This window comes from Lepisosteus oculatus, chromosome 14, assembly GCF_040954835.1.
Source record: "Lepisosteus oculatus isolate fLepOcu1 chromosome 14, fLepOcu1.hap2, whole genome shotgun sequence".
NCBI classification, from domain to species: domain Eukaryota; kingdom Metazoa; phylum Chordata; class Actinopteri; order Semionotiformes; family Lepisosteidae; genus Lepisosteus; species Lepisosteus oculatus.
This window is the reverse complement of record NC_090709.1, coordinates 51,938,313-52,010,125: the sequence shown is the minus strand read 5'-3', so window position 1 is coordinate 52,010,125 and position 71,813 is coordinate 51,938,313. Positions and strand designations below refer to the sequence as shown.

At 45.8% G+C, this 71,813-nt stretch overlaps 1 protein-coding gene and 6 non-coding genes across 7 annotated transcripts; 2 read left to right on the top strand and 5 right to left on the bottom strand.

Moving 5' to 3' along the window:
• Positions 1-5,592: 5,592 nt before the first annotated feature.
• On the bottom strand, positions 5,593-5,664 carry trnap-agg (transfer RNA proline (anticodon AGG)). Its single transcript has one exon. It is a non-coding gene; the product is annotated as a tRNA-Pro (tRNA).
• A 2,117-nt stretch (positions 5,665-7,781) lies between these two features.
• trnap-agg (transfer RNA proline (anticodon AGG)) lies at positions 7,782-7,853 on the bottom strand. The gene has a single exon. It is a non-coding gene; the product is annotated as a tRNA-Pro (tRNA).
• Positions 7,854-23,187: 15,334 nt separating this feature from the next.
• Positions 23,188-23,269, bottom strand: trnal-uag (transfer RNA leucine (anticodon UAG)). Its single transcript has one exon. It is a non-coding gene; the product is annotated as a tRNA-Leu (tRNA).
• Positions 23,270-27,079: 3,810 nt separating this feature from the next.
• trnay-gua (transfer RNA tyrosine (anticodon GUA)) lies at positions 27,080-27,167 on the bottom strand. Its single transcript is given in 2 exon segments — positions 27,080-27,115; positions 27,131-27,167. It is a non-coding gene; the product is annotated as a tRNA-Tyr (tRNA).
• Positions 27,168-27,922: 755 nt separating this feature from the next.
• Positions 27,923-28,234, top strand: LOC138242427 (histone H4-like). The gene has a single exon (XM_069197908.1). It carries the CDS (start codon positions 27,923-27,925, stop codon positions 28,232-28,234), a length of 312 nt encoding a protein of 103 aa, XP_069054009.1.
• Positions 28,235-28,540: 306 nt separating this feature from the next.
• LOC138243846 (U7 small nuclear RNA) lies at positions 28,541-28,598 on the bottom strand. The gene has a single exon (XR_011192464.1). It is a non-coding gene; the product is annotated as a U7 small nuclear RNA (small nuclear RNA).
• Positions 28,599-38,041: 9,443 nt separating this feature from the next.
• Positions 38,042-38,097, top strand: LOC138243759 (U7 small nuclear RNA). The gene has a single exon (XR_011192377.1). It is a non-coding gene; the product is annotated as a U7 small nuclear RNA (small nuclear RNA).
• Positions 38,098-71,813: the final 33,716 nt, after the last annotated feature.

Sequence of the window (71,813 nt, the reverse complement as noted above, 5' to 3'; positions counted from 1 at the left end):
GACCTTTTGGGACGAGGAGTGTGTCCGGAAGGTGCGAGCACAGTGGGACGGGGAGCTGTTTTACAGCAACACCTCCAGCCTGTGCAGGAGGGGGGTGGCTGTGCTGGTGAGGAGGGGAGTGTACGAGAGCGTAAGGCTCCTGCACCGCGACACGTAGGGCCAGCTCCTGCAGGTCGGTCTTGGGTTTCCTGGACAGTCCGTGCTGCTGAGCAACATCTACGCCCCCAATGGGGAAGCTGAGCGGCTCGCCTTCTTCAAGCAGCTGGAGGCGAGCTGCTTTCAGCAGCCAGGGCTGGTCGTCGGAGATTTTAACTGTGCACTGAGTGCGCTCGATGTCGCGGTTGGGATGACCTTTAAGAGCAGTGCTGCTCGCAGCTTCCTGGAGCGCAGTGCGGAAGCTCACTGGTTCGTGGATGCGTGGCGTCAGGCTTAGTGTGCGCGGAGGGACTTTTCTCGGCGGCAGGTCGTCGAAGGTGTCTTGAGACAGAGCCGGATCGACCTGTTGCAGGGGCACATGAGTCTCTTCCCGTGCCTGAGCCAGATGCGCTATGTGTTCATGACCCTGAGCGACCATGCTGTGCTTCACTTTTCTCTAGCAGGGGCACAGGAGGACCGGTGCCCCGGCCTCTGGTGCTTTAATAAGGCGCTCCTGGGGAGGCTTCATTCTGTCAGGGCATAGAAGACCTTATCCGGCAGCAGCTGCAGTGTCCCCTGTATAGGTCAGAAAAGCTGGTCTGGTGGGATAATCTCAAGTAGGCCATCAAAGAGTTCAGTATCTAGTATGGCCTGTCCCGGGGGCGGGAGAAGGCCAGGCGGGAGAGACAGCTTCGGGCTCGGATCACCTCAGAGCTCGGGCTCCTGGCAGATCACGGCGGGGGCTGCGAGCTCTTGCTGGAGCTGAGGGGTGAGCTGCAAGCCCTGGAGGAGGAGAAGTGGAGAGGAGCCAGGGTGCGCAGCAGAGCCCAGTATCTTGCCAAGGGCGAGAAGAGCATGAGGTTCTTTTTCGGCCTGGAGCAGGAGAGGCAGCGCAGCTCCTTCATCGAGGAGCTGGTGGGAGAGGACGGTGTGCGGCTCTCTGCCCCCGAGGCCGTTAGGAATGAGGTGTTTTCTTTTTATAGCGCCTTGTTCTGGCCGAAGTGGTGGATGAGCAGCAGACCCGGGCCATGCTGGCTTGGGTGAGTACCCGCCTGTCACAGAGCGATCGTGAGCTCTGTGACAGTGCGCTGAGCTTGGAGGAAGTGCTTGAAGCACTTCGGGGCTCGTCTCCTAACAAGAGCCCTGGGTGGGACGGGCTCTCCTCCAAGCTCTACAGACACTTTCAGCAGTCCCTGGGGCCCCTCCTTCTGGAGGTGTTCCAGGAGATTGCCAGGACCGGCGCTCTGACCCCATCTATGAGAAGGGGGGTGATCTCTCTTGTCTACAAAAAGCAGGGGGATCCCTCCCTTTTGAAAAACTTTCGCCCGATCAGTCTGTTGAACACAGACTATAAGATACTAACTCGTGTTCTCTCCCTCAGGCTCGGGAAGGTTCTGCCCAGGATCCTGTCGCCTTCGCAGACCTACTGCGTCAAGTGGAGAGACATCGCGGACACGGTGTGCTCCATCAGAGATGTTGTGGACCTTATGCGGGAGCAGCCGAGGGGTGGATACGTCCTGAAACTGGACCAGGAGAAGGCCTTCGACAGGGTGGAGCATTCCTTCCTGTTTGAGGTCTTGAAGAGCTTTGGCTTCGGCGAGGCCTTCATCTCCTGGGTGAGGCTCGTGTACAAGGGGATCGTGAGCTGTGTCAAGGTGAATGGTTCCCTCACGAGCTTCTTTCCAGTGACCTTGCCTGGGGGCACCGCCACCTCGTTGATCTACCAATATGCTGACGACACCAGACTGACGTTGGCAGAGGTGGCGGAGATCTCGGCCATTTTAGAGGTGGTGCAGGCCTACTGCGCTGCCTCGGGCGCCAAGGTAAACTTGGAGAAGTCTGAGGTCATGCCGGTGGGGAGGGCAGACCTTGCCCCGCTCTTCGGTTACCCTTTCAGGGTTGAGACGGGTCACCTGAAGGTCCTTGGCATCTACATTAACGCTGATGAGCAGGCCACTGGGCTTCTCCTGTGGAAGGAGAAGCTCATTAAGATGAGGGCAAATTAAATCGGTGGAGACACAGGTCCCTGACCCTAAAGGGAAGGGTCCTGCTCGTTAACACACTGTGCCTGTCCCTCTTGTGGTACCCACTGTCTGTGATGCCTCTTCCTGAACGGGTAGAGAATGAGATTAGGCAACTGGTGGTGGGATTCGTGTGGGAGGGGAAGCCTCCGCGGGTCACTCATGACACCCTCATTGGGAAAATCTCCAGGGGTGGGCTGAAGCTGTGTGATGTAGGCCTGAAGCTGAAAAGCTTTAGGCTGAAAGTAGTGAAGAAGTTCCTTGACCTGGATAATGTCAGCATTTGGAAGATTGGTATGGGAAGCTACCTCGAGACTTGCGGGGGCTTGGGGCAGGAGACTCTCCTGGTGAGGCTGACTCCGGGGTTGATAAAACATCTGCCCTCCTTTTACAGGGAGGTCCTGCTGGCGAGGGGGTAGTTCATGTCCCAGCATGTCTCCTACACGCTGGAGACCCGGGCCCAGATTCTGGAACAGCCTCTGTTCCTCGACCCCCTGCTGGTGTCTCGATGGAACAGGCAGCTCTACGAGGCTGGCATATCCAAGGTCAAGGATCTTCTTTATGAAGTAAAGGATGGATTTCTGCCCACCCAGGCTATTGTCGACGCTGTGCGAGAGGTCGACGACGAGCTGCCTGTCAGTAAGATCCGTCAGGATTACGAGCAGCTCAAACTCGGTCTCCCGGACAGTTGGCTGGAGAAGCTCCATCTACAAGACGGGGCAGCAGGCCCGGCCTGGCCGGAGCTGAGGGTGAAGTGGGGGGACCGTGGGGTGGACCTCCTGGGGTTCACCACCAGCATGTTCTACAGGCTGATGGTGGCGAAACGCTTCAGAGTGCCGGTCTCAGAGGTGTTCTGGGGTAAGATCTTCCCCCAGCTCGAGCCAGGGCGTACTTGACGGATCTGCTGGATGGCCTGTTTCGCTCTGTTCGAGGAGCTGTTCTTGACGGGGTGCCCTGGAAAGAGCTTTTCCTCTTTGGGTACCGCGGGTCTGAGAGGGGGGTTAACGCCATTTTAGTGAACCTCTTCCTCAGCCTAACGAGGACAGCTGTCTGGGAGAGGAGGAACCTCATGATGTACAATGGCCTGAAGCCAGACCTTGTCAGGCTGTGCATTGCCAGGGTGAAGGACTGCTTCTCTCTCAGCCTGGCCTACTGCAGGGCTGAGAGGCGGATGGCCGACTTTCGCAGGATCTTCTTAAAAAATAACATCTTTGTGGACCTGCGGGAGGAAGGCCTGTACTTCCGGCTCTGAGATGGGGGTGTCTTTGAACAAAAGACACACACGGCTCCACCCTTTTCCACCCCTGAATAGCATTGGCGAGTTGAATAGCATTCAATTCACATCGAATAGCATTGGCCCCTGAATAGCCCCTGAATAGCATTGGCGTAGCTCAGCACTGGGCCACTGGGCACAATTTCCCACCGTTTCCAGAGTGTAGTGGTTATCACGTTAGCCTCACATGTGGAATGTCCCCAGTTCAAAACAGAGCAGCTTTTTTTGTTGCCACGCACACTGTTTGGGGATTCGCCTAGCGCTGTGATCGAACAGACCCACTCACCTCTTAGTGTGGCGGGATCTGCACAGTGCATGTCGCAGCGCTTTCTGCTTTCACTTCAATGTGCTTCCTGATGTCGAGTCGTGTGCTGTGCAGAGGCTCTGAAAGCGAGAGCAATGAAAAAGTGCACAGCGCTGTGAAAGAAAACACAGAGAAGTGAAAGGCAGTCCTTTCTCTAAGACCGGGGTAAAGTTAGCTTGAAGTTCAAAAACGATTTTGGCACACCTGTAGTGCTTTCGCGAAATCTTTAAACGCGTTACAAAAACACTTGCTTTGTGTATAAAATGCATTATGAATGCTTTCTCAGCCTTCACTTTGCCATTTTTATGACTTTTTTTTACCACGCTCAAATATTGTTTTGTCCATATCTTCACAATGGAAGCACAGAACGTCTTCAAACCAAATGCATTTTAAAGACCACAACTTGTGGAAATTTCGACATTCTCTACATCAAACTTTCAGTGAGCTAATTTCGTTTTTCATCGATGCGTAATTACGCACTAACTGGAACCCGGGGGACCGCTGTGTGCACATGTTCACAATGCGAGAAATACTGTTCAATACGGCTTCATGCGAAAAACCCGTATATGACCTTAGGAAGCAGAACAGTGCAGTCTCCAATTACCCAGACTGTAAGATGACAAGATGAGTTGATGGAAAGAGCACAAAAGTTCAGCTCGTACAATAGGCAACGAAGATCCCAGCGTCGTCATCGCACATGAAAGGACTGCCTTGCAGACCAAGGGCAGTGGGCGGTGCCCTGTAAGAGGGGCAGAGGCGGTTCTTTTTCTTTTTCCCGTTTACAACCACTTTTGTGCAATATATGCCAGGGACCTGTGCAATACATTTATATTTATATTTATATCTATGGTTACATCTATATTTATATTCATACGTGTGATACGATTTTCTGTGTACTGTTCTGTTCTAGTTTCCTCTTGTGTGTCCGGACTGTGAGTAACTCTTGTATTGTATTGTATGTATTGTACTATTAGTATATAATTCGTTACACTGTGGCTGTGTTGTGTGTGTTAAGCTGCTGTTGCACTGCAATTTCCCTCACGGGATCAATAAAGTATCTAAGTAAGTAAGCCATGATGCCGAGACGCATGAAGCGAGGGGGATTAGCTCAAATGGTAGAGCGCTCGCTTAGCATGCCCGGTGCTCTCGTTTAGCCTCTGCAACTTCTGACAGGTGCTCCTCCATTGCGGAGAGAATGTCCTTCAGTTGTCAAGCGTTGAAGGGCCACACCTCCTTCCCAACCTCAGTCTGCACTGAGTGCGTCTCCGGCATTTTCTCGTCCAATTTGTCAGCTTAGCAAGTGAAAAGTATATCCGAGTGAAAACAGTGCTGATAATACTCTCACGAATTGTTAGAAGACGTGCTTTTGATCATCGATTGCTTAACAATCACATTCGTTCGACTTGAGCCATCAAGCTCGTAGTTTTCCTTCAAATCTTGAAAGCTCTCAGTGAGAACATCATAGGCTGCAGGACGCCCCGTAACTTGATTACTTCAACAGAAAGAAGAGCAGACAGCTCGACAAATATGTGAGGCGCAGAGAGCGCAAGGCGAGCCGCACACGTTTCGGTGGCTGAGAGAGGGCAGTTTTTGCTTCTGCATTTCCCAAGTAAGGACGCATGACAACAAGCTCATCTACGACACAGTGGTGATGAGTTTTCAGTACGTGTTCTTTTGAACGAGCAATGAGGTTGCCGCCTTGGACAGCTGACTGCACGCTCTCATTGTGCCACGTGATGAGAATTCACCTGGCTCGTTCAGTCATTAGTCACATTCCATCGTTTGCCATAAGCAGACGCTGCGAAGTGATGTGGATATCAGTTCCCAGTCTTGTGGAAGAGGAGGAAAAGAGCACACGAGGGCTCGTCCGGGAGTTGAACCCGGGACCTCTCGCACCCTAAGCGAGAATCATACCACTAGACCAACGAGCCACAGCAGCACTTTCCATTTCAATCTGTCAGCGAGCTTGAGGATGGGGAGAGGCGCCATTCGCTCGTCCAGTCAGACCTTCATCAATAAGTCAAGAAAGCTGCAATTACACGACTGCCTTGCAGACGAAGGGCAGTGAACTGTGCCCGGTAAGAGGGGAACAAGCGGCACTAGGTGACGCCGAGGCATAAGGCCCAGCGAGGGGGGTTGGCTTGTATGGTACAGCGCTTGCTTTGCATGTGGGAGATAGCAGGATCAATTCCCGCATCCTCCAGGTGTGTGCTTAGAGCTTGATGTGCCGAAAGGTGTCCTTTAGCCTGTGGTCCCGCCTTACATGGAGAGCATTGTGCAGCTGTCAAGCGTTTCGCAGCCACGCCCCCTTTTCATCTTCTCTCTGGCTTAAGCGTCACTCCTCCCCTCTCTCTTGACATTTCATGTCAGCATGTCAGAAGTCCGAGTGACATTTTTAATGGCTGAGTGAGGGCACGATGCTGAAGCAGAGAGGCCACTTCAGCCACAGAGACTTGTGCTAGGTGAGATCTGAAAGACGGACTCGCAACAGAAACAGACCAAAAATGTATCGGTGAGATCAAAAGGCAAATGCAACATTCAGCAGAGGGCGTCTAAAGATTAGGGAACGGGCGACTGACATCCATGTGAGGCAAACTTTCTGGTGTGTGTACTGCAGCTGGGCTTGTTGGCGTAATTGGTAGTGCGTCAGTCTCGTCATCTGAAGGGCCTGAGTTTGATCCTCACACGGGGCAGGGCTGCTTCCTCTCTTGCTCTTTTCAAACACTTGCGGCAACTGTTCGCTCATAACCACGTCTGGAATGCGTGACCTTTACACGGGCGAGAAGCAACGCCGCATCCCTTTTCTAAAGAACATTCACATTCAGAAATAAGTCAAGAAATTTGCCATTACTTTCGCTCGCACTGCTGTCAGCCTGCCCATGTTGCCAAAGAAAGATTCACTCGGCGTCAACATGACAGAACAGCGATCACTTGAAAGCAATGTTCCACACTCCGTAAGCAAGAACTTCAGTGTTTGCAGTCACCCGATATGCCGATAGTCAAAGGAGCGCAAAACACGAAGCGTCAAAAGACAAGATGAGTTGATGGAAAGAGCGTTGAATTGATGAGCACAAAAGTTCAGCTCGTACAATAGGCAACGAAGGTCTCAGCGTCGTCATCGCACTTGAAAGGACTGCCTTGCAGACCAAGGGCAGTGGGCGGTGCCCGGTAAGAGGGGCAGAGGCGGTAAGACATGATGCCGAGACGCATGAAGCAAGGGGGATTAGCTCAAATGGTAGAGCGCTCGCTTAGCATGCAAGAGGTAGCGGGATCGATGCCCGCATCCTCCAGGTCTGAGTTTGGATCTCCGGAAGCCCGGTGCTCTTGTTTAGCTTCTGCGACTTCTGACAGGTGCTCCTCCGTTGCGGAGAGAATGTCCTTCAGTTGTCAAGCGTTGAAGGGCCACACCTCCTTCCCAACCTCAGTCTGCACTGAGTGCGTCTCCGGCATTTTCTCGTCCAATTTGTCAGCTTAGCAAGTGAAAAGTATATCCGAGTGAAAACAGTGCTGATAATACTCTCACGAATTGTTAGAAGACGTGCTTTTGATCATCGATTGCTTAACAATCACATTCGTTCGACTTGAGCCATCAAGCTCGTAGTTTTCCTTCAAATCTTGAAAGCTCTCAGTGAGAACATCATAGGCTGCAGGACGCCCCGTAACTTGATTACTTCAACAGAAAGAAGAGCAGACAGCTAGACAAATATGTGAGGCGCAGAGAGCGCAAGGCGAGCCGCACACGTTTCGGTGGCTGAGAGAGGGCAGTTTTTGCTTCTGCATTTCCCAAGTAAGGACGCATGACAACAAGCGATCGCGGTGCTCATCTACGACACAGTGGTGATGAGTTTTCAGTACGTGTTCTTTTGAACGAGCAATGAGGTTGCCGCCTTGGACAGCTGACTGCACGCTCTCATTGTGCCACGTGATGAGAATTCACCAGGCTCGTTCAGTCATTAGTCACATTCCATCGTTTGCCATAAGCAGACGCTGCGAAGTGATGTGGATATCAGTTCCCAGTCTTGTGGAAGAGGAGGAAAAGAGCACACGAGGGCTCGTCCGGGAGTTAAACCCGGGACCTCTCGCACCCTAAGCGAGAATCATACCACTAGACCAACGAGCCACAGCAGCACTTACCATTTCAATCTGTCAGCGAGCTTGAGGATGGGGAGAGGCGCCATTCGCTCGTCCAGTCAGACCTTCATCAATAAGTCAAGAAAGCTGCAATTACACGACTGCCTTGCAGACGAAGGGCAGTGAACTGTGCCCGGTAAGAGGGGAACAAGCGGCACTAGGTGACGCCGAGGCATAAGTCCCAGCAAGGGGGGTTGGCTTGTATGGTACAGCGCTTGCTTTGCATGTGGGAGATAGCAGGATCAATTCCCGCATCCTCCAGGTGTGTGCTTAGAGCTTGATGTGCCGAAAGGTGTCTTTTAGCCTGTGGTCCCGCCTTACATGGAGAGCATCGTGCAGCTGTCAAGCGTATCGCAGCCACGCCCCCTTTTCATCTTCTCTCTGGCTTAAGCGTCACTCCTCCCCTCTCTCTTGACATTTCATGTCAGCATGTCAGAAGTCCGAGTGACATTTTTAATGGCTGAGTGAGGGCACGATGCTGAAGCAGAGAGGCCACTTCAGCCACAGAGACTTGTGCTAGGTGAGATCTGAAAGACGGACTCGCAACAGAAACAGACCAAAAATGTATCGGTGAGATCAAAAGGCAAATGCAACATTCAGCAGAGGGCGTCTAAAGATTAGGGAACGGGCGACTGAAATCCATGTGAGGCAAACTTTCCGGTGTGTGTACTGCAGCTGGGCTTGTTGGCGTAATTGGTAGTGCGTCAGTCTCGTCATCTGAAGGGCCTGAGTTTGATCCTCACACGGGGCAGGGCTGCTTCCTCTCTTGCTCTTTTCAAACACTTGCGGCAACTGTTCGCTCATAACCACGTCTGGAATGCGTGACCTTTACACGGGCGAGAAGCAACGCCGCATCCCTTTTCTAAAGAACATTCACATTCAGAAATAAGTCAAGAAATTTGCCATTACTTTCGCTCGCACTGCTGTCAGCCTGCCCATGTTGCCAAAGAAAGATTCATCGGCGTCAACATGACAGAACAGCGATCACTTGAAAACAATGTTCCACACTCCGTAAGCACCCGATATGCCGATAGTCAAAGGAGCGCAAAACACGAAGCGTCAAAAGACAAGATGAGTTGATGGAAAGAGCATTGAATTGATGAGCACAAAAGTTCAGCTCGTACAATAGGCAACGAAGGTCCCGGCGTTGTCATCGCATTTGAAAGGACTGCCTTGCAGACTAAGGGCAGTTGGAGGTTGCTGTTTTGAGACGGAGGCATTGGGATGGTGGGCCGAGATCTATTCTTCTTAAGGAATTCTTCATCGTGAAAGATCGGTCCACAGGTCATCCAAAGAACTCAGGGAATCATGTGCTACTGAATGGAGTGAAGTGCTGAAACACATGACATGCCCCCTTGATCTCACATGCTGCAACATGCACAGCTACCGTCCACACCAGGCAGTGGGGCTTCAGCAGAATTTGCTACGCCACCTGCAATTACATATCCAGCTGCACACATATACATGGCCCTTCTTTCGTTTTCAGGATCTCAAAAAAAAGCTTAGCTTGGTTTTCCTGCCACCTGATTGACCTCATCTCCCTCAGAATGTGCCCCGCCACATTCATTGCTGAAGCAGGACGGAGGCCAACGGACATGTCAGAACAGTGAGGTTCAACGATCTCTCCAAAATATTGTGGTTGTAGTGGAAGAGATATGTTTTAAATTGTACCTTGGTATTTCAAACTCTCTCTAGAATGTTATCCATTTCTATTTTATTTTGACAGGAACTGTTAAAAGGCTAATGACACTAGATGAAAAGAGAAGAAAGAAAACACAACGTTTCAGCCGTGGAGCCTTCTTCAGGTATGAGGGCTCCACGGCTGAAATGTTGTGTTTTTTTTCTTTTCTTTTAAGCATGGAATAGACCTATTACTTGTTCCTTTGCAGCCTACACATGGTGACGCAGCTCCCCACCTCTAGTATCATTGAACTGCTAATGATACTAGATGCCTGGTAGTTTGTGGTACTTGGTTATTGTCTTATATTTGCTCAAACTGCATATGTGTGATTGCATATTTTTGTGTATTTTCATATGTCAATATTTAATTCACTGACATTCCTGTATGCTTGGAAGGAATGCAGATTGGATTTGACACAGGACGCCTGCTCATATATGTTGATCTTTGTTGGGCTGGAAAAACAATGATAAAAAGTGAATGAAAAAAGATCTCTCCAACATTTCCCTTCTCTTGGCCATGGTTACACTGCCCTTTCTTTCCATCTTTTGTCCTTCTACAAAGATTCCAGGGCTCTTTATCCATCATAATATCAGAAGCCAAAAATAACCATCTAATGTGTAAACAGCATTTGTAATGTTGGTAGCTGGAAGAGGTTAAGTATATTTGCAAGACCTAGTTGATTACACCACAGACTTACTTTGTTGCTGTCCGTTTTTTTTTTCTATTTTAAAGACTGTGCTGGACTGTACCACTATCATAGAAGATTTTTTTCAGGACACATCACAGTTCCATAGTAGAATTTATCAATAGTAGAATTCCATAGGACATTATTTATCAACATCTAACATTACCCAGTGTGAGACTCTGCCAGTAAACCTCAGAGCATTGAGTTCTCCACTGGTGAAGATGGCTTTCTGAAGTCATGAAATCCACTGCTGGGATGCCTGAGAGACAGTGATTGAATCCTGGCTGGAATTAGGCTCTCTGTTAGTGTTGATCTATGGGAATTATGTGGTAAAAAGGGAAAACTCCTTTACTTTAGTCACTTTGAAAGTTCAAATGTACAGATCTTCAGAAACCCCAGTCTGAAGGATGAAGCAGGTTCTGCTCAAGGAGTTGCCTACGTTTTGCTCCATTCACTCCAAGCAGATAGTCCAACATTTGCCTTCTCTTGGCCATGATTACACTGCTCTTTCTTTCCGTCTTTTGTCCTTCTACAAAGATTCCAGGACTCTTAATCCACCATAATATCAGAAGCCAAAATTAACCTTCTAACATGTACAAATCATTTGCAATGAAAGGAGGTGGAAGGGTTTAAGAATGTTTGTAAGACCTGGTTGATTACCACACATAGACATACTTTGTTGTCAGTTTTTTTTCTCTTTGAAAGGCTATAGGAGGGGTGTGATGGACTGTACCACTATCATAGAAGATGTTTTTCTTCTAAGGGCAGTTCTGTAGTGGCAAGGCGTATTTAAAATACAGGAATTAAGTTTGCTGCTCCCTTGCTAGTCCCTCTCTCCCTCATCTCAGTGCAGCTGGATACAGAGAGGCCATTCCATCTGGTTCACATTTAAGGTGTTTTTCTAGCTGATAGAGTTTCCTGATAAGGAACACCTCCCAAGGCTGAGATTCACCAGCCACCCTAATAAGTGGTCATCTCTGGCGCCTTACTGTCTGGGAGATTCCATGGGAGAGTCTCATCCCAAGGTTTACAAGGTCAGAGGTCATTGATACTCATCCTCTACCTCAATCAGCCAATCAGGAACTGGAAGGGCAGGGTAACCCCACGTGTGTCTCGAATGCCCGCGGAACTTTAAGCCACTGTACTGCCGTAGTTCCTCCAGATAAAACAGGCAGCACAATGCCCAGAAGGTGTCCCTCCAGGATGTTCTCAGACTCAGCTCGGACAATCACGTGACGGCCAGTGCGTCCGAGTGCCAGGACTTAACTTTGTTCTAAGAGTCGAGAACTGAGGTTGCCCGTGCATAACAAAAAGATCTGCCCAAGGTTAGCCCAGCTGACAGCCTCGTGAACCACCGGTACTCCACCGCCAAAGCTCGCCTGATCAACGAGTGAACTACGGTTGGAACTGTCGACAGCTGAATCTCAGGATTCAGGACTAGCGCTACATCGGGAACGAACTGGTCTTCTTCCCATCTAAAGAGTGTGACTTGCTTGGACCTGCAGTCACTTTCCATGTGCACAAGCTCTGCTAGTTTCAGCCAACACTAACTAGCCAGTCTTCAAAGAGCATTAGCAGCGCATCGCAGCAGGAATCTCTCCCTCCTCTCCTTCTCGCCAGCCGCACCGGCCACTGCCTGGCACCAAGCCAGAGAGCGCCGATTGCACACAGCAACAGCCTGCCACTGCTTCTTTGTGTCCGCGGGAGATCTGAATCCACACAGATCGGATGAGTATTCAACATTCTGCATTACAGCTTGAGAATTCCATTGTTACCTCAACCACAATTGATATCAATCTAATACCTATGAGTGATGTACTTGCTTTTGAGTATCTAGTGTAGAAGTTGTAATCCCAGCTCATTTACGAAACAGTCTAAATGAATGGTATACTGAATGTATGTCCCTCTTGGTTTGGAACTCTTAGTGATTTAATATATACCTTTTGTATTCTGCTAACCCACACTCTTAAGATCTGTTATGTTTATATGCACATTTTATGTATTAATAAGTGTATTAGTATCTGTGTGTGTGCGTTAATGAGTTAACCCGCAAGGTCGGTTTTCTAATAGCCATCAAAGAATCATTTTGTGACTTACTGCTACAATTAATAATTGTCCCAGTAAATACACAAAACCCCTACACATGCATGGAAACCAATATTTACCTGCTAATCCAGAATGCAGCAGAGAACAGTTGGACAGAAGGTTAGTATCTGTCGATACTGCATCACAGAAGTCAGTCTCTTCCCCCTCATTATGCAGACTGACTTGTTCACGATGAACTGTCCTCCAGTGACAGTCAGCTGCAATCACTGAGTCAGACATGGTGTTGATACACTGATGGCACTTTGGCTGATTTGGTTAATATGCTTTCCTCAGGAGATGCTGAGTTCAAATCCCAACAGTGCTTTTCTTCCTGTCTTGTCTTACAAAATGTATCACTATGGATGATTATGTATAGCTTGATTTTGTTTAATGCAAGTTTTCATTTTCTTTCTAGAACAACTTGCTTTTCATGAAATTCATACAGCTTGCGAAAGATGAAATACAAATCTTGCCTTGTATATTGCAGGCTGGTAAGAAAGAAGCATTATTTTCTTTTTTTTAATCAGAAGCTTGCAAATGGAGAAAAGGGACACACGTGAGTCTCTGTTAATTGAAAGGTTAGTGGTTTGAGCCTACCCAGAAATGCACTTCTCATTATTGCAATGTAAATCTCATCTCTACTTATTCGGATTTCTTAGCAAAACCTTAACCCACTTGATATTTGCAGGAAATGTGAATGTTTTTGTTAAACAATTAAGTACATAAGTCAATATCACTGGGAATTGCCAATAATGACCAACATTCAAGGACATCATATTCAGCCAAGGACTTTGATCTTCGAACGGCTGGCAGAAGAATTCATTTATGCTCTCGATGCATCCTTAGTTAGAATATTTAAAATTACGACACAGATTTGTTGGAGAACTTGACAAGCAAAAAAGACAGTTGGACAGCATGATGATGTTAGGACTGTACGTTTGTATTTTAATACTTTTGTATATTTATCTTAATTTTAATATACATGTAACCACAAATGCTGTTCTATGTAAATACATTTTGTTGTATTTTATCATATTTTAGCTGATGGCACAAGGGGGTCTATTATACCTTCCGAAACTTCCAAGACAACTATAACTGAGGCTCATATTTTAATATAATTTGCTTTAAAAGAAAACCAAAATGTGTAAGATATCATCCCTCAATATTGACGTTCAAATGAAGGATTTAAAGAAGCAACAGCGATAGGAGAGTACATTGATTTTGGACCAATGTTTGCATCTGAACAATCCTTCCTCCTGGAAAGAAAAAAAAACAGGTATGTTTTGAGTCTCATGATGATGCTCTTCTGGATAAAAAAAAACAGTGCAAATTTGTTTCGGATGTATTTTGGATAACATTATAACTGTCATCGAAGAGAAATTTGATCAGTTGAATGCAGTCGAAACTTTTGACATTTTATATGATGACAGGACATACATTTAGGACTCAGTACCGATACACTGCTGCTATTGATGGAGTAGAAATAAGTGTATTGGTAGTTTTATCTGAGGCAAGAAGTACTAGAACACCTCCTATAAAAATGTTAGGATTCAGAGCAAGAAATATTTTTCCACCTCACCCAATGGTATTGCATTAACGAGGCTGAATCTGGCTTCTTATTCGCCAGCTTCTTCTGCCTTAAATGCTGCTGCTGTGATGTTATGCCGCCTTTCACCTGTAGATGGCTCTTTACAGTAATTTTTAAAAGTACTAATCGGGATGGATTACTGTATTTATCCTCAGTAAAGGGGAATATGTAAGTAGTGACTATCCGAATAGAATTTTTGTGTGAAACACATTTCAGAAAATTGTAAACCAATTTTCAAAACTCACAATAACACAAACACAATAAGTAAATAAGACAAAGGTAAAACATAAGTTCACAGGCACTTTCTGCATATTTACCACAACCTTACCTTCTGATCATAAAAAGTCTTAAAATCTTGCATTTTACAAGAACTTTTTAAAATAAATGGGACATTTAGAACATGGCATATGAGAATATATGGTTAACTGAGGATGAGCAACTGGTGATGGCACTTTCTGCTTCTTGCTATAAACCTATCCCCTGGTTATAAAAACATCTAAAAATTCTGACACTGAGGTGTGAGAGACAATGGAACAGACTATCAAAATCCTGAACTTTAGGAAATTTTACTGTGCCATTTTTTTAAATATGACCCTGTGAACATGGCATGTCCCTCCTTCCTCATTACCAAAACATCTCAATGTTCCAACACTATGTACATTGGTAATTACAACACTTCACTGTTGCATTTCTGAGTTGTGACATTGTGAACATGGCATGTTAAAGTATATAGAAAATCTAGATCAGAACAGGCTAAATGCAATTCATAGTGATGTATCATTTTCTTACTTTCTAAATGAAAAAATAAATTCAGTGATTATGACACTTCGGTATGACATAAAATATGCTTCAATGACAGAATAAATACTCATGGAATAAATACCCACAGTGGACATTCATAGTTGTGATTATAGGAATGTTAAATATCAGGTGAGTAGCTGCGTCAGCATGCGTAGGCTGCAAAGGAACAAGTAAAGGGTTATTCCATGCTGAAAAGAGAAGAAAGGAAACACGACGTGTTGGCCGTGGAGCCTTCTTCAGGTGTTAGAAAGACAGGGCAGTATGCAAAGATAATTTTCTTTTTATCTTTGCTTACTGCAGTTTATCTTTGATGACAACATCAAAGACATTAAGGGATTCTTACGGCAGCTCCACATCAACTTCCTTTTATAACTAACCTCATCAGATCTCTCAACTACACTCTTTCAGTTTCTCACTTCAGAGAAGGATAAAAAACTCAATCATCCTCTACAGAGAAAAACCATCAACACCCCTACCACCTCCACCAGTCCTAACCTTGTTGTTACTGTACCCTCTGACCTTTCCCTTTCACCCCTTTGCATCCTCAGCTAACATATTTTGATATTACAACACAATTACAATAGATTGTACAGTATTTACAGTTTAAAATTAAGATAAATGTCAAAATATCAAAATCCAACTGCACAGTGCTAACAAAACAATGCTTGTCAAGTTCTCAAACAAATCCGCATTGTATTTTTAAAATATTTCAGCAGAGGATGTGACGGGAGTATAAATGACGATTCGACGATCATTTTTCTTGGGTAAATATGGTTTTCTGGGGAGTTGCGATGTTGGGCATTATTGGACATTTTTGACACGTGTTGAACAGTCGCATTTCCTACAAATATTAAAATGGCTATGGTTTAGCTGAGAAATCCAATCGACCTACAGTATGTAAAACAATGTTTACATCGCAGAAGAAAGCCGTCCCTGGGGGGACTTGAACCACCAACCTTTCAGTTAATAGCCAAACGCGATAACCGATTGTTCCACAGAGTCTTTCCTCAGCTCAAAAAAAAAAATCTCTTACCGTTTATTTTGCCAGCCGATAATATTTCTTCTGCACTGATAACCAAGAACTGAATTTCATGTTTCGCAAGCTGTGTGAATTTCATTAAAAACAAGTTTTCCAGAAGGGAAATGAACACATGCATTTAACGAAATCAAGCCCTTTGTGAGTGCCCAAAATGGTACGTTCTGTACTACAAGATAAGAAGAAATACACGGCTGGGATTTGAACCGCGGTTCTTTTGTTCAATAAAGAGGCACTTTAACCAACTAGGCTACAGTGACAGGACCACCATCACCTTTTACACCCACTTGGACACACCGCTCTGAGACATCTGTGTTCAGAAAGCGCTGAAGCTGCTCTCAGAGCAAATTGCCTCTTTTACATACAGTAGCAGCCCCGACACTGAGAAACGAAGAGAACTGGCTTTTATCTGGCATTTTTCATGTCCAATGCGTTTGACATCTCCCAAGGGCGACAGAGTTCTTTTGCAACACTATTTCTTCTTCTTTTTTATTTCTGTACGCTTTGATAAAAAACGAGAAATCGTGCAAGGGAAAAATGTATTTGTTTCATAGAGAAAACGTACACCAGGAAATGTTGTGTTGAGAAGAGGTGATTTAACATGATACGTAACCTAGTTTATCGGAGTAAATGCTCACCCAGCAAGGTCTGGAGAAGTTGGAGAGTCTGGTGGATGTGTTAATTATACGGTGTTGTGGAAGAAAACAGTCTTTCTTTGAATTCTCAATCAATCGGAATTCCAGTGCGAAACATAAACCCTTTGTCTGATTTAAAGAAATAATATTTTAAAAATCATAAAAAATCGGAAAACACACGTTTCTCACTTTGAAATTTTAGACGGGGCGGTATATTACTAGTAGCGACGCTGAGCACACTAGGGGGGAATTCCGGTTATGTGAAATACCAACAGTTTAATAAATAACGCATCTGATTTTGAATCATAAGATTGTAGGTTCGACTTCTACCTGGCTCGTGTAAATTTTATTCAAGCTCCTCAGTAATAGATGTCTATTATGTAATGAACCGCACCTAAAAGCAAACATTGGGTCTGTTTCCTTTGTTTTCCAGCATGAAATAGCAAATCGTTACAAAAAGTACCTGCTAATGTCCAATAGCGGGTTTTTTTTTCAAATTACATTTTCAGGCTTCAGACACTTTTTAATAAAACAAAAGTGTCCGGAAACTCCCTAACTTTCAGGTTTGCTTGAACCTGTATTAAAAGAAGTTATTTGAAACTTCCGGGATTCCATTCTCTGATGTAGCTGTCTCTAAAGTCGGATGTGATGTTTCGCAGATGTGAACTGTGCCTTCTCTCTTGTGTTCAAGGGTATTCGCTGTGTGAGATCCTAACTGTATGTCCAGTAGGGCTCTATTTTGTTTAGATTATCTGTGTGGTGTACAGATAGAACTCAACTACATGGTGTGAATTCCGTGTTTAGGACGAGCAGAACCTGAAAAACGAAAAGCAGACCTCAATGTGATTTGAACATGCAGCCTTCTGATCTGGAGTCAGATATGCTACCTTTGCGCCATGGCTATCAGCACCTTTGAATTTCCCAAAGGAGACAAATCGACTTCACACAAAAAAATCTCCTGTGAAGAGCGACGCTCTTCCGAAGAGAGTCTCTTCATCCCAGACCACATTTTATTCTTCCTGCGCAGCTCTTGTGCAGGTGTTGTTCTCAATTACAGATCCAGGAACACTAATTTTTTTCCCCTATTTTTTTAACTTAAGTACCCCATGGTGCAACGGTAGCACGTCTGACTCTAAATCCCCAAGTTCATTTTCAAAGTATATCGGAGTCAACTGATACTGATCAGGTTCTGCTGCTACTGAACCCGCAGTCTTCACCTTAAAGTTCAATTCCCCAAGCCTTTTGACCTTATATGTCCATCCCTTCTCGTCAAAACTCGTATTTTCACAGAGTACCCTTCAGAAATCGCAGTATAGAATGAAAAAACTCCAGTAGATCTCGGCCGCTGTTGGTGATTTTCCTTTAAAAATAAATGAATCTCTGGAAATTTTACGGAGTGTATCACTTTCACTGAGACCGAGAAGTGTTAAGCTGTACATGAGTCTTTGTGGTTCGGTTGTTAACCAAAAAGGTTGTGGTTTGAGCCCTCCCAGGGACACTATGAGCCTTTTAATGTACACACCCGTCTCACTTTATCTCCACGGCCGGTCTTGTACCGCAATCAAATACAGAGCCCGTAGGAGGCAGTAAGCTCGCATATATAGCTCACTGTGTATATAATGAAGAAGTAGAGGTTAGTTTCTCATCTGCGCGTTACAGAGCCTTATGCAACTCGTACTGTACCAATAGCTAGGGTTTGATCCCTGCACGGGCTATTAGTTGAAAAGCCATTGTAAATGACGTGTAAGAGATTTATAGATACTGTAGATCAGTGGTTCTCAAACTGTGGTACGCGTACCGGCAGTGGTACGTGGAGTGCCACCAGGTGGTATGCCAAATGACCCTGGAACTGTGTAGTGTGCACTGAAAAATCGGGACGGGTTTTCATATTTTGTATTTTAATACGTGTCGAATACGCAGCCTACGTACTACGATACAGTGCATGCTAATACTTCAGTGGACACAAGAGATACTCTGTAATTCTATACCACTCTATAGGAATGCGTGCTACGGATGCAAGTGACCAATTGTATTTAAAAAAAGCTATTGTATCTCCAGCAAATAGGGAGAAAGGAGAATGTGCGTGATTTTGGAACAATGCCAACATTGTAAACACAGGAATGCATAGAAATACGTGCTACGAACGCAGGCAATCTTGTGAGCACACGAAAGCGTGATAACAGAAAAATATTTAAGAACTGTTCGAATTTGAGAAAAATACACCAAGCGTCTCTGTGTTTCGCTCCCATGCGCATGAAATAAAAACTTTAAATAAATACGGAAATAAAAACAGAAACGCGGAAAAATGCAAGCTTGCGGATTGCTAAAGCAGGTAAGCTACACTATTTTTGAAGAACCTTATTTACCGTTGGCAAAAGAGCTGACACGTATTATGTGTGGAAAAAAAGCTGCTAAACAGCTCGACCTGCTGCCCCCCTCCCCCTGAAAGACACAGTCATTCATAGAATTATTGAAATGAAGGATTATATCAAAAGTACACTGATAGAGCGCGTTAAGATGAGCAGATGTTTTTCACTGCAATTAGATGAGTCTGTAGTCGATTTGGCCAATTTGCTCGTTTACGTTAGATACGAGTTTGAGGGTATGTCCCATGAAGACTTTCTGTTCTGTAAACCGCTACCAACAGGAACTACAGGAGAGCACATATTTTAGCTTCTGAATGAATTTATCGAAGAGAATGACCTCGACTTGATAAAATGCATCTGAGTTTGTACAGACGGTGCTAGAGCAATGACAAGCCGACATAACGGTGCAGTTGCACGAATTAGAGAGGTTGCTCCAGAAATTAATGTACGCATTACAACATCCACCGCGAGACCTTTGCCGTCAAGAAAATGCCTGATGATTTAATATCTGTTAGACTCTGTTGTGAATTGTATCAAGGCTCGAAAAATTAATTCACATCTCCTTTGCTCAACTAAATAGGCTCACCCCTCTCACTGAAATGGTGCTTTTTTATTAGTTGTTCTTAATGTTTTTTTTTCTGTAAAATACTTTGAGAAGCCACCTTTAAAGGCGCTATATCAAATAAAGTTCATTATTATAATATTTATTATATGTATGTGTGAGTATGTGCACGTACACTCATGTTGGTCATTGAGAATTTCTGGGGTTCCTATGAGATGATGACTTGTAGGTGGTACTTGGATGCTTTGGTTGGATTAGGGGTGGTACTTGGTCCAAAAAGTTTGAGAACCACTGCTGTAGATACTTTATTGATCCCATGAGGGAAATTAATAAAGCTTATCCAGCTGGCTTTTATGTTTCACACTAAATTGCGATCTTGAAACCAAAATAATTAGAAATATGGAACACAACCATTGTTCTCCAAGAAGGAAAGCTGTTTAACACTGACGTCACTCCTTTTTATTTAACCCAGATTGTGAAGACAACTCCACCCTATCAAAGGAAAATGTTGCACAAAAGTTGGAAAGCACACTCTGAATCTATCTGTACTGTATATTTGATTTCCGCGATCCGTTCAAGGCTGCTTGGTGCTTCGCAAGCAAGTCATTTCAGGGAAGAAACTCAGTTTAGAGAACTACTGGTGCATTTTCACTCATTGAATTTGATCTTTGTACTCTCTTTTCATTCTCAGCTATAATATTTCAAAATTACAGTTCGGATTTGTTGGAAAACTTCACAGGCATTATTAAGTTAGGACTGTACAATTGTATTTTAATATCTTGGTATATTTACCTTCATTTTAATATGGATGTAACCATAAATGTTGTACTTTTGTCGTACATTTTAACTGAGGACGCACGACAGCTATTATACCTTGTGATACATGCAAGACATCTGTAAACGAAGATGTAATTACAGTCAAATTGGCAATTAACAGAAAACCACAATTGTATAATATTATTTCTCTATGTCGATGATCAGTTGAAGGATTTGAAGAAACTATATATTATTCCTCGATATCGATGATCAGTTGAAGGATTTGAAGAAACAGCAGCGATAGCAGGTGATTTTGGTTTTGAACCCATCTTTACACCTCAATAATCCATTTGTCCTCGAAAAAAGAAAAGACAGGCATGTTTTGAGTCTCATAATGATCATCTTCTCGATCCAAAGAAACATATAAATTTGATTCCTTCCGTAGTATTTTGGATTTTCTTACGAAGATCTCACGAAGTATTGCCAGGATCTATATTTAGCGTTCGGTAGCGATAACACTGCTGATATTGATTGTGTAGAAATCTATGATGTATTGACAACTTTATCTGAAGTGAGAAGTCCTAGAACGCTGTCTATGAAGTGTTAGGATTCATACCAAGATATACTTTTTGTTTTCAACCCAAAATGCTGCTATTGCATTACACATTATATGAACATTACCAGTTTTGGTAGCTTCTCTGCATGATTTTTCAAAACTGTACAAAATTATTTAAGATCAACCATGACAAAAAAATTATAAATCAGGACTAATATTAATATCACCTGATGTTACTACAGAAAAAAAGATTTAACTGAAATATTAATAAGACTATGCAAGCCTAAAAAGTAGAACAATTCAATTTATATAACTTTTTTTTTAGAAATGGGCTCACACACCGGAAGACACTAATGTTTCTCTTCGTTAGAGTATGTGAATAACAGTTTAACCCAAAATGTTTGGAGTCCAGAGGGAGGACTTGCTCGCTGAATGATCTCTCAAGAAATCCCTGGTGAGATTCAACAGGTGTTTTCTTCAACAGCCACTAAAAGTCTGATGACCTTCTCTGGATTTCCTGAATATGACGTAAAATTAGTTCAAATCATTTGGTAGTTAACACAACGAAATGCTTTGGAGGTACATTTAAAACAGCAGAGCAAGACTGTAGCACTTCGTGTGTGACTGAATTTAATTGTGTAAACCTGGCTCTCTATGAACACGAGCAAAGAGTTCTTACTCAACAGAAGATTGCGATGTGAGCACAATAATATAAGACATCTGGAGAAGCCAGATATTGAACTCAGGACTTCATACATGAAAAGCATGCACTCTACCACTGAGCTACATCCCCTATGGCACAGATGGTCGAACTGACTTAAAGATGTCCATATGTTTACTGGCCACAATCCACCCTTCATGAATAATTGAAATGAATAATTTATTTTTATATCCAGTCACATGGGCGACGGTGGTTGATTCTTCAATGGGGGAGTGCGTTTTTCTACCTCCTTACTCGACTGTCTTTCAATTATGTTTTCTTTGAAACCTTTTTGCATCTTTTAAGTGCTTGCAATTAAATTACGCATAGAAAAACAGCAGTACAGTTGATGTTCATGGACTGATGCACACAACTCCAGTGATAAAGCCCTTTTGTAAATATTGTAGAAGAATGTTAAAGGGCGAAACAACGCTCCAACCACGTGAATGGTAACAAGAAGGATCGTGTTCTTATTTAATATGTGCTTTTGAATTGCCTTGTCAATACACACAGGCTTTAGAGATGGACAAATAATTGAGTGAATCAAATTAGTTTTTGTTGGTCGTCTGTGTCTTCATAACTTTGTAGGTGAGAGAGAGGATTGCGAAAATGTGCAGGTGCTTCTCAGAAGTGCGTTGGTGGTATAGGTTCCTTCAAATAACTGAGCCAGTGCATCCCAAATCTTTTCAAGATGATCTGTGATCTGGTAACACATCTCCTGAAACTAACATTCGAGGTAGGAAGTGTGCTCTTAAACACCAAAACACTCAAAAAGGAAGAAGCAGATCTCTGTACACAAGACGGTAGTGCGATATTAGAATTTCAGAGTTCTTGACGGATTCAGGCTCCTTCTCAGAGGTCCTTGCTCGCCAAATAACTTTGCATCTGAGGAAGAGCACCACGGAAAAAACCCAACTCAACAAGAGAGCGCGTTGGTTGCTCTTGCTCTTAATGCAAGGAGCTGTTTTTTTTTCCTCGCAATAATAATTATTAACCAGAAACAGCAGCACAGGTAGGTCGCATTTGTGATTATGTCATTTCTCTGCTTCAGCAAGGTCAATAAAAGACTCTGAAAGTAGTAAAGCAAAACTGAACTCAAAATCATATTAGGAATTCTGAGCGATATCTCCACACAGGTAATCCAATAAGAACGTTGAAATATTTGAATATCATCTCTCTGTAGATTGCGCTGCTTTTTACCCAGAGTAAAACTATTGGATTGAAGGAATGCTAATGGAATGGTTAAAATGTATAGTTGTTATTTGGAGAAATCTGTAAACTCGTGATCGACAGTGCTGATTATTTTCCGGAGACGGAGCACTGATGACCTATCCGAGCTAATTGATAAAGCTCACCCAGTGGATACTCTAGCAGAACGTGGAAAAACGTTCACCATTGTAACCAAGGCAACCACAGGAACAACATCAGGAAGCACAATCAATTCCCCTTTTAAATCTTTCCTGTAAGGTATGCTATGTGAATTCATGAAGTGAATCCTCTGATCTCTTTTGATCACGAACAAAGTACTTCTGATGGAGCGCTATGTTCAAAGATTTAATAAGCTTTACCCGTTCCAACGATTCGGCGTGAAGAATTAAAAGTTTCACAGACAAAAGCAGCTCACCACCACAGCCAATATTAAATGTACTTGCCGGTACACTATCATGTGCACTGCCTCAAAAGTGATCTTGGCAGATGTTGTTCCCTATATAAAGCTGAACGTGCCAAAGAGAATTTCTGTTGAGAAAACAAAATATTTTTTCTGCCTTGATGTTAAGCCTGTCTTTTAGAAAGTCTATCTCTAAACACCTCCCGCAGTCTAACAAAAAGCGCTTTTACTGATCATATTGCAGGTCTTAAAAAATTAACATTTGGCAGCAGCGGGATTCGAACCCACGCCTCCAGAGAGACTGGAGCCTAAATCCAGCACCTTAGACCGCTCGGCCACGCTAACTTCCACCAGTTCCATCTTCCTCACATTGCTGGCTTGGAAAATGCCGGAGGCTTCAACTCTTGTCGTCGGATCTAATGATATCATGACATGTGGAAGTGACTGCACCTTCATCTTCCAAGATGCTTTCAATAGCACAAACGCTACTTTCACCGGCACAAACATAGCAATAACGAAGGAGGTGGGTTTCATCCTTTGTGCTGTTCGTAGGGGCGCAACTCTACGTCGATCTACTGACTTGAAGAGCAAAAATCAAAATCCTCTGCTGCTACTATTGCTTTTTTCATAGTTTCTTCAAATCCTTCATTTGAACGTAGATTTTGAAGGATATTGATGATAATACCACATAAATTGTGGTTTTCTTGTGATCGCCAATTTTATTCAAATACCAGCCTTTTTTACAGTTCCTTGCGTGTTTCACAAGGTATAATAGCCCCCCTCGCATCCTCAGCTAACATATTTTAAAATTACAATAGATTATACAGCATGCATGTTTACATTTATATTAAAATTAAAGTAAATATACAAGAATACATACAGTGCTAACCCAATAATTCTTGTCAGGTTCTCCAACAAATCTGCGTTGTTATTTTAACATGTTTCAGCTGAGGGTGCAACAGGAGTATAAATGAATTTTCCTGCCAGCCATTCAAAGACCAAATTCCATGAGTGAACATTATTTTCGCAGACGTTGCCGGCATTGGACTTTGCCGGTGGTATTGAATTATGTCCACAACTGTTGTAGTAGTTCCTTCTTGAAATTCGACACGTGCAAAGCACTCGTAATATCATAGGTGTTAACGTTCGCTGAGACTATTCGAGTCATGGTGTGTATCCCTGCCTATCATTGGGAGACGGGTAGCTTTTTTACACTCAGATTCCAATCTTCAATGCTTTGTGGGAGAGATTACATAACTTTCATTTTCTCACATTTTCTGACGACTGTTCCAAAGGGGCACCCTGTCAATTCCGAATACTTTTCAAAAATCTGCCTGCATGTTTGATTATTGTCATTTAATTTCGAAAAAGTTCAATATTGATCATAACTAAAGAAAATAATGATCACGAACAAAAAAGGGATAAAGATGCGAGTCGATCTTGAATCACAGCTGGGTGACACAGGCTTCTGTTCTGATATGGTTGTACGAGAAACAGGAGGAATCGCCAATCTCCTATAGAACATGAGTTGAATCAGGAGTGAGACATTTCGTATACCCGTGCATATGTCAACGCCTGACCTACATCGTAAAACTAACATTAAGTTGTCAGAGACATTCATTTATATACAAACAAGAGACAGACCAAGTAATAATTCTACATTAGTTCAGGTGGGTAAACCTGAACTAACTAACTAATAAACCTATTAATAATTCTACATTAACGTGTCCTACACTGATCAGACTAATTGACATGGTCTGATTCAGAGCCTGTGCAGTTCGTGCTAATTACAACAAGGACAGTTCTGAACCCTCATCACCGAACTGAGCACAAGTTCAGCTGTTCTCCAGTTTTGTTACGCATGGTTTTTCATTGCAATTGTGTTCAGAGCTGGAGCTGATCTCCAGACAGTACAGTGTTTTGGGTAAGTTGTCAAAATTCACATGAGGCTGCAGACAACTTACCCAAAGTGTTTTCTATAGCTTTCAGGTGGAGTTCATTTATATAAAAGAATGTAAGTGGTATAAACGCAACAAGCCAGACGGCAGGCCAACCTATAATTTTCCGACGCGAGGCCTGACGCGTTATTCATTACGCCACTGACCCTGCTATTGCAGTACTAAAAAAAACACATTTTCTACATTTATGTCTGTTTAAAAATCACTCTAAAAAAGACAAAGGGTTTGGGTGTCGCGCTAAAAATCCGCTTCATTTCGAATGCAAATAAAAACCGTTTTGTTCCAAGAAATCACAAATTTGTCACATCTTTCATACTATACTTCTCTCTTGTATCAGTAAAGCATTTTGATTTAAACTGAACAATATATGAAAGGTTTCATCTATACATTTACACATAATAAGTATACGAATAAATACTCGGAAGAAGCCGCAGCTCAGGTATTAGAGAGATTTAAAATCGGATCGGAGGATTTAGAGCCCAGACTGCAAACCAACAGCTGACACAGGTCTTTTATAGAACCGTTTTGATTTCCTCTACTTTGTCCCCATGACGTCATTGTCCTGCTCACAGCCGAGCCCGACACACGTCTGGTTTCTGTTGCTGGGCGCACACCCTGCGGTCCATGCGGGTCCTGATACCCCAGTACAATGACGGGGACACTAAACTGTAAACAGGTGCCGTCCTTCGGCTGAGACATTAAACCGAGGTCCTGAGTCTCTGTGATCATTCAGGAGAATGGTGGTGGTGGAGGGGAGTCCCCATTACCTGTAAAGCGCATTGAGTGGAGTATCCAGAACAGCGCTATATAAGTGTACGCAATAATGATGATGATGATGATTATTATTATTGTAATGTAAAATGCAATAAAAAATAAAAAAAATATCAAACTTTGATTCAAAATAGTGTAACGCTTACGGCCGACAAGCAGTGTGTGTAAGAGCCGGCGTACCAGAGTGGGTGACGTCACCGCCCTTCCCTGTGATAGCAGGACCACAGCTACTGGGCTGTAGAGAGATCTCTCTTTAGCTCACGGGGCTATGTCGCTGCAGAGAGACGCGGAAGTCCCGGGTTCGAGCCACCTATACTTTGGGCCGACCAGATGCGGCAAGGGCGCCCGCCTAAGCCCCCGTTGCGTTACAATAGATTAATGTAAAAACTGATAAAGCTAATGCTTTTTTCAGGGCTATATCTACGTTTTTTTTAAAAAGAGAAGTCTGTCGCGATTGTGAAAGTTAGAGAATGTGTTCCAGCGGGTGCCTTCATATCGCGAGCGTCAGTCTCGCCCGTAGCTGCGAGAAGGTTAAAAGCGCACAAGTGATCTGTCTTTCGTCAAAGTAATTGCCGGAGCAGTAAGACTCAGAGCACCATCCAGCAGCTGTAGACGATGTTCGGGGAAGAGCTAATTCTGTTTTTAGCACAGGGAGTGAGAATGAGCTCAGTCCGGCTCCCAGCAGAATCCATCCTGGTTTGGTTACAGTGCGTCTGAGGCTCTTTGGATCGCAACGTAAAAAAAACAATTGCTCACATCGTGTGACTTCCACGACAGGAAGGAAAGATATCACTTAAAAAAATCAGAACTGAAGATTTGGATCCTGGGCCTCATACTGCAAAATAATAATTATCAAAATATCAGATTGTGTTTCTGCAAAATTTCGTGCACAGTACGCCATTTTTATCTAAAACAGTCACAACGAGGGCTTTACACGCAGTCTGGGGTATTTTCCCCTTTTATATTTTTGCCACTTTATATCGAACCTGTTATACTCCCAGAAGTGCGCAGTAGCTTGTACTTTTCACCGCTGGTATAAACAGATGTGTGCCGTGTTTGCCTTTGTAAGCATTTGTTTAAAAAATAAGTTCACAATACGATAAAAACACAGAAAGCACAAACTTTATAATACAACGATACAAAATCAATACCAAATCATTATGCCAATTAAGTAACTATCCTTTGAAAACAGAGAACACCTTTATATCTACAAAAAACTTGACATTTGTATGTATTTTTGAATTACAAAACAGACAGTGTAGTCCCTTAATTCAAAGATCAGATCTTGGCTAAATAAAGACAATCAGACGTGGGCTGAATTCGGAACAGGAGCCTTTGCTTAGTCGATTATTGAGCTTTTGATCAATGTCTGAATAAAACTGATTCGCTTTTTTAACTCTTTGATTAAATTACACGAAAAGCACCTTCCTTCGAGCCGGAATCAAACCAGCGACCTAAGGATTCCCTGTTGACTCCACTACAGTCCTCCGCTCTACCAACTGAGCTATCGAAGGTATGCTGAGGCATTGCTTTCTGGAACATACTGCCCAATGAAGTAAAATGTGAAATGGGTGATTTAAATCCCACTTCGACATCAAGTTTCCAACTCGTTTCCTTAGTCTCATTAACTTGAATTTAAGCCACGAACCAGGATTCTACTGTATAAACTTCCAGGGATATTACAAAATGTTTGATGGGGCATCAATCATTCCAGGCGGAAATTGATTCCTTTTTTTTCTCGAGGGATCATATTAAACATTTCATTAGTCTCGAGAGAAGGATCACCATGAGACACAAAACAAACAGTTTCTTTCTGTCTTTATTAGAAAGTAGCGTTTGTGCTACATTAATAATATTTTCGTGAAAATAAAGAAGTTGTAAATTTTAAAAATTTATATCTGAATCGAAATGTGGTTTTGAGTTAAATATTAGCGTGTTCATGTAATTAGTTTGTGTTTGTCATTAATATATATATATATTGCCATGTTACTAGAATTTTTAACTGAAGTTTACTAGTTGTGTTTTTTATAATGATTAGACATTTGAATACAATATTGTATATAATGTATAATTTGAACTACATATTGTTAAGGTGTGAATAATTGTATATTTTAAGAATACATTTCTAAAACAAATCATTGGCTTTATTTACTAGTTTCCACACTAGTAAATAAATCTTTCTTTGATGTATAATAGAAATCAAAGAAAGATGTCTATTATACATCAAAGATGAGCAGTGTGTGTCGTGTTCACAGCTGATAACTAGAAGATGCCTGGAAGAGGCAAAGGCGGAAAGGGACTCGGGAAAGGAGGCGCTAAGCGTCACCATAAGGTTCTCTGTGACAACATCCAGGGAATCACCAAGCCCGCCATCCGCCGCCTGGCTCGCCGTGGGGGAGTGAAGCGGATCTCCGGGCTGATCTACGAGGAGACCCGCGGGGTGCTGAAGGTGTTCCTGGAGAACGTCATCCGCGACGCCGTCACCTACACCGAGCAAGCCAAGAGGAAGACCGTCACCGCCATGGACGTGGTGTACGTGCTGAAGCGCCAGGGCCACACCCTGTACGGCTTCGGAGGCTAAACAGGAGCGGAGCTTCACTGCCGGACCCCGACGTATAAACCCAAGTGACCCAGTGACATTTGTCACTGCTGAGGTTGCTTTATGGGTCTATTTTCTATACTGTGCTGATCAATTGGAAATCAAATTGCAAAAAAGACCCGTTCCCACACCTAAGGTCAAATATTAGGAATCAAAACTGCTAGAGTGTATGGAAGCACATAGCTTTATCAAGATTTCCAAGTGCAAGATCTTTTTATTCATAAAAGACCCTATTTATGTTGTATGAGAAATATTTATATTAATACAGAATCTTTTTTCACCAAATAAATGGGCTTCCTGACTTTAAAAAGCCTTCTAGACAAATACTAAAAGAGCAAAAATTCCAGTTGGTAAATGAAATGAAAACACATACCCTACCAAACCTTGGGTACAGGCCATTCAGGGTGATAATACAGAACCATTTATAATTCAACAAATGAAACCTGTCAACTGGTAATCACCACTTATCATAAAAAATAAGTAGCAATACACAGTAGGGGTCTCTTGGGTGCAAGTTAAATCCATGCAAGAAGGGGGTTTAGTGTTGTATTTCCAAATCAGATATGCAAATGAGAGATCTGGCCCAGCCAATCTCAAAGCTCCCTTGGTCTGGAATGGAGCTGCTCCCCTCTTCTAGTTATTCACACTGGAGTTGGGTTACATATTAGCACATTTCATCTAACAGGTACTCCAGAAACAAAAACGTAAACAAATGACCTGGAATGTGACCACACCTATTAGAATGTAGTTCAACAGATACCTTGTAAACCTTGTCATAAGATTTTTTTTGTTCTACAAAATATACTTTATTCCGCAAAATAAACATCTCAAAAGAAACATCTCACACATATTAACACTCCATATAATAAATAACAACGGCGTAACGGAGATTGATTGTCCGTTATCAATCTTTGCAAGTGGGGGCGGATTTGCGCAAATAAGAGAGTCCCTCCAAACCTACCACTCGCTATTGTCCTTTAATCTCTGTATAGGGCCCAAAGTCCTTTCCAGCGCTCCCTCGCCGTGGGGAAACCCCATTTGGCGACTAGGCACTTCGTCCTCCTCCTGAGGTCCGATGGGCTCCCGCAGCGCCCGACAGAGGTTGCAGTAGAAGATGCAGTCGAGTTTCAGGAGAAATGTGGGACATCTCGACCCCCTTCCTCGACCGGCTGACACATCCGGTTTCTCGTGATGTACTCGTACTTCCCGCCCCAGACGAAGCCACCACCGCCAGGTAAACCAAAGCCGGCAGGATCACTTTCCCTGTGTAGGACAGCGACCGCGTTTTCCACAGACCCAGCTTCGCGTTCACCTTGGCGATCCTCTTGGTCCAGTTGTTGGTCTCGTTGTCCTGGCTCTGGAAGGAAACCCCCAGTATTTTGAGGGGCTCCGTGCAGAGCTCGAGACCCTCCGGCGCCGTCGTCCTGTGCTTCCAGGGCCCGAAGAACTTCAGTTTGCTCTTTCGGCGGTTGAGTTTCGACCCCGAGACTCTGGAGTATTGCTCCATGACCTGCAGGGCCCTCCTCAACCCCCTGTCCGACCTCAGGAACAGCGTCGTGTCGTCGGCGTACTGGGAGATCTTCAGGGTTTCCCCCACGCCTCCCAAGATCTCCAGGCCGTCGATGACAGGGTCCCGTCTCACCGTCTCTGCCAAGAGCTCTTGAAGAGCAGGGAGCCCTCCCTCATGGTGTCTCCGAGTTTCCCCCGGCGGAAGATCTCCTGCGCCACTTCCACCAGGTCTTCCGCCAGGGTGTCCCAGAAGCAGGTGTAGAATTCCTTGGGGAGTCCGTCCGGCCCTGGCACCTTGCCATTCTCCATGGACAAGAGCACCGCCTTCAGCTCCTCGGCCGCAATCGGACCCTCCAAGTCCTCCCTCACCACCTCCGTCTGCTTTTCTGAAAAGAGCTCCGTGTAGAAAGCGGTGGCCGCTTCTACCTTGTCGCTCTCGCCCAGCAGTTCCTCTCCATTTCCCCGTCTCAGGCCGTGGATCACCCTCTTTTTCTGGGCTCTTCGGACCTGATTGAGTTTGCAGAGCCTCTCCTTCAGGTCCCGTGCCCGGGCTGAATTGAAGGCTCCTCCCCCGTTAGCCGAGCTGTACTCCTCCTCTAGTTGGCCCTGGAGTTGTGCAGCTTCCTTCCTCTCCCTGGCCACCTTCCGTCTGCAGTACGTCTGCGCCAGGGTTCAGGTCCTGTCTTTCACCGACTCCCACCATTCCACCATGGAGCTGTAGCCGTCTCTCAGATCGACCCAGCTCGCGTAGTCTTTACGGAACAGTGCCTTGAAGTCATCTTCCTCCAGTATCTCCTGGTTCAGCTTCCAGTACCCACGACCGAATGGCGGCAGGTTGGTGTTAGCCACCACCATCAATCGCTCGTGGTCGGAATACCCCTCCGGGGACACCGTCACCGACTCCAGGGAGCAGGTCGTGTGCAAATGTAGTCCAGGCGGCTGCACACTCCCTGGGAGTTTTTCCATGTCGTTCCGGTGTCGTTAGGGCAGCACCGTCTGAAACCGTCTACCAGGGAGAACTGCTTGAGTAGCGACTCCAGCTCTGCCGAGCTAGCATCGCTCCCCTTCTCCCGGTCGACGTTGAAGTCCCCGCCAAGCACCACCTGTCTGTTGGTGGTGCAGCAGCTGGCCAGGTCAGCAAACACTTCCTTCAGGATAGAGGGTTCTGTTGGAGCATAGACGTTAATTGCTCTCAACTTCTGCCCCCTCCAGTCGATGTCTACGACCAGGATCCGGCCCTGCACCACCGAGAAGGAGGAAACCAGCGTCATCTCTGGGTTTCCGAGGAGGATTCCCACTCCGGAAGAGTGGACCCCTCCTACGCTCCAGCATGATTCTCCCTTCGTCCATTCCCTGCTGAATGTCAGCTTGTCGCTTTCATCCTTCAGGTGGACCTCCTGTAAGAAACAAACTGAGAAAGACTTTGAGGCCAGATCATGAAAGACTCCCCGTCTTTTCACCGGGTCTCTTAGCCCTCTCACGTTAGTTGTTAGAAAGATAAGTTTCACAGTCATGATTAAACAAGTGAAAGTTGAACCTCCTCTCTTTGTGCTTACAGTGGAAAACTTGGGAGTCTACATCTGGGCACTGTTTAGCCTAGATGTAACTTCTCTCGTTCGGGTCCTGGGGGGAATATGCTGGGCTACCTCCAGGTCTCGCTGGGGACTGAAAGGTAAACATGCTGGACAGGTCCAGCCCTACCATCAGTCCCGGCTCCAGGGCGGCTTCAAAGTAATCCTAGTCTTCCTCGAGGATACTCTCCGCCACTGCTTCGGGAAGGCTTTTTTCTTCCCTTTCTCCAGGAGTTTCGGGGACCTCCAGTTGCTCCTGGGCCTTGGGGGAGGGGGGCTCCACTTCCTGGGCTGCCTCTTCCTGTTGTTCCTGGGCCTCAGGGGAGGGGGTTCCGACTTCCTGGGCTGCCTCCTCCTGTTGTCCGTGGGACTCGGGGGAGGGGGGTTCCGTTTCCTGGGCTGTCACTTCCTGTCATCTTTGGGCCTCGGGGGGGAGGGTTTCCATTTCCTGGGCTGCCTCCTCTGTTGGTTCCTGGGCCTCGGGGGAAGAAAGTTCTGTTTCCTCTAGGACGAGGAAACGGTTCTCCCTTACCACTCTTTTCTTTTGTCCTTCCGAAGGTGGATCCTCTTTCCCTTCTTGCTGGGAGTTATCCAGGGCCCTTCCTCGGGTCAGCCATTTTGTCCGTCGTCCTGGCGGCCATCTTGAGGCACTGGTGCGGCTGGGGTGTGGCCTCGGCAGTTTCGGTTCTCTGCAGGGGAGGTGCGGGTTCTTTGTTCTCACCTCTCTCCCTTTGTCTTGAGACCGGTTTCTGCCGGCCGGCTTCCACCACCTGCGCAAACGACCTGCGCAGGAGCTCCCAGGAGCTCTTGGACACGACGCACAGACAGAGCGCGGGGAGCCGCCGCCTGCAAACACGGCTCCAGGCAGGACTCCGCTCCGCAGGAGCCGCAGAGCAGAGGAGATGGGGGCAGCTTAGCTCCTGTGCAGAGACCTGAGCTGTTGTTGCTGAGGACGCTGTCTTTTCTGTTCTCGGGGTAGGAGTGAATGTTGAGTTGCCCTTAGAAATGAAGCAGAGCACTTCAACGGCACGGGTGTGTGTGTGTGCGTGCGCCCTGGTGATTCTGGGAGACAGATCGAACCTGGGCTAAAAGAGAGGGGGCTTAGCCCTCTTCCATTTGCTAGTTCAAAGTTGTCCAACCCATTTGTATCTGCTAGGCGGCGCAGTCGTCGTGCACAAAGAACGCTTTGAAAAGCGTCAAAAGCAAGTCATTCCGAGTTGGTCGTTTCTGTTTTCCGTTCAGACGCGAAATGCTGAAATGATCTCTCGGTTCCTCGGTTGTCATTTCTGCTTCGTAAAGGGATCACAGCACGCGTCGCCTTCCAGCACGCTGGGTCGGGACATGATGCCGGGGGTCGGAGAGAAACCGGGGTTCGATTCCCTGGCGGGTAGTTGCTTTTCTTTTACCTCCTTAGAGAAAGGACTGCCTTTCACTTCTCTGTTTTCTTTCACAGCGTCGTGCACCTTTTCATTGCTCTCGCTTTCAGAGCCTCCGCACGGCACACGACTCGACATCAGGAAGCACATTGAAGTGAAAGCAGGGAGCGCTGCGACATGCACTGTGCAGATCCCACCACACAAAGAGGTGAGTGGGTCTGCTCGATCACAGCGCTAGGCGAATCCCAAATCCCCTTTTGTGCGTGGCGACAAAAGAAGCCAGTTCCCGCCCGGTTTTGAACCGGGAACCTTTCACGTGTGAGGCGAATGTGAAAACCACTACACTACGGAAAGGTGGTAAGATGTGTCCAGCAGCCAAGCGTGATTCAGCTGCTTCCAGTGCCTTTATTGGAGTGCGCTGATGGACCGTGCTCTCTCTCCAGAGACCAGCACGCCTGTCATGGACAGAGCAGGAAAGGTGGCGCCACATTCTGCAGCCCTCTCCACGCAATCGATGAAATCGGGCTACTGAAGTGGAGAAAAACGCCTCTCCAGAAAGTGCATATATCATCTTGGAGACTATAAATCCTATTGCCGAAGGTCAGCCCTGTCTACCAGAGTAACCCTCCCACAGCGATGATCAGCTCGTCTCAAAGAAGTTTCGGCTGGAAACAAGCGCCCCCTCTTCTCGCACGTTTTGCACGTTCGAGTAGTTTTAATGCGGCTCCTTCGTACACGGTGCTGATCTTTTGGAAAGCAGGAGGCAAAACTGACATGTCGCCATACTGGGAATCGAACTCAGACCGCCTGGGTGAAAACCAGGAATCCTAACCGCTAGACCGGAGCACACAACTGGGCATCGTGCAAGCAAACTACATAAATATGAGAAAACACGCAAGAGAGTTGTCACTCAGTGTCAAAGGGTCGATGTATACTGGGGCTCAGTTGAAATGCAACGTCAGGACTTTCCCGAATTATGTCACACGAAGAGAGCACAGCCTTTTCCGCCCTGCCACGTGTGTATCAGTAACTCGCCGTGATCGCAGAGGGGTCAGTACTTTGCGTTGTGGCCGTCCTGATGTACCCCGGTCTCCCGCATGACAGGTGGGGATACTCGCCACTATACTAACGAGGAAGACATCGCTCTCTGCTTAGTGTACAAAACACTTACTTGCAGCATTGTGGGTGCTGTGGTTTAAATGCTATTGGTTTGTGAACAGAATACCCCTATCCCAGTGCATTGTGCCACATTAAATTTAACACAAGAAAAAAAGAAATTCAGAACGCAAAGCTGTGTCAGTGTTCTGTGTAAAAAATCGGTTTGAACATCACGGGAGCTGTTTTTAATAAGCTGCTGAGTAAAGATTATTGAAGCATTTATAGGTTCTTTTCAGAACAAAGGACGAGTGGAGACACGATTAACAAACAAGCATTAGCTTTATTCGTTAACAACCACACAAAACCAAACACAGGATCTACACGCACATGAGGAGACTGACGGAACACGTACACTTCGTTAGGGTGGTAATTACCTAACAACACACTATACTTTTACAAGACTACACAGGGCACTCGAACTATTAGGACATTATTTACACAGGTAGGGTCAGCCGCTGGTCATCGTGCTGACCCTCAGACTCTCCCCGGCTACCACTCCCAGCATGCCCAGCGGTACTACGAGCGCCTGGGGGTGCTTCCTCCTTACCACCAGGCGAGGGCATTACACTGCCCCCACCTGAAGCGTCTGGCATCTTGCCGACGTCGAAAACCCCCCTCAGGCTGTACTCGTACTCGGCCAACTGCTGCGGAACCCTGCGTGAGCGGCCACTGCGCCGCGGTGACGGCTGGCGACCCACGGATGCCCCACTATCAGCCGGCTCCGGCCCCGGCTGCTCCTCTAGAGCCTCCCCACACGACTCCTCCTCCCGGGCCCGGTAGGGGGCCAGGCGGTCTCGGTGCAGGACCACCACTCTCCCCCGTGTTCGCAACCGGACACGGTAGCAGACCTTGCCCACCACCCCGAGTACCTCAGCGGGCCCCTCCCACGATGGCACCAGCTTAGGGCTGAGGCCTTTGCGGCGGCGCGGGTTGTACACCCAAACCGAGTCCCTGGGCTGGAAGGCAGGCCCCCTGCAGCGCAGGTCGTAGTGCCGCTTCTGCCGGACCCCCGCCTTTGTCAGGTAGGTCCGTGCAAAGCTGTGCACCCGCTGCATCCGAGGAGCCCAGGAGAAACTGGAGGCCCCCGAAACTCCCCGAGAGAGGGAAGAAAGGAGCCTCCCCGAAGCGGTGGCTGAGAGAAGCGAAGCGGAGGAGGAAGACGAGGATTACTTTGAAGCCGCCCTGGAGCCCGGACTGATGGTAGGGCTGGACCTGTCCAGCATGTTTTCTTTTCAGTCCCCAGCGAAACCTGGAGGGAGCCCAGCATATTCCCCCCAGGACCCGAACGAGAGGAGTTACATCTAGGCTAAACAGTGCCCAGATGTAGACTCCCAAGTTTTCCACTGTAAGCACAAAGAGAGGAGGTTCAACTTTCACTTGTTTAATCATGACTGTGAAACTTATCTTTCTAACAACTAACGTGAGAGGGCTAAGAGACCCGGTGAAAAGACGGGGAGTCTTTCATGATCTGGCCTCAAAGTCTTTCTCAGTTTGTTTCTTACAGGAGGTCGACCTGAAGGATGAAAGCGACAAGCTGACATTCAGCAGGGAATGGACGAAGGGAGAATCATGCTGGAGCGTAGGAGGGGTCCACTCTTCCGGAGTGGGAATCCTCCTCGGGAACCCAGAGATGACGCTGGTTTCCTCCTTCTCGGTGGTGCAGGGCCGGATCCTGGTCGCAGACATCGACTGGAGGGGGCAGAAGTTGAGAGCAATTAACGTCTATGCTCCGACGGAACCCTCTATCCGGAAGGAAGTGTTTGCTGACCTGGCCAGCTGCTGCACCACCAACAGACAGGTGGTGCTTGGCGGGGACTTCAACGTCGACTGGGAGAAGGGGAGCGATGCTAGCTCAGCAGAGCTGGAGTCGCTACTCAAGCAGTTCTCCCTGGTAGACGGTTTCAGACGGTGCCGCCCTAACGACGCCAGAACGACATGGAAAAACTCCCGGGGAGTGTGCAGCCGCCTGGACTACATCTTTCTGCACACAACCTGCTCCCTGGAGTCGGCTACGGTGTCCCCGGAGTGGTATTCCAGCCACGAGCGCTTGACGGTGGTGGCTAACACCAACCTGCCGGCATTCGGTCGTGGGTACTGGAAGCTGAACCGGGAGATACTGGAGGAAGACGACTTCAAGGCACTGTTCCGTAAAGACTACGCGAGCTGGGTCGATCTGAGAGACGGCTACAGCTCCATGGTGGAATGGTGGGAGTCGGTGAAAGACAGGACCCGAACCCTGGCGCAGACGTACTGTAGATGGAAGGCGGCCTGGGAGAGGAAGGAAGCTGCACGACTCCAGAGACAACTAGAGGAGGAGTACAGCTCGGCTAACGGGGGAGGAGCCTTCAATTCAGCCCGGGCACGGGACCTGAAGGAGAGGCTCCGCAAACTCAATCAGGTCCGAGGAGCTCAGAAAAAGAGGGTGATCCACGGCCTGAGACGGGGAGATGGAGAGGAAGTGCTGGACGAGAGCGACAAGGTAGAAGCGGCCACCGCTTTCTACACGGAGCTCTTTTCAGAAAAGCAGACGGAGGTGGAGGCAGGCGATGCTTTTCTGGAGGAGCTGAAGGCACGAGTACCGGAGGAGGTGAGGGAGGACTTGGAGGGTCCGATCGCGGCCGAGGAGCTGAAGGCGGCGCTCTTGTGCATGGAGAATGGCAAGGTGCCGGGGCCGGACGGACTCCCCAAGGAATTCTACACCTGCTTTTGGGACACCCTGGCGGCAGATCTGGTGGAAGTGGAGCAGGAGATCTTCCGCCGGGGGAAACTCGGAGACACCATGAGGGAGGGCATCATCTCCCTGCTCTTCAAGAGCCCTTAGCAGAGACGGTGAGACGGGACCCTGTCATTGACGGCCTGGAGATACCGGGAGGCGCGGGGGAAACCCTGAAGATCTCCCAGTTCGCTGACGACATGACGCTGTTCCTGAGGTCGGACAGGGGGTTGAGGAGGGCCGTGCAGGTCATGGAGCAATACTCCAGAGCCTCGGGGTCGAAGCTCAACCGCCGAAAGAGCAAACTGAAGTTCTTCGGGCCCTGGAAGCACAGGACGACGGCGCCGGAGGGTCTCGAGCTCTGCACGGAGCCCCTCAAAATACTGGGGGTTTCCTTCCAGAGCCAGGACAACGAGACCAACAACTGGACCGAGAGGATCGCCAAGGTGAACGCGAAGCTGGGTCTGTGGAAAACGCGGTCGCTGTCCTACACAGGGAAAGTGATGGTGTTGAAAGCAGACATCCTGCCGGCTTTGGTTTACCTGGCGGTGGTGTACCCGCTGCCGGCCAGACTCAGACGAGCGCTGCAAGGGATGATCTTCGGCTTCGTCTGGGGCGGCAAGTACGAGTACATCACGAGAAACCGGATGTGTCAGCCGGTCGAGGAAGGGGGTCGAGATGTCCCACATTTCCCCCTGAAACTCCACTGCATCTTCTACTGCAACCTCTGTCGGGCGCTGCGGGAGCCCATCGGCCCTCAGGAGGAGGACGAAGCGCCTAGTCGCCAAATGGGGTTTCCCCACGGCGAGGGAGCGCTGGAAAGGACTTTGGGCCCTATACAGGGATTAAAGGACAATAGCGAGTGGTAGGTTTGGAGGGACTCTCTTAATTGCGCAAATCCGCCCCCACTTGCAAAGATTGATAACGGACAATCAATCTCCGTTACGCCGTTGTTTTTTGAGATGTTCCTTTTAAGATTTTTTTTTTTTTTGCGGAATAAAGTATATTGTGTAGAACAAAAAAAATCTTATGACAAGGTTTACAAGTTATCTGTTGAACTACATTCTAATAGGTGTGGTCACAGTCCAGGTCATTTGTTTACGTTTTTGTTTCTGGAGCAACTGTTAGATGAAATGTGCTAATATGTAACCTAACTCCAGTGTGAATAACTAGAAGAGGGGAGCAGCTCCATTCCATACCATGGGAGCTTTGAGATTGGCTGGGCCAGATCTCTCATTTGCATATCTGATTTGGAAATATAACACTAAACCCCTTCTTGCATGGATTTAACTTGCACCCAAGAGTCCCCTACTGTGTATTGCTACTTATTTTATTATGATAAGTGGTGATTACCAGTTGACAGGTTTTATTTGTTGAATTATAAATGGTTTTGTATTATCACCCTGAATGGCCTGTACTCAAGGTTTGGTAGGGTATGTGTTTTCATTTCATTTACCAAATGGAATATTTGCTCTTTTAGTATTTGTCTAGAAGGCTTTCTGAAGTCAGGAAGCCCATTTATTTGGTGAAAAAAGATTCTGTATTAATATTAATATTTCTCATACAACATAAATAGGGTATTTTATGAATAAAAAGATCTTGCACTTGGAAATCTTGATAAAGCTGTGTGCTTCCATAAACTCGAGCAGTTTTGATTCCTAATATTTGACCTTAGGTGTGGGAACGGGTCTTTTTTGCCATTTGATTTCCAATTGATCAGCACAGTATAGAAAATAGACCCATAAAGCAACCTCAGCAGTAACAAATGTGCAAAAAGTGATCACTTGTTTTCGCCCGCTATCAAACTGAAACCCTTTGGTGTGTTAAGAGAATGTGATAACCACTACACTGCGCAAGGTGGGTAGGGGTGACTTGCAGAGAGTGTTGAACTTCGAGAAAGGACTCTCAGGAATATATTTCCTCATTCTGAAGAGGAGATTTTCTCCATTTCTGTAGTCTGACTTCCTCTTTTGCTAGAGAGCTGTAGAATGTGGAGTCACCTATCCAGCTCTGGGAACAGTGTGTAGGTAACAGGTTTGTAACTGCCGGATGAGCACAGTAAATTAATACAGCAGAATAAACACACTGTGAGTATTTGAAGGGAATTAACAATCTTTTATGTCTCGCCATGTTCAATGCTGCTGTCATTTCTGTAATATTGTGATTATCACGTTCATCACACATGCACAAGATCCCCTGTTTGAAATCAGGCAGAAACAGGTGTCTTTTTATCTTCTCACATTTTGCACTTCTGCCAGCGTTTTATGGATCTTGTTTTGTCTTATTGCAAGAATTCGAATTTCTTGTGTCATTCATGATCACATCAAACAGCCAGCAGATCATGTCATCTTTCAGATAGTCATTCTTCTGCTTCCTAAATTTCCTAGAGACAGGTCTTTTCAGCAGAACTGACAAACATGGCAAAGCAACCTGATAAGACGAGGTCCTAGAAGTCACTACTCAGTCAGTTACTACTGCCGAAATGCAAGCCCTTCCTCCAGCCTGAAGAAGTTGATCCTACATTACTCATGAAGAAGATGTATCTACCAAACCTCAGAGAGCTGAGCTGGATCATTCCCCTTCTGAATGACGTTGCAGTAACACTCTACCACTCCTCTTCGTGCACTCATGCTGGAACTTTGGGAGGCTACTGCAGACAGCAGAGGTTGGATCATACACGGAGGTTGAAATAGCTCAGCTGAGAAAACCTTAGACTGATGCTCTAAAGGTCCCTGGTTCAATGGCATTTTGGTTTTGGCATTTTGTTTTGTTGCGCCATTTGTTCCTCTCTGCAATGCCCTGTGTCCAAAGTCACACTTCCCTTTCTCAGCCTGAATCCCAAACTAGAGTCTTTGTGTCCTTGAGTGCCTCTTTTACCAACAATGATGAAGTACAGAAATAACTTAACATGTTTTGCACTCCTTATGGTGTTTTATGGTGGGACCTGTATTTCTCTATGAATTTCCTTAGTGACAGCCCATTTGTTTTCAATATATTTCTGGTGAAGTTATTACATCGGTCTCCCCTGGTGGCTTGTTTTCATATCCCACTTCTGACAATGACTTTTCTTATGTCACTTTGATGGGAGTACAATTGGAAAAAAAACTAAAATGTGTGTAGTTGTTTCCATATCAAACCGGTCTTCCATTTTATACAGTATTCCACAGGAGTGAATCAATTCCTTGTTTAATTTTGCAAATGACCCTGCTGTCAAAAAAACTAAATTCCCATGTAGCCAAGGAGTTGCTGAAAAGCAACTTCACTTTGATGTTTTGTGTTGTTATAACTAATTCATCTCCTTTTTAAAAAATAGATTTCTGTAGAAGAAGGGTGTCTCACACTACAGTTTAAATTGTAAACAGGTCATAGAAAAAGCTCCTTAGCTCCCTGTCAGGAATCAAACCCCACTCTCCTGTATGACAGGCAGGGATTCTCACCATGGTTAAGTTGCAACCGTAATAATATTGACAACATTAATAAATGCATATATAATCGAAATTGAAAACATATCTAACACAGCATCTTTTCTGGTTATATACCACAATGCATTGCAGATATTTGTTGTTTTCCATTTAGGTTAAATACTGTCATGTTTTTCTCAGCAATCGTCTTTTGATGCGTAAGTATAAATAATGATAATACTATTTGAATACATACAGGTCTTAATATTATTTTGATTAAAAATAGTACGTTAATAAGCAATATATGGCATATAAAATAGTGTGAAGGTGAAGATCACACAAAATCAACTACAAATGTGGGAATTTTACATTTTTAGGATTATAAATTGCATGTAGAACATTAGCAACACTACAGTAATGCTAATATAACAATAGTGTTAAAAACTCCTGACCTAATTCTTAACAAATGCTGATACAAAATGTGAATGATTTCAGAGTTTCGGGTATTGGGTCTCCTGATAGAGATCAGAGATGAACTGAGGCATGTGGGAAAGTGTACAGAACTGGTGAACTCACAATTCTACTTCAAGAGGCTGAGCACAATGGAAGAGTCCTGTACACACAAGTGAGTCCTTGACAACATGGACAATCAAAACCTACTGGTATAATATTATATTCTCTCTGTGGTGTAGAAAATATTCACTACTAGTATTCTAGGTTACAGATAGGTCATTATATGATAGCTTACATCTGATTAATAGGATCCATCTCTGGCATACATTCTTATTTTTAGTTTATAATGTATAATCTTGCTAATCTTTTAATGCCAAAATAAAGTGTTTTATAAAAAGCTTCATGTTCTAAAAAATGACTACAACTTTTGAACTTTGAAATATGGCCACTTTGTATTCTGGGACTGAGCAAATACTGCAGAAAAGTGGAGTTAAAATGTGAAAATGTGTAATGGGTATGTCTGATTAGTTGATTAGTGAAGATCCAGTAGTAAAAATAGCTTCTAATATTATTTCTAATATAATATTATTTCCAGATAAACCAACTTTGGAGAGTAGGCAACAGTGATTTCAAAGAAAGTGTGTTCACAGTGTTGTTAAGGTATTGCTTATAGATTTTTTTAATGTTTTTACATTACATTTTTACTTTGATCAAGTTAAAATATCCACAAAATTTAGCTTAAAGATACCTTGTTAACCACTGAATTTGCAAGGTGTAAAACTGCAAAATTGTCTTTTAAAATATAAGGATTACAGAAGTACATTTGATACTAAATATTTGAGTAAATAAACGCTGAGTGAAAACTCGCTTGAGAAATGTCTAAGCTCAGTCATAATTTGGTTTTCAGACTTAAGACAAATTAACTGATGATGGAATTCAACTTCGCTGGCACAAACCAGAAAGATCAAAGACAAAAGAGGTGCCTGGGAGACACAAATCTTTTTAGAGCAATTAAAGGTACTCTTATTCTATGTTGTACTTTCAAACTTTGGGTACTCTTTAATTAGGACAGACTTTATTGCTCAATTACTATGATGCAAGCTAAACTTAATACACTGATTAAGCTTTGAGCTTAGTATACCTTAATGGTTCTTTTTTGAGATTATATTCAAGAAGAGATTAATCATCATTTGTTGATCATTTGTTCATTTGTTGGAGAACTTGACAATCTTTGACAATTATTATTAAATGAGCATTATACAAATGTGCGTTGATATTTTTAATATCTACCTTAATTGTAATATATATAAACACAATTGCTTTGATATGGATGTTCATTTGAAGGATTTGAGGAAACTATCAAGGATCGCAGAACAACCAAAGATACATTTGGGCATCTGCTATTGGTAAAGATGAAAGAGTACCGTAAGTGTGAAGCTTGCATACACACGAGAGAAAAAATCAGTTTTAATGCACTTCATTAAACTGATGGTGTGCTTATCAATCGTGCATAAAAAATACATAGCAGAGGATGGTTTCGATCCATCGACCTCTGGGTTATGGGCCCAGCACGCTTCCGCTGCGCCACTCTGCTGACAGCTGTCGTAGTGTGATTCAACACAAGTGCTCTATCTTTGCTTTCTAAAAGTGCGCCCGAGGTGAAAAGTTTCAACGGCAAACGCAGACGTCACTTTGAGCACTTGGTCTTTTATAGTACGAATCATCATACGCTGCTCTACATGGGCGTGTCTTCAAGATCGTTGAGAACCAAACCTTCTGCTTTCCGAGGCAACTGATTCTTTCCTTGTTAATTCACAAATCTTCAATGAGAATCAGTGAAACGAAAACCAAACACATGTACACACTCGCGTCCTAGCCTGAAAGAAAAATGATGGAAGCATTTGAGGAATAACAAGAGTAGTCTGAACAGCTCCAGTCTATCGACTGCTCTACAAAGTGATCGCTACTTCCACACCCAGTTTATAACACTGAAAATGATTCAGGAAGCACAGCAAAGTTCTAAAAGCAGTGGTTAAAAAGCGTCTAGATACATAAAATGACAATTTCTCAAAAGTAAAATCTTCAGCTTTTAAATATTGTCATCCATATATTTTCGTTTTTCTCTTTTTTACATAACACGCTTTCGAGAAATAGACTGTCTTGTAATGAAGGCTGCATTAGAAAATGTGTGTCTAAATTAAAATCGGGTTTATGACTTCTGCGTTTTTCAGCTTTCTTAGCGCTTGGGTCTCGATTCAGATATTGCAATGAAAGCAACAGGGGAGTAAGTTTTCCTTTTCTAAATCAAAGGTGATCTGCTCACAAGGAAGTATAAAAACTTCAGCGTTTACTTTTTGAAGACCGCAAATTGTCGAAACACTATTGCTTCATAAGCTAATAAGTAAGGTTTCTGAGCACGCATTGTATTACTAATGCTGTTATTAATAAAAAAATAAGCTTAAATTCACATAATGGAATTTGGACGGCTCAAAGTAGTCTATTCTTTGTACAACTTTACTTGTCCGCTGAGTAGAGTTTAAAGCAACGGCAGCAGAAGTAGCAGTAATAGCAACAACGTGGTTAGAGTGTCACAATACACTCTATGAAATTATTACGGCTTCAGATCGTTTTGTTCTGTTGAAGCTGCCTACAGGCTCTGAATTGCTGACATTGGCTGTGATCTTTTTTCAGGTTTCATGAAATTCTTCACATATTTGAAATATTTAATTCGGGTTCGCCTAATACACGGTGCAAACCGTACCTGCAGCAGAATGCTGTGGCACATGAAGCCGTTTTGTTTATCGGTTGTAAGGATTTAGGAGCGTACTACAAATCGAGCAAGCGAAAAGAAAATTAAACAGGAGTCTTTTTTTGGATTGCTAATCCACTGTGCTCTGCTCGTCTAGGTTCAAATCCCATCCTTGTCATAGTTAAGGCCTGAGACGTGTGTGTTTTTTCTAAACGGTGTTTGCATTTGTTTCTTCTTTTACTCCTGTACTAGAGCAGTAATATTTCTAGCGGTGGAAGAACATGGTATCACATGCTGACAGCAGGAACACGTGGCCACAAGCTGCAGTACATTGGTTTTGGAACAGCAATAACTTTCCTGTGGAGACAGGTGCGCCGGTATTAATACATATGTTCAATAGCTAAAAACACAAAACCAACCTCTTCAGTGGTTGAATCTAAATAACAGAAGCCAATGCTGCCACCAAGGAAAAAAAAAATCCTGAGTTATGTAGTTTTGAGACTACATATCTGACTTTCAGTTTGAAGCGATAGAATGGATTCCAGGTCACATTCGTTCTTGATTCAGGATATACAGTATATTCAGTCAGTTACGAAGTGTTACATATATCAAGAGGACATACGTTCAGTATATCATTAATTTAGACCGTTTCATAAAGTGAACTTGGTTACAACTTCTACATTAGAAAACAAGTACATAACTCTTAGGAATTAAATTGATATCAACTGGTTGGGATAACAATTGAATTCTCGAGCAGTAATGCAGTGAAGTTGAATACTCATCCAATCTCTGGGGATTCAGATCTCCTGCGGGCACAAAGAAACAGTTGCAGGCTGTTGCTGTCCAATCCGCGCTCTCTGGCTCAGTGCCAGGCTGTGATGTGCGGCTTGCGACGGTGCGCTGCTGATGCTCACTGACCGGCTAGTTAGTGTTGGCTTTAACTAGCAAAGTTTGCGCACAGGAGAAAAGATGACTGTGGGTCCCAGCAAGTCAGGAAGAGGACCGGTTCGTTCCTGATGAAGAGCTAGTTCTGAATAGTGATTCAGCTGTCCACAGTTCTGACCTGTTCACGAGGCCTGCTGCTATGCTAACCTCGGGTAGATCCTCTGGTTACTTTCTGGCAACCTCCGCTCTAGACTCTTAGAACAAAGGAAAGTTCTGGCACTCGGACACACTGGCAGTTCCGTGGTTGTCCGGGCTGAGTCTCAGGATGGTCAGGAGGCGCGCTGCGAGAATGTCCTGCCTTTGGGAGCTTTCTGCTCCTGGGCTGTCCTGCCCTGGAATTCTCCTTTGAATCTCTTTAGAAAAGTCCACAGAATTCTCCACTACAGGCTCTCTGTGTTGCTTGTTTTTACCTGGAGGAACTTCAGCTCGTTCATTGGCTGAAAGTTCCATGGGCATCAGAGTCCCACGTGGGTTACTCGGCCCTACCAGTCCCTGATTGGTTGATCAAGGTCAGATATGAGTCACTTACTCCTGACACTTAGGAATGCAGTCCAGATGTCCATCTGGCACTCCCTAGACAGATAGGCACCAATGGATGACCATTGATCATGATAGCCAGGCTTAGCTAAGTGTATCCCCCTTTTTGGGAGCTGTCCCTTATCAAAAGAAAACATCTTTAAATCAGCCTGCATGAATGGTTTCTCTGTGGCTGCACCACAGAGATGAACAGAGAGATGAGGCCTCATTTGGGAAAGCACTGAAACACTTAATTCTTTCTTATTAACAAGCATTGCTGCTACATATCCCCCCTTTTTGAAGGTCACGAGGTCCTGAGGCATTGTTGCCTTCAAAACAAAACAGAGTTAAGTGATGTCCCTTGCCAATAGAACATTAACCTTAAATGTCCACATTACTCCTAGAGAATTCATACCGGAACCAGCATTGGATACAAACAGGATGAATAACATCTGGAGTATGTATAAACACGGTAGGAGACATCGTCTCAGTCTAGGCATTACACATCAGGAAGTTCACTGTCAATATCTGATACCTCTGTAGTAGATATTTGGGGAGAAGTCACTTCCTTTCTTTTGATATGCTACCTTTGACTCATTCGTGCTACCCGGAGTACATCTTGATGTGAGTGTACAGCATTCAGAGTACATCCAGTCATGATCCAGCTACCCGGCAGTAGTGTTACAATAACAACAGTTCCTGTTCCCAGCCCCCCGATAAACCACAACACCTGTGTTAGGTATCTGCTAGGGTGGTTTGGAGGTTTGTTCCATTAAAGCAAACTAAATACCTGTACCTCTTCAGGGCATACTGTTTCTTGGATTTCCATCCAATTCAATAGTGTGGCACCTGAAGGCATCCACGACCTCAAGTTTGGTCTTATATTGTCTGGTTCTAGACCGTACAGTGTTAAGTTCAAGCTGTACTATGGCCTTCTCGGGAACTTGCAGGAAAACTGTTTGATTAGGTAGCTGCATTGCGGTAGCTGTATCATGCCTGTCACAAGTCATAGTGACAGTTAAATGTGGTGTGCTGACCAGCAATTTACTTCCCACCTGCTCTTCATGGGGTTCATTAACCTCCCTCTGCCCATTAGTAGCTTTACACCCTTCATTGGTGAATTGATTAGACACAGCCAATGGATAGCCATATCCATCTCAAGATTTGGAACCGACTTCAATCTTGGTTTGCCTTCTGGGTGAGCTATGAACGATGGGGTGAATGTCACATACTCCTCTACTGAGAAGAGTGGAATCAAGTGGGTTTGGGAATTGTGCCATGGTTAGATTGGCTACAGTGGCACTAAGCTCCCTTAACAGGTCTTGTGTCAACATTCTGGCCTGTTGCACACAAGCATAAACCCACTGTATAACACTGGCAATCATGTCCACTGGTTGGGGGATAAGGTTTAACCCTGTTGCATAGGAAGTTGCCTGTAGGATTTTTCCTAAGCTTTCCAACTTTTGCTGCTGTTGATACAGTCTGTCACTACCCTCTGGCATCTCTGACACCTGCTTTCTTGGGGCAGTCAGGGGGAGAGTGCCAGTAGCACACAAACCTACCAGAAAAAGCAAACGTGCAACAGTGGCGGCAGCAATCAGTCCTCCCAAAAGTATTTTCGGGTGGCTGATCCCAGTCATCTCCTTCTGAGTGACTGTTGCCTTTCTAAGCTGGCGCAGTGTGTACATGGTGTCTTTCTCAGTATGCCCTGTGGCATCTTGGGCACCACCATCCTGGAAATCTGGGGAGATCTGACGCAGCGGCTGATGCTGCTCCTCCGTTTCCAGCGCATCTGCTTTTTCGATTTGTTCATGCCTGTGCTCTAGGAACCCTGCAGGGGGCGGTGTAGCGGTGGAGCATGCCTGACCCTCGGCTGAGTGGTCATCTGGAGCACCTGAGTGATCTGGGATTGTTACCCCATTCTCACTGTTCCGGTCCACCCTGCACACCTCCTGATTGAGGAATCCCTCTATCGGCATGTTTACAGTCGTTCGCTGGGGGTAGGTGTAGGACACCTGTTTACTCCCCCCTTCCCTCGCTAGGGGTTCAGGGAGCTGCCCCAGCACTGGGATAGCTAGTTCACAGTCTTTGAACTCACTATCACTCACCAGGCCCATGTCAGTGCGGGCGGGGATTCTGACACCCCTCTTTGCGATGTCCTGCACTGGCAGGCGGGTGGCTTGACCATCCAGCTCCAGTCTGGGTGAACCACTGTTGGTCAGACTCAGACTGACAGACTGAGCTGGTGGCTGTGAGAAAACCGTGTCGGCTTTCATTCCCTGTCCCTTCCTGGGGACTGGGTTTGTTGGCAACCCTGCCGTTGAGGCAGGAACAATCAGGTCAGTCTCACTCACTACCTGGTAGTTGTGAGAAATAATGTTACCTGACTGCAGGTTCCCTGGGTCACAGCAGAGGGAATCGGCATCTGGGATCAGGTGTGTCCACAGCGCAGTAGTCTCAGGGTCCAGCTGGACCTCCTGTCTAACCTGTGAATGTTGCACCAGGGACACCTGGCGGTGGCCCTGCGACAGCTGCTCAAGCAGATCGTTACTAATAGAGGACCTCTCAGGGCTAAGGGTGAGGGCTACATCACCAACCTGCTCTCCTGCCATCTGGATCCCTTCCACCACTGCAGGGTGGTGGTCCTGACCCCTCTTGGGTGCCAGGATGCACAGGGAAAGCTCCTTTTCATCACCAGGTGGGGAGATCAGCTCCTCTTAAGGGATGTAAAAGGGGTGTGCTTTACCTGGTGGATCAGGCGGCTGCTCGGAGCACCGCTCCTGTGGCAGGGAGGCTGCTGGGACCTCGGACAGGACACGACTTCCCTGTATATTCGAGGAACAAGAAAATATTTTTATTTCTTGTCCAGATGAAACAGAAGGAATCTCCGCATTGGCTTCTGTGTTCGGTGGGCACTGTGTGAGCACAGTCTGCCTCTTGGCCCCCCTTTCCTTCTGTACAGAAGGCTTAGGAGCCTTGACCTGTTTCCACACTTTGCCTTTCTGGTGATCCACCAAAGGTTCCTCTCTGAGTTGCATGCCCTTTTCTTTTTCAACCTGTTTGAGCTTGCTGTGTGACATCAAACACCTTTCAACCTCAGTGTCAATCAGTGTCTCACTGGGTAAGACATCTCCCATGGCAGCCTTGAGGTAAAAGCTTCTTGCTTTTCCTCTGTGTTTTACTGCCTGCTCTGTGACTTCAGGGGTGGAGTCAGCACTCGCTTGGGAGTGGCTGACCTCATCCAGGCAGGAACCCTTCCGCTCAATCAGATAGACTGAGGGAGGGAGAGGGGGCGGGTCTCCACCTCCTCCAGTGGAGAGTATTAGCTCATTCACGCTTCCGGCAGCCTTGGGGAGCGGTTGTCCCTGTCCTAATAAAGTTTGTTCAAGCCTGGCCAGGCGGGCGGCTACTGATTCCTTTTGTTCAGCCTTTTCTAGCCCTTTCCCTCCCCCGGTGTTCTCATGGCACTTAGAACGCTGGGTGCGGTCCTGTGTGCCTGCATTGGAACTTGTCCCACACTGGAGGAGGACAAACAAACTGCACGGAGGAGCACAAGGCAAGTCTTCACAAGACAAAAACCTCCAGTGTGTTTTCAGAGTGCTGTGTACTGGAGGTTTTTGTCTTGTGAAGACTTGCCTTGTGCTCCTCCAGTGCAGGACAAGCCAACACAAGGGAGCACATTCGCCAACATCCAGGCACGCAATGCGATTTGGAAAGAAGCTCGTTTCCAATGAGTTGCACACGAACAATCCTTCAGTCCCGCTCAGGGGACACGGAGCCCCCGCCACACAGCTTCAAGTAGTGAGTCAGACGCCACTGCTTTCACTTACGGCCACACCACCCTGAACACGCCCGATCTTGTCTGATCCACCACTGGTTTTTCGTATAACTATGCATATATTCATTTCTGCAAAGGAACAAGTAATAGGTTTATTCCATGCTGAAAAAAAGAAGAAAGAGAACACAACGTTTCGGCCGTGAAGCCTTCTTCAGGTGTGAGAGAGACAGGGCAGTAGGCAAAGGTAAAGTAGCGGGAGAACAAAGGTTGAGAGGGAGGAGGAGTGAGAGGCGGGAGCAGGGGACAGAAAGAGAGGCCAATCAAGAGGTGTGAAGTCAGAATGGGTGCAGAGAGGTGTGAAATGAAACTTCCAATGAATGGAGAAAATTTAAAAGAACAGTAATCTGTCGTTAAGGGAAGGGAGAATGTGTGATCCTAACTGCAGAATAATTTTAGTTTCGGTGGTCTTTCTGATGTATGAGTTCGGAAAACCGTCTTTGAGAACACAGATGGAGAGATTAGTGTGGTCGTGGCCGTCAGAGGTGAAATGAGAAACAATGGGCTTGGAGAGATCTTTAATCTTCACAGCCCTGACGTGTTCTCTGAAGCGGTCTCCGAGTCTCCTTCCTGTTTCTCCAATGTAGATGGCTGGGCATTTACTGCAAGAGATACAGTAAATAAGGTTGCTGGAGGTACAAGATGCTGTCTGGGTGATCCGGAATTGTCCTGAGGGGCCTTGAATGAGTGTGGTGGTGGCTGTGTACTTGCAGGTGATACAGCGAGCTCTGTTGCAAGGGAAAGTGCCTGGTGTGGATGGTTGTTGAGGGCGGTCAAGGGAGCTGTGAACAAGGAGGTTACGCAGATTAGGTGGTCGGCGATATGAGATGATAGGGCGATCAGAAAAGAGGGCCCCAATGGAGGGATCATCCTGTAGGATGGAAAAATTCTGGTTAATGGTCCTGGGGATAGGAAGTGTGTTAGGGTGGTAAGGAAGCACCAAGGGAATGCGGTTGTTACGGCGGGAGTTCCTGATCGGGTTGATGGTCCGGGGGGTGTTTTTGGCTCGGGCAAGGGCCCTGTCAATCACACTGCTGGGATATCCTCTGTTGATAAAAAATGAGTACATTTCGAGGGCTTGGTTCTCGAAGTCGATGTCGTCGCTGCATAGTCTTCGTAACCTAAGGAACTGTGAAAAAGGAAGAGAGTTTTTAGTGTGGTTGGGGTGAAATGAGCTGTACAGGAGGTAGCTGTGTGAATCCGTGGGTTTGTAATAAACTGAAGTGGAAAGTCGGGGGTAGTTGATAGACCAGTGGATGTCTAGAAACGGAAGAGTGGTGGAAGATATGTGAACTGTATATTTGAGGGACGGGTGGAAGTTGGTGAAATGGTGCAGGAAGAACTCGAGCTGATCGTTGGAGCATGTGGCGGCACCGACGCAATCATCAATATATCGTTTGTAGAGGTCAGGGACATAGCCAGTGTAGGAGGCGAAGAAGCGTTCTTCTACCCAGCCGACAAAAATGTTGGCATAGCTGGGTCCCATTCTGGTGCCCATGGCAACTCCACTGACCTGTTGGTAAAAAAGATTATTGAAAGAGAATGCGTTCAGTGTGAGGACCAATTCTGCAAGGCGTACCAGGGTGTGGGTGGGTGGATCAAGCACTGTGCGTTTGTCCAGCGTGTGCTTGAGTGCTGTAAGGCCGTCATTATGGGGAATGACGGTGTACAGAGATGTGATGTCCATGGTAAAAATGTGACATTCGGTACCCTGAAATTGGAAATCATTGAAAAGTTGGAGCGCGTGGTTGGTGTCTTTGATGTATGAGGGAAGATCTTCAACCAGCGGTCTCATGAGGCTGTCGAGAAAGGCTGAGATGTAAGTAGTTGGACAGTTACATGCTGATACGATGGGGCGTCCAGGGGTGTCCGGTTTGTGGATTTTGGGGAGGAGGTAAAATTGAGATACCTGTGGATGTTCCATGATGAGCCGGTTCGCCTCCTGGGGGAGCTCGTTACTGCTGATAAGAAGGGAAATGGTGGATACCACTTCCTTTTGGTAGTCAGTGGTAGGGTCCTGTTGGAGAGGGAGGTAGGCAGAAGTGTCAGTTAGTTGTCTAGAGGCTTCAAAGATATATAGATCCTTACGCCACACCACAACAGCACCTCCTTTGTCCGCTGGTTTGATGACGATATCATCCCTTTCTTACTGATTTCACTCATTGAGCACGGATGCGATAGAGGTACAGCCATTCACTATTTGACATGTCTGCCCTGGTCCAGAACCAAGCAATCAGAAAACAGGTGAATCTGTCTTGAGAATTAGCATACAGTACCGAGGCCCCCATGACCAAATAAAGGCTAACCTCGATAATCAGCCTAAATAATGCAGACTACAGTGTAGCAGCAATGTTTGTTAATAAGACAGAATTAAGTGTTGCTGTGCTTTCCCAAATGAGGCCCCATCTGAGACTCAACCCGGACCACCACGGAACGGCCGGTGTGTCCGAGTGCCAGAACTTTCATCTGTTCTAAGAGTCTAGAGCGGAGGTTGCCAGAGAGTAACCAGAGGATCCACCTGAGGTTAGCATCAGCAGCAAGCCTCGTGAACAGGTCAGAACTGTGGACAGCTGAATCACTATTCAGAACTAGCGCTTCATCAGGAACGAACCGGTCTTCTTCCTCACCTGCTGGGACCTACACTCATCTTTTCTCCTGTGCACAAACTTTGCTAGTTAAAGCCAACACTAACTAGCCGGTCAGTGAGCATCAGCAGCGCACCGTCGCAAGCCACACAGCACAGCCTGGCACGGAGCCAGAGAGCCCGCAGGAGATCTGCATCCCCAGAGATTGGATGAGCATTCAACTTCACTGCATCACAGCTCGAGAATTCAATTGTTATTCCAACCAGTTGATATCAATTTAATTCCTAAGAGTTATGTACTTGTTTTGAGTATCTAATGTAGAAGTTATAACCAAGTTCATTTACGAAACGGTCTAAATGAATGATATACTGAACATATGTCCTCTTGATATATGTAACTCTTCGTAACTGATTGAATATATACCTTTTGTATTCTGATAACCCTCTCGATAAGATCTGTTAGGTTTACATGCATATTTTATGTATTAATAAATATTTCCTCATGTATTAGTACCTGTGTGTATGCGTTGTTTGAGTTATATCGCATGGTTGGATTCTAAGGCCATTAAAATAATCATTTTATGATTTACTGCTACAATTAATAATTGTCTTAGTAAATGCCCAAACCCTACAGAACTGGTGCCTCGTGAGAGCACACTACAACTGTATTATTATTATTATTATTTTTATTATTGAGAGACAGGCTCACTGTTCCTCAGGGTGGGACAGGAGATGACACACTGTATTATTATTATTGAGAGACAGGCTCACTTTATGTATTTTTATTACTGAGAGAGAGGTTCACTGTCTGTTCCTAATGCTGGGAAAGGAGATCACACACTGCATTATTATTATTGAGAGACAAGCTCACTGTTCCTCAGGCTGGGACAGGAGATGACACACTGTATTATTATTATTTGGAGACAGGCTCACTGTTCCTCAGGCTGGGACAGGAGATGACACACTGTATTATTATTATTGAGAGACAGGCTCACTGTTCCTCAGGCTGGGGCAGTAGATCACACTGTATTATTATTATTGAGAGTCTGGCTCACTGTTCCCCAGGCTGGGAGAGGAGGTCACACACTGTATTATTATTATTGAGAGACAGGCTAACTGTCTGTTCCTCAGGCTGGGACAGGAGATCACACACTGTATTTTTATTATTGAGAGACAGGCTCACTGTTCCTCAGGCTGGGACAGGAGATCACACTGTATTATTATTATTGAGAGACAAGCTCACTGTTCCTCTGGCTGGGAGAGGAGGTCACACACTGTATTATTATTATTGAGAGACAGGCTCACTGTCTGTTCCTCAGGCTAGGACAGGAAGTCACACACTGTATTATTATTATTGCGAGAAAGGCTCACTGTCTGTTCCTCAGGCTGGGACAGGAGATCACACACTGTATTATTATTATCGAGAGACCTGCTCTTTCCTGACTGTTCCTTAGGCTGGGACAGGAGATCATAATCTGCTTTATTATTATTGAGAGACTGGCTCACTCCTGTCTGTTCCCTAGGTTGGGACAGGAGATCACACACTGTATTATTATTGAGAGACGGGCTCACTCCTGTCTGTTCCTCAGGCTGGGACAGTGGATCACATACTATATTATTATAACTGAGAGACAGGCTCACTTTCTATTCCCCAGACTGGGACAGAAGATCACACACTGTATTATTATTGAGAGACAAGCTCACTGTCTGTTCCTCATGCTGGGACAGGAGATCACACAGTTTATTAATATTATTGTTGAGAGACATGCTCACTGTCTATTCCTCTGGCGGGGGCAGGAAATGACACACTGTATTATTAGTATTGAGAGACAGGCTCAGTGTTCCCCAGGCTGGGACAGGAGATCACACACTGTATTATTATTATTGAGATACAGGCTCACTGTCTGTTCCTCTGGCTGGGACTTGAGATCACACACTGTTCTATTATTATTGAGAGACAGGATCACTGTCTGTTCCTCAGGCTGGGACAGGAGATCACACACTGTATTATTATTATTGAGAGACAGGCTTGCTGTCTGCTCCTCAGGCTGGGACAGGAGATCACACACTGTATTATTATTATTGAGAGACAGGCTCACTGTCTGTTCCTCAGGCTAGGACAGGAAGTCACACACTGTATTATTATTATTGAGAGACTGGCTCACTCCTGTCTGTTCCTCAGGCTGGGACAGGAGATCACACACCGTATATGTTACGGATTCGGTAAGAGAAACCGAAACCAGTGAGAGAACCCACTTGCAGGAGGTGACAAAGCCTAGCCATGATCCAAAGAAAGCCACAGTCCAAGGAACGAACCGAGACTCCAGGGGAAGCCAGAGATCCAAAAGGGAACGAGTTACCGAAGCCAAAGCGTGATCCGAAATCGAAGACAATAGAGTAATCCGATAGTCCAGGGGTAGCCAGAGATCCAAAACAGAGCGTGAGTAACGAAGCCAAGCCGTGATCCGAAAAGCCGTAGTCAAAAGTGGAAAAACCGTAAACCGAAAGCCAAGAAGAACACTAGGTAGAAGAAGGAGTAGCGCAACCAGGAAGCTCGAAAGGGAAACCAATACTGAGCAAGGAGGTAGGGAAAGACAGGTGTTTAAGTAGGATGAGACGGGGGTGTGGTGGTGAATAGGAAAACTGATAGGAAAACTGATGGAGTAGGGCTACGCCTACTTCTGCCTCTTCCGTTGCCGGGAGGCAGGGATCGTAACAGTACTATTATTATTGAGAGACGGGCTGACTGTCTGTTCCTCTGGTTGGGGCAGAAAATGACACACTCTATTATTATTATTGAGAGACAGGCTCGCTGTCTGCTCCTCAGGCTGGGACAGGAGATCACACACTGTTGTAGTGTGCTCTCACGAGGCACCAGTTCTGTAGGGGTTTGGGCATTTACTGGGACAATTATTAATTGTGGCAGTAAATCACAAAATTGATTCTTTTAATGGTCTTAGTATCCAACCATGCGATATAACTCAAAAAAACGCACACACAGGTACTAATACACGAGGATACATTTATTATTATATGGAATATGCATGTAAACCTAACAGATCTTATCGTAAAGGTTATCAGAATACAAAAGATATATATTCATTCAGTTACAGTTACACATATCTAGAGGACATACGTTCAGTATATCATTCATTTAGACCGTTTCGTAATTGAACTTGTTTACAACTTCTACATTAGATACTCAAAACAAGTACATAACTCTTAGGAGTTAAATTGATATCAACTGGTTGGGATAACAATTGAATTCTCGAGCAGTAATGCAGTGAAGTGGAATACTCATCCGATCTCTGGGGATTTAGGTCTCCTGCGGGCTCAATGGCTCCGTGCATGGCTGTGGTGTGCGGCTTGCGACGTTGCGCTGCTGATGCTCTCTGAAGACCGGCTAGTTAGTTTTGGCTGAAACTAGCGAAGTTTGTGCACAGGAGAAAAGATGACTGTGGGTCCCAGCAGGTCAGGAAGAAGACCAGTTCGTTCCTGATGAAGCGATAGTTATGAATAGTGATTCAGCTGTCCACAGTTCTGACCTGTTCACGAGGCTTGCTGCTGGTGCTATCCTCGGGTTGATCCTTTGGTTACTCTCTGGCAACCTCTGCTCTCGACTCTTAGAACAAAGCAAAGTTCTGGCACTCAGACACACTGGCTGTTCCGTGGTTGTCCAGGCTGAGTCTCAGGATGGTCAGGAGGCGCGCTGCGAGAATGTTCTGCCCTTGGGAGCCTTTCTGCTTCTGGGCCGTCCCGCCCTGGAATTGTCTCACAGCCCTGGAATTCTCCTTTGAATTCCCTTTAGAATAGTCTCGGAGCTCTGTGTTGCCTGTTTTTACCTGTAGGAACTTCAGCTCGTTTATTGGATGAAAGTTTCATGGGCATCAGAGACCCACGTGGGTTACTCGGCCCTACCAGTCCCTGATTGGTTGATCAAGGTGAGATATGAGTCACTTACTCCTGACACTTAGGAATGCAGTCCAGATGTCCATCTGGCACTCCCTAGACAGATAGGCGCCAATGGATGCCCATTGATCATGATAGCCAGGCTTAGCTAAATGCATCCCCATTTGGGAGCTGTCCCTTATCAAAAGAAAACATCTTTAAATCAGCCTGCCTGAATAGCTTCTCTGTGGCTGCACCACAGAGATGAAGAGAGAGATGGGGCCTCATTTGGGAAAGCACAGCAACACTTAATTCTCTTATTAACAAGCATTGCCACTACAATTAGTAGGAAGAAAGATACAATGTTTTGAAAATGTAATATGTTTTAAAGGATTAAAGGGAAAAGAAATACTTTATATACGCAAACTAATTCAACTGAGCTCCTCTAAACAATATCGCCTGAAGAATTGCCAAAGCACAGTGTATCAATTTGGGTGACACTGGGGGAAAAGGATCACAACATTGAAAACCACAAGGTTTATTTTCAACATCAAAATTTGTGCTTGAAAATATTTGACAAAAAAAGGAATATTACACGCACGGAAATCAATATTTACCACTAGGATAGAATGCAGCATAGAACAGTTGGATAGAAGGTTAGTGTAACTCTATAGTGCATCACAGAGGTCAGTCTCTTCCCCCTCATTATGCTGGCTGACTTCACTGTCCTCCAGCGATAGTCAGCTGTAATCACTGATGCAGACATGATGTTAATACTCTGACAGCATCTTGGCTGATTTGGTTAAAGTGTTTTCCTATTAAACAGGTGATTCTGCGTTCAAATCCCACCAGTGTCTTTCTTCCTGTCTTGTCTTACAAAATGTATCACTATGGATGATTACATGCAGCTTGATTTTGTTTAATGCAAGTTTTCATTCCCTTTCTGATGGCTCTCTACAGTAATTTTTAAAAGTACTAATCGGGATGGATTACTGTACATATCCTCAGTAAAGGGGAATATATAAGTAGTGACTATCCAAATTGCATTTTTGTGTGAAACACATTTCAGAAAATTGAAAACCAATTTTCAAAACTCACAATAACAAGACAAAGGCAAAACATAAGTTCACTTTCACTTTATGCATATTTACCACAACCTTGCCTTCTGATCATAAAAAGTCTTAATTTTAATATAGCAGTTTTAAATGGGACATTCAGAACATGGCATATGAGAATATATGGTTAACCGAGGATGAGCAAAGGATGATTGCGCTTTCTGCTTATTGCTATGAACCTACCCCTGGTTATAAAAATGTCTCAAAATTCTGACACTGAGGTGTGAGACACAATGTAACAGGCTCTCATAATCCCGAAATACAAGAAATTTTACTGTAGCGTTTTATAAATTTGACCCTGTGAACATTGCATGTCCCTCCTTCCTCATTACCAAAACATCTCAATGTCCCGGCATTATGTACATTTGTAATTACAACACTTCACTGTTTCATTAATGAGTTGTGACATTGTGAACATGGCATGTTAAAGTATATAGAAAATCTAGATCAGAACAGGCTAAATGCAATTCCTAGTGATTTATCATTTTCTTACTTTCTAAATGAAAAAAATATTTTTTCAGTGATTATGACACTTCAGTATGACATAAAATATGCTTCAATGACAGAATAAATAATAATAATAATAATAATAATAATAATAATAATAATAAATAATAATCATGGAAAAAATACCCAAAGTGGACATTCATAGTTGTGATTATAGGAATGTTAGATATCGGGTGGGTAGATGCGTCAGCATGCGTAGGCTGCAAAGGAACAAGTAAAGGACTATTCCTGCTGAAAAGAGAAGAAAAGAATCACAATGTTTCAGCTGTGGAGCCTTCTTCAGGTGTGAGAAAGACAGGGCAGTAAGCAAAGATAATTTTCTTTTTATCTTTGCTGAGTGCAGTTTATCGCTCATGACAACATCAAAGACATTAAGGAGTTTTTACGGCTAACAGCTCCACATCAACTTCCTTTCATAACTAACCTCATCAGATCCTTCAACTCCCAACTCTTCCAGTTTCTCACTTCAGAGAAGGATAAAAAACTCAAAATCCTCTACAGAGAAAAACCATCAACACCCTTATCACCTCTGACCTTTCCCTTTCACCCCTTTGCATCCTCAGCTAAAATATTTTAATAGTACAACAAAATTACAATAGATTGTACAGTATTTATGTTTAAAATTAAAGTAAATGTGTCAAAATATCGAAGTCCAAATGCACGGTGCTAATGTAACAATGCTTGCAAGTTCCTTAACAAATCTGCATTGTATTTTTAAAATATTTCAGCAGAGGATGCAACGGGGGTATAAATGACGACTCGACTTTTTCTTGGGTGAATATGGTTTTCTGGGGAGTTGCGACGTTGGGCATACAGTAACATTTGTTGACATTTCCCGGTGATTCTGACACGTGTTAAGCACTCGCATTTCCTGCAAATATTAAAATGGTAAAGGTTTCGCTGAGAAATCCAATCGACCTTTGCGAAGACAATGTTTACATCGCAAAAGAAACCTGTCCCTGGGTGGACTGGAACCACCAACCTTTCAGTTAACAACCAAACACGCCACACAGAGGGAATGGTGGGTCCGTGTCTTGCATCACAACTTTCCGGTTAAAAAAAAAACTTTTTTTGCCAGCTGGTAATATTTCTTCTGCACTGATAATCAAGAATTGAATTTCATTTCTCGCAAGCTGTGTGAATTTCTTGAAATACAAGTTTCCCAGAAAGGGTATAAATACATGCATTTAACGAAATCAAGCCCTTTGTGACAGTCCGAAATGGTACGTTATGATAGAAGAAGATAGGAAAAAAAACATGACTGGGATTTTAAGCTACGTGACCTACGGTACCAGACTGGGGTAAAGTTAGCTTGAAGTTCAAAAACGATTTTGGCACGCCTGTAGCATTTACACGAAACCTCTAAGAATCGCGAGAATACTTGTGTATAAAACACATTGTGAATGCTTTCTCAGCCTTTACTTTTTCATTTATATGACATTTTTTTGACCAAGCACGAATATTCTTTTGTCCATATCTTCGTAACGGAAGCACAGAACGCCTTCAAACCAAATACATTTTAAAGACCACGACATGTGGATATTTCCACAGCCTCTACATCAAAGTATCAGTGAGCTAATTATCTTTTTTTAAACCTCCTGTTTTTCATCGATGCGTAATTACGCACTAACTGGAACCCGGGGGACCGCTGTATACACAAGTTCACAACACGAGAAATACTATTCAATACGGCTTCATGCGAAAAACCTGTATATGACTATAGGCAGCAGAATAGTGCAGTCTCCAATTACTCAGACTGTAAGCACGCGAATAAAGCTTTGTCTGAATTCTCAAACCCTTCCTTTACGTCCTGTTTTCATTCAGGAAAGAGTCAACTATATGCACAATACTACTGGCAGCAGGAAGATTAAAATATTCTTTACTCAGCAGCTTATTAAAAACAGCTCCCATGATATTCAAACCGATTTTTTACACAGAACACTGACACAGCTTTGTGTTCTGAATCTCTTTTTCTCGTGCGTTTATTTAATGTGGCACAATGCACTGGGATAGGGGTATTCTGTTCACAAACCAATAGCATTTAAACCACAGCACCCACAATGCTGCAAGTAAGTGTTTTGCACACTAAGCAGAGAGCGATGTCTTCCTCGTTAGTATAGTGGCAAGTATCCGCACCTGTCACGCGGGAGACCGGGGTACATCAGGACATGCATTGAAGTGAAAGCAGGATGCGCTGCGACATCCACTGTGCCGATCCCGCGACACTAAGAGGTGAGTGGGTCTGTTCGATCACAGCGCTAGGCGAATCCCCAAACAGTGTGTGTGGCAACAAACGAAACGGGCCTGTTTCCGCCCGGTTTCGATCCGGGGAAATCGGGCCCAGTGGTGGCGGGATCTGAACAGTGCATGTCGCAGTGCTTCAATGTGCTTCCTGATGTCCTACCCCGAGAACAGAAAGGACAGCGTACACAGCAACAACAGATCAGGTCTCTGCACTGGAGCTAAGCTGCCCCCATCTCCTCTGCTCTGCTCTGCTCTGCTCTGCTCTGCTCTGCGGCTCCTGCGGAGTGGAGTCCTGCCTGGAGCCGTGTTTGCAGGCGGCGGCTCCCCGCGCTCTGTCTGTGCGTCGTGTCCAAGAGCTCCTGGGAGGAAGAGAGAGCCCTCCCACTCGGGGGCTTTTCCACGGTCTGTGTGAGGAGGGGCGGGTGTGTCCAGTAGCTTATCGAGCGGAAGCCTGGGGCGGTGGAGAGCTGTGATCGTGCAGACCTTGAGGTGTCACCTCTTTGTCTGCTTTCCCGCCCCCCCTCCGCCCAAGCTCTGCTCCAAAGTAGCCCGGCAACCCCTCACACCTGCACGTGTCACAACCTAAGGTGTGGTCATGAGACACCCATGGGGTGTTGTTCTGTTCTTGCTAATTGAAGAACAGAACAACTGAAGCTAAGCAGGTGTGAGCCTGGTCAGTACCTGGATGGGAGACCTCCTGGGAAAAACTAAGGTTGCTGCTGGAAGAGGTGTTAGTGGGGCCAGCAGGGGGCGCTCACCCTGTGGTCCATGTGGGTCCTAATGCCCCAGTATAGTGATGGGGACACTATACTGTAAACAGGTGCCGTCCTTCGGATGAGACGTAAAACCGAGGTCCTGACTCTCTGTGGTCATTAAAAATCCCAGGGCGTTTCTCGAAAAGAGTAGGGGTATAACCCCGGCGTCCTGGCCAAATTTCCCATTGGCCTTAACCAATCATGGCCTCCTAATAATCCCCATCTATGAATTGGCTTCATTACTCTCTGCTCTCCTCCCCACTAATAGCTGATGTGTGGTGAGCGTTCTGCCGCACTATGGCTGCCGTCGCATCATCCAGGTGGATGCTGCACATTGGTGGTGGTGGAGGGGAGACCCCATTACCTGTAAAGCGCTTTGAGTGGAGTGTCCAGAAAAGCGCTATATAAGTGTAAGCAATTATTAATTATTATTATTATTAATTGTTTCCTGCCCGTCGCAGGCCATGCGATGAAGATGCGCTGGACAGAGCTCAGAGGGTACAGCTGGGTGGCTTTCCTTCTGAGTGACGTTCCTGCAACACTCTCCCGCTACTCTTGGTGCGCTCATGCCGCAACACAGGAAGGCTGGAGCAGGTGGGTGTGGAGAGTGTTAGACTGAAGATTTAAAGGTCCCTGGTTCAATCCCGGGTTTCAGCGTTTTGTTTCATTGAGCCCTCTGTTCCTCTCTGCAGCACCCCTTTCCTAAAGTGACGCTTCCCTTTTTCAGCCTGAAACGCAAGCGAGACAGCAGCAGCAGTCCCTGCAGGTTTCCGTAGTGTAGCGCCTGTCATGTCAGCCTAACACCTGAAAAGTCCCCGGTTCGAGACTGGGCGGAACAGCCTCGTTTTGCACGCTCCTGTACTTCACAGAGGTCTTGAGCGACCGGTCATTTGTTGACAATGTATTTCCGGTGCCTTCATGCACTCTTGTACCAAACGCACGTTCCTTCTGTACGCGGAGCCGATCATTTGCAATTGGGCTGTGCCGACAGACCAGCACGAGCTCTGTCGGCTCAAAAGCAGCGCAGGACCTGCAAGAACAACAGAAAGATTAGCATCCAGCGGGGGCCTCTTAGTGAGCCCAAGATCTCATCAAGAATCGGCTCCAGCAACAGGGCTGGGCGCATTGTTCCATTCTCCGCCCACTCTCGGTGTAAACAAGTCCCTCCTGGTCTCTGCTTGAAATGCACTTTCCTGCGTTTGCTTTGGTGTAACTGGCTTCCCCTGCATGGTCGAATGTGAAGAAAATCCTTAGTAAGTCATTGAAGAAAACCGAGAAGAGGTCGGAGTGACCTCTGTCGTTCATCAACGATCCAGTCAGGCAGTACTCCTCTGTAAAGCTCTGTTCGTTCACATCCATTGGCTTTTTTTTGCCTTCATTCGTGCAAGTAGTAAAAGCAGACACCCCTTTAGGGAGCCTGTCAGCACCCGGAGTTTTCCCCTTCTGTAAGCTCTCCATAGCCTCTCAGCTCTTCTACTGTCAAATCCCCCTCAAGTACTTCCCTATCTTCTTCACTCAAAACGTTTTCTACCTTTGAGGTAAAAAATGAATTTCTTCATCCTTTACCTCTGTAGAGCTGTACAGTCTTGAGTAGAAGTGTCACGCCCTCTGCAGCCAGAGGGCGGTCCTTCTCTGTCCTGTCCCTAGTTTCTGGTCTGCTGTCCTTCCTGTCCCTCTCTTTCCCTTGGCTAAATATTTCAGGGTCTTGCACTCGTCCTCGCTCAGCACTGACGTTCGAATGTCCTGAGACCCGCCTAGCACCAGGGCGCCCCACGTCCGCTCCCTGAGGGCACAGGTTTCTATACGGCATTCCTGAACTCTTTGCACTAATGAGCCCGGGCCTTTTTCCCGTCTCGCCGCTACGCATATGGGTCTTTTTCAGCCCTCCTGCTCCCCACGGTTAGTCCCTTTGGACGTCCGTGACAAGAAGGCCTCGATACAGGAGAGGATAGCACTCAGCTCTGTACTCACTCTTCCCTCCTCATCAACTACACTTTCCATGACAGACTTGGAGCCTACCACTTTCCTGAAAAAGAAGCGAGTACACTTCTCATTTTCTTCCAAGAACTGCACTCAGCTTCTTAACAGCACTCCTCGACTACTTTCTTCCGCTATGCTCTGGACATCCTTTTTTAAAAGGGTGATATCCTCGAGCACATCGAAGCCACTGTCTCGTGTAGAGACGCTGCAGCTGCCTCTGTTTCCTGGCTAGCACTCTTCTCCGTCTGGCAGCAGCCTTCCTTCCCTCAGCCATGAAAAAGGCCTTTGTCCTCACCTTCACCTCCTCCCACCACTCTCCTACTGACCCGTACAGACACTGCAAGGACAGCCACTGTGATAGTTTCTCCTTGTAGCGGGATAGTACCCCCTCGTTCTCTAGCAGCTTTGTGTTGAGTTTCCAGAGGCCTGGGCCAAAGACAGTCCCGCCCTGGAGTTCCACTCTACACCCTAAAGCCTGATGATCTGAGAAGAAGACAGGCTGAAGAGTGACCCCAACAACTTTCACTCTCTCTGAGACAAAGCAATAGTCAATTCTGATTCCTCCCTGACCATGCATATCCTGCTGTTGTGGGATATATACATCTATATGTGTCTGAGAGTTTAAAGTCTTGAACTACGTTTTGCAGGGCCAGTGAGCTGGAATCCAATTTTATCGGAGAGCTAGACTGCCTGTCTGTGTGCTCTAAGATACAATTAAAATCCCCTCCCACTATCACGTCTGTGCTACATAACAATAGGGGAGTGAGTGCTTTGAGTAGCTCCACCCTTCCTCCCACGTCAGTAGGACAATACACATTGATTAGACGCAGGTTAACGGTCTCCCATTCCACATCCACACACAGCAACCTGCCATCTATGACCCTCTGAATACTTTTCAATTTGAATGCCCATCCTTTGAAAAGAATGGCCACGCCAGAGGTTCTGTTGTTATTGTCCCCTGACCAATCAGAAGGCCTTTTATCCCACCTATCTTCAAAGCTTTTATACCTCTCTTGATAGGCTAAAGCACACTCCTGCAACATCAACACATATCCCTCTCTCTGCTGGAGGTAATCAAAGACAGACTGGGATTTAACTCTGTCATTGATACCTCTGGTGTTAAGAGAAATTATGTTTAGAGCCATATTACATAAGAAAGTGGAAACAGTCTTTACAAAACACATTTCTCTTCTGTCTCACCTGTTACCTTCTTCTTTTTCTTTTTCTTCTTACCAATTTCCTGCCAGCCATCCTCTGAATGAGCCTTCATCAGGGTGGCAGCAGTAAAAGCGTTCACGGAGTCCATTTCAAGGAAGGGGGTAGAGGGAGGGGTGGAGGGGTTCCAGCTGTCCCCATCGCCATGCTCTCCTTCCTCCTCACTTGGGGAGAAAACAGAGTCATTTTTCCTTTTCCTCAAGTCCAGCTCCTGGGAGCACTGAGGGTAATGGGGTGCAGCCGATGCACCAGTCTCCTCTTCCCCCTCACCCACCAGCTGCTGCAGATCCTCCGTGATGGACTGGATGGAGGAGAGGAGGGCATCTGTAGGACTTGCAGAGTCTGAGAAAAGCAGCTCGGCTGAATCCTGGGTATCCTCGTTGGACCCGCTCCACCGGGGGGCCCCACACTGGCCCTCGTTCTGAGGAGCAGGAGTGGGGGAGGGGTCCTCGCTGTTCTCGGGGGTTTTCAAACCCTCGTGCTTTTCTGGTGCAGTCTGCAGTTGTGGGGGCGTAGTGGATTTCTCTTCCACCGGCCCCGGAGCCACAGCAGGACTGATCTTGGCTGGAGGCTGAGAAAGGGTTCTTTGTTTGACTTGTTGTTTGCTTTGGCTTTTTGGGCCGGTTTGGCTGAAACAAGCACTGCCTCATCCTTTCTCATTTTGAGTTGATTGGCGTAGGCGTGAGGGCAGTTCTTAAAAACGTGTCCTTCCGAGCCACATAAATTGCACTTTGGCAGCATTGAGCAGTCAGAGGCTAAATGTCCCTGTTTGCCACAGGTCTTGCAGCATTTCACAGTGCAGGATGATGCCAGGTGTCCCACAGCACCACAGCGCCGACACACCTTTGGTTGTCCCACATAAAAAACATAGCCATTGCAGGCGCCCAGCTGGATTGTAGAGGGCAGGTGCCTTAAGCCTCCATTTACATTGTCCGGTAGCAAGCGAACCTCGAATTTCCTTGTTCCTGTTTTTATACCGTCAACATCTCTAACCTCAGTTCCATGGTGGACGGTGCAGTACTGGTTAAGCCAGGTGTGAATGTCCTCCGTCTTTGCCAGTTCAGAGAACATAACAACATGCATCGTTTTCCTCTCTCTCTGTGTCAGAGGCTGCAAGTTGATCTTCTCAAGGGCAGGAACTTTCCCTCTTTTTGCCTCAAACACATCCACACATTGTTCAAACAGAGAATAGGTAGTAAAAACAACCTCAAATGCTTTCTGACCTGGGAGAGCGAAGATGAAATCCAAGTGCCGAGGTTCAAAGCCAAGTTCCTTCTGCAACACTTTTGTGCTGAACTGCATACGATCCATGAAGATGTCATCCAAAAGCTCAAAACGCACAGCATTCTTGCGGGATCCAAATGTTGCCATTTCGTGAACTGCAAAACAAACACCGCTTCCACAAAACAAGAAAACAATGCAACTACTCCCCCGATTTCGATTTTTAAGAACTTTATTTTCTTTTCACAAAAAAATACAGGAAATCACAAATCAGAAAGCTTTACATTAATATACATACTTAAAACAGTATATATGATCACATCTCATTACATTTTGACACGGTAACAGTTACATAGCAACAATTTTCTTTTTTTCTGGTGCAAATCACATTCTTTATTTAAACATGATAATGTTTTTCACAGTTTCTTGAGATGTTGACCTATGCTCTCTATTTCCCACTGATTTTCTGCTTCCTCCCTCCCTTCTCTCCACAGATCTCTGAGGTAATAGTTCTCTCGGGTGATGAACAGGGCCAGGCTACCTGCTGCCTTGACTGGGACCTCGATGCCTTTGAACAGCCCCATGTTCCTCACTCTCCACAGGGCGTCTTTCCCACTGTTCACCACGGCCCAGATCCTGTCAAACACGTCAGGAGGAAGCTTGACAGGAGAGATGCCGTATCTAACGAAAGCAGCGGTCAGGGTAAATTGGGGCGAGAGAGCCTGCAACCAATCTTCAAACTGGGCCCAGAAGGCCTTAGCAAAAAAGCAGGACCACAGGAGATGGGTCACAGTCTCCTCCTCGCCGCAGCCCACCCTAACGCAGCGAGGGCTGGGGGTGAGGCCCCTACGGTACAAGAAAGTTCGTACCGGTAAGCACTGGTGGACGACACTCCAGGCTAAATCTCTGTGAATGTTGCACAGAAATTTAGAGGATGTGTGTTTCCACACCTTCCTTGTTTGGGCTGATGTTAAAATGCCCACAGGGGTCTGCCTATTGTTCTGGGGTGCTACGAAATCTTCCAGTTTTTGGACGCTGACATCTCGGAGGGGAATATGGCCAATTGGGTGAGATCTTAGAAAACTTTTAACTGTCCCATAAATTGCAGGGCATGTGTCAGAGAGTGGGATGTCCAGCTTGGGTCTGACACCCCACACTCTGAACACCTCCCTACCTACCCAGAGCCTGGAAAAATAAGTCCAGGTACGCGCTGCAGGTGCTGTTGCAAAGCCTCTCAGCACAGAGGCCAGGAAAATGCACAGCAGCTTCGTAGCAATATCTGGGACAGACTTCCCCCCTGAGGGTAGCGGCCTGTACATTATTTCCCTTCTGAGTCTTTCCTGCTTCCCACCCCATAGAAATTGAAACATCAATCTCCTCAGCACCGCCGCAACACGGTGTGGGATTGGGAAGGTAGAAGCCAGAAAATTCAAGACAGGCAAGAGCTCGGCTTTGATGACCAGCACCTTCCCTGTCATGGTGAGGTCTCGGTCCTTCCATTGCATCAGTTTTTTGTTTAAGATTGGCAATTTGTTCTGCCAATTTACTGTTCCCATCTCTTCTCCAAAATACACCCCCAGGACCTTAATTCTCTTCTCTTGCAGCCTGAGATCATGTCCTTCTTTTGGCTCCCTCCAGTTCTGATAAAAAATCTCACTCTTAGATGTGTTAATTTTTGCGGAGGAAGCCAAAGAGAACCGATCACAGCACTGCAGAGCTCTGCTAATTGAGGCATTGTCAGAGAGGAGCAGGGTGACGTCATCCATGTATAGAGATGTCTTTACCTCTCCTCCCCCACTTCCAGGCACTGGTATCCCATTAATGGCCTGATCCTGGCGCAAGGCACAGGCTAAGGGCTCCATAGCCAAAACGAATAACAAGGGGGATAATGGGCAGCCCTGCCTCACCCCTGAACAGACTTCAAAGGTGCGTGATCTATTGCCATTAACCATGACTCTGCTGTTGCTACCTGTGTACAGCAGGTTAATCCACTTTCTCATGATGGGGCCAAACTTCATGTGCTCAAGTACCGATGTTAAGTACTGCCGGTTTAGGCGGTCAAAGGCCTTTTCTAGGTCTACACCTAAAATGCACAGAGGGAGGGAGCGATCCTCAGAGTACAGACAGACATCCCTCAACAAGGCCAGGTTGTCGCTCATCAGGCGTCCTGCTATCCCACAAGTCTGTTCTTTCCCTACCAGTGAGGCCACTACATTTTGAAGGCGCAGGAAAAGGGCTTTGGACAGGATCTTAGTGTCCACGCCTAACAGGCTGAGGGGTCTCCAGTTCTTTATGTCATTTTTTGCTCCTTTCTTAAACAAGAGAGAGATAGTGCCTTCTCTTAAGGAGTCAGGCAGCAATTCTGTCTTGTAGCTTTCCTCGAATAGGAGCAGTAGCGGATCCTGAAGCAGATCCCAAAAGGTGTAATAAAATTCTTTAGGGAGCCCGTCAGCACCCGGAGTTTTCCCCTTCTGTAAGCTCTCCATAGCCTGTCTCAGCTCTTCTACTGTCAAATCCCTCTCAAGTACTTCCCTATCTTCTTCACTCAAAATGTTTTCTAGCTTTGAGGTAAAAAAATGAATATCTTCATCCTTTACCTCTGTAGAGCTGTACAGTCTTGAGTAGAAGGCCTCGGTGCAGGAGAGGATAGCACTCGGCTCTGTTCTCTCTCGTCCCTCCTCATCAACTACACTTTCCATGACAGTCTTGGAGCCTACCACTTTCCTGAAAAAGAAGCGAGTACACTTCTCATTTTCTTCCAAGAACTGCACTCTGCTTCTTAACAGCACTCCTCGACTACTTTCTTCGGCTATGCTCCGGATGTCCTTTTTTAAAAGGGCGATATCCTCGAGCACATCGAAGCCACTGTGCAGCATCGTGTAGAGACGCTGCAGCTGCCTCTGTTTCCTGGCTAGCACTCCTCTCCGTCTGGCAGCAGCCTTCCTTCCCTCAGCCATGAAAAAGGCCTTTGTCCTCACCTTCACCTCCTCCCACCACTCTCCTACTGACCCGTACAGACACTGCAAGGACAGCCACTGTGATAGTTTCTCCTTGTAGCGGGATACTACCCCCTCGTTCTCTAGCAGCTTTGTGTTGAGTTTCCAGAGGCCTGGGCCAAAGACAGTCCCGCCCTGGAGTTCCACTCTACACCCTAAAGCCTGATGATCTGAGAAGAAGACAGGCTGAAGAGTGACCCCAACAACTTTCACTCTCTCTGAGACAAAGCAATAGTCAATTCTGGAGCTGCTATTCCTCCCTGACCATGTATATCCTGCTGTTGTGGGATATATACATCTATATGTGTCTGAGAGTTTAAAGTCTTGAACTAAGTTTTGCAGGGCCAGTGAGCTGGAATCCAATTTTATCGGCGAGCTAGACTGCCTGTCTGTGTGCTCTAAGATACAATTAAAATCCCCTCCCACTATCACGTCTGTGCTGCATAACAATAGGGGGGAGAGTGCCTTGAGTAGCTCCACCCTTCCTCCTACGTCAGTAGGGCAATACACATTGATTAGCCGCAGGTTAACGGTCCCCCATTCCACATCCACACACAGCAACCTGCCATCTATGACCCTCTGAATACTTTTCAATTTGAATGCCCATCCTTTGAAAAGAATGGCCACGCCAGAGGCTCTGTTGTTATTGTCCCCTGACCAAACAGAAGGCCCTTTATCCCACCTATCTTCAAAACTTTTATACCTCTCTTGATAGGCTAAAGCACACTCCTGCAACATCAACACATCTCCCTCTCTCTGCTGGAGGTAATCAAAGACAGACTGGCATTTAACTCTGTCATTGATACCTCTTGTGTTAAGAGAAATTATGTTAAGAGCCATATTACATAAGAAAGTGGAACCAGTCTTTACAAAACACATTTCTCTTCGCTCTCACCTGTTACCTTTTTCTTTTTCTTTTTCTTCTTACCAATTTCCTGCCAGCCATCCTCTGAATGAGCCTTCATCAGGGTGGCAGCAGTAAAAGCGTTCACAGAGTCCATTTCAAGGAAGGGGGTAGAGGGAGGGGTGGAGAGGTTCCAGCTGTCCCCATCGCCATGCTCTCCTTCCTCCTCGCTCGGGGAGAAAACAGAGTCATTTTTTCTTTTCCTCAAGTCCAGCTCCTGGGAGCACTGAGGGGAAAGGGGTGCAGCCGATGCACCAGTCTCCTCTTCCCCCTCACCCACCAGCTGCTGCAGATCCTCCGTGATGGACTGGATGGAGGAGAGGAGGGCATCTGTAGCACTTGCAGAGTCTGAGAAAAGCAGCTCCGCTGAATCCTGGGTATCCTCGCTGGACCCGCTCCACCGGGGGGCCCCACACTGGCCCTCGTTCTGAGGAGCAGGAGTGGGGGAGGGGTCCTCGCTGTTCTCGGGGGTTTTCAAACCCTCGTGCTTGTCTGGTGCAGTCTGCGGTTGTGGGGGCGTAGTGGATTTCTCTTCCACCAGCCCCGGAGCCACAGCAGGACTGATCCTGGCTGGAGGCTGAGAGTCTTTGTCCAACAAGGGTTCTTTGTTTGACTTGTTGTTTGCTTTGGATTTTCGGGCCGGTTTGGCTGAAACAAGCACTGCCTCATCCTTTCTCATTTTGAGTTTATTGGCGTAGGCGTGAGGGCAGTTCTTAAAAACGTGTCCTTCCGAGCCACATAAATTGCACTTTGGCAGCATTGAACAGTCAGAGGCTAAATGTCCCTGTTTGCCACAGGTCTTGCAGCATTTCACAGTGCAGGACGATGCCAGGTGTCCCACAGCACCACAGCGCCGACACACCTTTGGTTGTCCCACATAAAACACATAGCCATTGCAGGCGCCCAGCCGGATTGTAGAGGGCAGGTGCCTTAAGCCTCCATTTACGCTGTCCGGTAGCAAGCGAACCTCGAATTTCCTTGCTCCTGTTTTTATACCATCAACATCTCTAACCTCAGTTCCATGGTGGACGGTGCAGTACTGGTTAAGCCAGGTGTGAATGTCCTCCGTCTTTGCCAGTTCCGAGAACATAACAACATGCACCGTTTTCCTCTCTCTCTGTGTCAGAGGCTGCAAGTTGATCTTCTCAAGTGCAGGAACTTTGCCTCTTTTTGCCTCAAACACATCCACGCATTGTTCAAACAGAGGATAGGTAGCAAATACAACCTCAAATGCTTTCTGACCTGGGAGAGCGAAGATGAAATCCAAGTGCCGAGGTTCAAAGCCAAGTTCCTTCTGTAACACTTTTCTGCTGAACTGCATACGATCCATGAAGAGGTCATCCAAGAGCTCAAAACGTACAGCATTCTTACGGGATCCAAAGGTTGCCATTTCAAAAACCGCAAATCGAACACTGCTTCCAACAAAAGAAAAACAATCCAACTACTCCCCCTACAGGCTGATCAAGGTATCTCCTCTGCCAGGTAAGTATGAGCTGTACAAGCCCCTGCAAGCGGCCCGCACCCATAGCACAAAGCGCGCAGCCTAGGCCAGCTCCTCGCCCCACACACCACCGCCTCCTGCTGGGCCCACTCTTTCGCACACTCACACGCCACACTAACACTCAAAAGGGTGGGCAAAACGAGAAAACGAGCGCGCCGTTTTCTACACATCTGCAGTCGCCAATGCGCATTCGCAGCATGTCCCGGGACGCAATTCGGCCTCATTTGCATAACACCAGACCGGCAGATCGCTACGCAAGCTTGCGTCGTGCGCCTGCCACACACACTGTATTATTATTACTGAGAGAGAAGCTCACTGTCTGTTCCTCAGGCTGGGACAAGAGATCACACACTGTATTATTAGTATTGAGAGACAGGCTCACTGTCTGTTCCTCAGGCTGGAACAGTAGATCACACTGTATAATTATTATTATTGAGAGTCCGGCTCACTGTTCCCCATGCTGGGACAGGAGATCCCACACTATATTATTATTATTGAGAGACATGATCACTGTTTGTTCCTCAGACTGGGACAGGACATCCCACACTGGATTATTATTATTGAGAGACAGGATCACTGTCTGTTCCTCAGGCTAAGACAGGAGATCACATACTGTATTATTATTATTGAGAGAGGCTTACTGTCTGTTCCTTAGGCTGGAACAGGAGATCACGCACTGTATTATAATTATTGAGAGTCTGACTCACTGTTTCCCAGGCTGGGAGAGGAGATCACACACTGTATTATTATTATTATTGAGTATCTGGCTCACTGTTCCCCAGGCTGGGACAGGAAATAACACACTGTATTATTATTGAGAGACAGGCTCTCTGTCTGTTCCTCAGGTTGGGACAAGAGATCACACACTGTATTATTATTATTGTGAGACAGGCTCACGGTCTTTTCCCCAGGCTGGGAGAGAAGATCACACTGTATTATTATTATTATTATTGAGAGTCTGGCTCACTGTTCCTCAGGCTGGGACAGGAGATCCAACACTGTAGTATTATTACTGAGAGACAGGCTCACTGTCTGTTCCTCAGACTGGGACAGGACATCCCACACTGGATTAATATTATTGAGAGACAGGATCACTGTCTGTTCCTAAGGCTAAGACAGGAGATCACATAATTTATTATTATTATTGAGAGACAGGCTTACTGTCTGTTCCCCATGCTGGGACAGGAGGTCACACACTGTATTATTATTATTGAGAGACAGGCTCACAGTCTGTTCCTCAGGCTGGGACAGTAGATCACACTGTATTATTATTGAGAGACAGGCTCACTTTCTGTTCCCCTGGCTGGGGCAGGGAATCACACACTGTATTATTAGTATTATTGAGAGACAGGCTAGCTGTCTGCTCCTCAGGCTGGGACATGAGATCACACACTGTTGTAGTGTGCTCTCACGAGGCACCAGTTCTGTAGGGGTTTGGGCATTTACTGGTACAATTATTTTTGTGGCAGTAAATCAAAAAATTGATTATTTTAATGGTCTTAGAATCCAACCATGCGATATAACTCAAACAACACTCATACAGGTACTAATACACGAGGATACATTTATTAATATATAGAATATGCATGTAAACCTAACAGATCTTATCGTAAGGGTTATAAGAATACAAAAGATATACATTCATTCAGTTACAAAGAGTTACACATATCAAGAGGACATAAGTTCGGTATATCATTCATTTAGACTGTATCGTAATTGAACTTGTTTACAACTTCTACATGAGATACTCAAAACAAGTACATAACCCTTAGGAATTAAATTGATATCAACTGGTTAGGAGCAGTAATGCAATGAGGTTGAATACTCACTGCCACTGGGCCTGTATTCTTACCGTTTCCGTAGTTGGGAGAGCGATAGACTGAAGATCTAAAGATCCCGGGTTTCGGCATTTTGTTTCATCGCGCCCTTTGTTCCTCTCTCCAGCGCCCCCTGCCTAAAGTGACGCGTCCCTTTCTCAGCCCGAAACGCAAGCGAGACACCAGCAGCGATCCCTTCAGGTTTCCGTAGTGTAGCGGCTATTATGTTCGCCTAACACGCGAAAGGTTCCTGGTTCGAGACCTTGCAGAAACAGCCTCGTTTTGCACGCTCCTGTACTTCACAGAGGTCTTGAGCGACCGGTCATTTGTTCCCAATGTATTTCCGGTGCCTTCATGCACTCTTGTACCAAACGCACGTTCATTCTGTACGCTGCGCCGATCATTTGCAATTGTGCTGTGCCGACAGACCAGGACGAGCTCTGTCGGCTCAAAAGCAGCGCAGGACCTGCAAGAACAACAGAAAGATTAGCATCCAGAGGGGGCTTCTTAGTGAGCCCAAGATCTCATCAAGAATCGGCTCCAGCAACAGGGCTGGGCGCTTTGTTCCATTCTCCGACCACTCTTGGTGTAAGCAAGTCCCTCCTGGT

Excerpts from the sequence above, each read along its gene's own strand:
- LOC138242427 (XM_069197908.1), top strand. The coding sequence starts at position 27,923 with ATGCCTGGAAGAGGCAAAGGCGGAAAGGGACTCGGGAAAGGAGGCGCT.